Genomic DNA, 72,089 nt, shown 5'->3' with positions numbered 1-72,089 from the left:
GAGCAGAAAAGAACGCCTATTGACCAACTAGCTTCCTTCTTCATCAGCAAGACTCAGGACTTCAGTATCCCCTGAAATGTGAAATGATTACCAAATGGTTTGAATTTTGATGATACATTTCACCATTGGAGTGAAATTTAAGGAAAAAAATGCAAAGAAAAAATTATCCTATGTTTGTTGTTAGTATTTTAATGTGTTTCTACAAACAAACAAGAAAACGTCAAAACTATATTCAGAGGGGTGGCGAGGGAGAGGAGATTTGATCCAGTGCTGGGAAGGATGTTATCCATTTCTAAAAGGCAACAGGGAGACCTTTGCACCCAGGACTCAACTCTCAAGATCTTCCTTTCAAACTGTTTGTTACTCAACATCCTTTGCCTACAACCAAGGACAAATCGACCTACCTGTGCCAGATCACGCTTCTCCTTCCTGTCCAAAAGGATATTGTGAGGATCTCTGATAACATCTCAGAAGATCAAGGTCCACCAGGTCTGGAGCATTTCGCAAATCCATATTAACCACATCCCAAAAGAGACAGTGAGCCCATGAAAGTCCTGGGTGATTTTTACTCTTTTCTTCTACCAGTGTGCCAAACTGCCTAATAATTTTATAAGGGATTAATACCCTCCCGTTTGGAGTTTCTGGAATTTACCCTTTTTCCTTAAAAAGGAACTAAAAAAGCTGTTTCCATCCCCGGCTCTCTCATGCCACTCCCATACCTCGTGATTCCCCAGGGAATACTCACAGCAGTTCTGTGGCCATATCAGTAAGTTTTTCAGTGTCCTGGGGTGCAATTTAGCTGAGCTTTGGACGTGGATGGCACTAATTTAAAGGAGTTAGACATTTTTTCACTATCCTCCGGGTCCAAAGGATCAGTTTGCTTGTTCCCTAAATAGTTGCTTTAAAGGTAAGCTTCTCTGAAAAATCTAAAAGCCGACTTAGTGTGGTTCTAGTCTGTTCTGGGCTTCAACACTTACACTCTAAATGATAACAGAGCAGAGTGCGTCGGGCGCTGTGCTGAGAGCTCTGCTTAGAGGACTCACAAGGAATCCTTGCAACAACTCTATGCAGTAGATACAGCTGTTTACCCTTTTGTGCAGATGAGAAAACTGAGGCACAAAGAGGGTAACTTTGCCAAGGTCACACAGCTCTTAAGTGGCAGAGCTGGCATGCAACCCCATCCTGAACCGCCACGCTACACTGATCTGTTCCTTGTCACTTTTTTGAGCTTAGCTTGAAAAGTCCTTCATGATTGGCAGGCAGAATTATGGGAAATGATTTTCTCTTTTCTGTTCAAGTGTTTTGCATCAAATGGTTGTTTTTAAAGCCCTTTGAGATAGCAATAGCACCCCAACTGGCCCCAGCCTTCATGGAGCCCGAGCCTTCCTCTACCAGCCCCTGGCCTCCCTGCCTCTTTCAGGCTCTCCCTGGTTGAGAGCATCAGTCACAGGACTACTGCCTCCTTCACTCTGCAGTGGCAAAGCCCACCCGGCTCCTTGTCTACCTCCTGACTCATCCCCCATCAGTCCTTTTGGGAGCCACAGGCCCAATGGAGCTGGATGGTAAGGACCAAAGACTCTTCCCTGGAAACATGGTGACTCCAAGAAAAGACTTGATATTATGAGTTGAATTGTGTCCCCTCGAATTCATATGTTGAAGCCCTAACTCCCAGCTCCTTAGAATGTGACCTTACTTATAAATAATTAGGTCATGCAGATGTAATTAATTAAGATGAGGTCATAGTGGAGTTGAGTAGGCCCAGTCCAATGAGACTGGTGTCCTTAGAGAAAGAGGTAATTTGAACACAGATCTACACACAAAGAACTCCATGGGATGATGAAGGCAGAGACGGGGTGATGCTTCTACAAGCCAAGGAACACCAAAGACTGCCAGTAAACCACCAGGAGCTAGGGAGGGGCATGGAACAGACGCTGCCTCACAGCCTCAGAAGGAATCAGCTCAGCTGACACGTTGACCTGGGCTTCCAGCCTCCAGAATTAGGAGGCAATACACTTCTGTTGATTATACCATCCAGTTTGTGGTACTTAGTTACACAACCCTAGGACAGGAATATACTGAATATCACATGATAAAGAGGAAAAAAGAAAATGCCAGTTAACAAAATCCTCCAGCTCTCCTCTTAGATTCCCTTCTTTTGGGAAACCTTTCCAGAGCCCTTGACCGTGGCCCTACAGAAGAGGGGACTGGCGGAACTTGCTGGCAGAAGAGAAGACCAGGATGTGGCGTTGATATGGTGTTGCAGGGATAACATGCTAGTGTGTTTATTTGTGGTGCCTTTGGTGGAAAGCTTGTGAGGCTAGGAGGAAATAAAGGCACCTCCGAGGCCCCCATTAGGCTCCATCCTGCCCCAGGTCTGGGTAAGGTACTCCTTCCACATGTTTCCTGCCTTAGCTCCTTAGGCTTCCTCTGTCCTCCCTCCCATCGCGTGGCCTGAAGATCGTCTCTTTCTTGGCTCCCCTACTAGACTCACCCTCAGGACCAGACTGAAGGCAGGACATGCCCACTGGCTCCCCATTGTATCTGCATGGCCAAGCGACATGCCAGGGCCACTGTACACATCTGTTAGGTGGATGGATGGATCATGTGTGTATAGGAGGAAAACAAGAGCCAAAGAGCTATGAAAATGAAGCCAGGTGTGGTGGCTCATGCCTGTAATTCCAACATTTTGGGAGGTCAAGGTGGAAGGATATCTTGAGACCAGGTGTTCAAGACCAGCCTGCGCAACAAAGCAAGACCCCGTCTGTACAAAAAGTAAAAAAATAAGCCAGTTGTAGTGACATGCATCTACAGTCTCAGCTACTTGGGAGGCTGAGAAGGGAGGATTGCTTGAGCCCAGGAGTTCAACGTTACAGTGAGCTATGATTGCATCACTGCACCCCAGCCTGAGTGACACAGCAAGACTGTCTCAAAAAACAAACAGCAACCACAAAAACTACGAAGATGAAAAGCAGAGAGGGAAGGTAAAGAAGCAGAATGTTTTAAAAATAAGAGGAGGAGTGAAAAGGGAGAGAAAAGAGAGAAAAAGGACAAAGAATGAGAAAAGGACAAGATGAATATGTATTTTTCTGATATGGATTCACAATTTCTGGTCTGATCCTCTTGGGACCAGGTGTTTTCCATATTCAGAATCTGGGGATTTTTAAGGAGGGTACTGTGGGGCACAGTACCCACATGGGGGCAGCCTCCTGTACACAAACACATATTGGCATTTCTGCAGCAAAAATGTATGTATATTCACAAAATTGTGAGATAAACAAAGACTAGAAAGAGCCTCACGTATTTGGAGTCAGGTCAGATTTTCTTAAGCTTTAGGTTTGCAGAGGATTTTGGACTTAGGAGGATGTTCATGGAGCGTGGCTCTGTTATGGCGCCTCTGCAGCCCAAGCCAGGCTAACATGGAGTCTGCTCACACTTCTCGTTTCTAAGAAGGCAAAATGCCCGGGGCCGAGAGCCTTTCCCCTGCTGTTGTGTTCTCAGGTCTCATCCAAGGTGAGTTTTGGGCCAATGGTTCCCAAGAAAGCATTGAGGACAAACCATTTGTTCAACCTAGAAAAAGACAGGGCTTGGTTCACAATCAGAGCAAGATGAAGAATGAGAGGGAGAGAAGCCTTCGTATGGAAAATCCAGTCCTTCTTTTATTTCCATACTCCTCCCTTTTCCCCACTAATAAGCCCCATTTTCCATTGTTCTTCTCTGGGAAATGGTTCCACAGTCATTTTCCCAGCGGCTGGGCCCCCCAGCTGTCCCAGCTGCAGATGGTCTGGGCAGCGTCTGGTGGAACCCCCATGGGGCCTCCAAGCATTGAGAGTGCTCCCCTCCTACAAGATTTGTCCTGGAACCAGCTGAGCTTACTCTTGAATGCCTGAGGCAGCCGCAGACATATTTCTGCTGTCACTCAAGGATCCTGGAGCATGTCCAAGCCCAACTCCCAGTGCTGTATCTAGAGGTGAGAGTCAGGATAGGGCAGAGAAAAGAAAGTAAGATTCATAGCCAGGCAGGTTTGGCTTTCAGACTTGTCCCTGCCACTTGTCATGTGATCTTAGGCACATGACTTCATCTGCTGAATTTCAGTCTCCTCCTCTGTAGAAGGTGAATAGTGATATTCTCTTGCAGAGCTGTTGTGAAGGTGAAAGGAGATAACGTAGGATACTACAGGAAAAGCCTCGGCCCTTACTGAATAGCAAGTGTTCCTGTGTTTGATGTTCCATGAACCATCTGTTGACTCTTCTTGGAGGAGTGGTTTCCTGTTTCCTAGGTGGTGGTTGGGGTGATGGCTGTGGGAGAAATCGGAAGACTTTTGGAGCAAGTCCCTGAGTTTCTCCTGCCCTGGTCCATATTCCCCAGACCTCAGGCAATTCCACAACTTTTGGGACCCTCCAGAAAGCTGTTCCGCAATTGGGCCAGTTCCTATAAAGGGAAGTTAACTTCAAAACCTCCCCTTCTAAGATGTCAATGGTTAGAAGCAATCCACTGAGGATCCCACCAGCTCACTCGACCTGGCCTACCTAGGGGCCAGTGCAGCTCCAGGGCTGGCCCTGCCCCACGCAGACACCTCCACCTGCCTGGGCACATCTGCCCTGGACCAGCCCCTTGGTGCTTCCCAAGTCAGCTGCTGCAGTGGTCGGCAGCCCACAGAGCCCTCATAGACAGGGAGGAGACCCAGCCAGCACTGACCACTGCTACTGATGCCCAGAGAAACACAAGGCCTCCTCAGCTCCCAGCCCCTAGGACTCACCCACATCAGGTTGAGATTCTACTCACCGTGCATGGTCACTACTGTCTGTGCAGTGCTGTTGGCTCCTGGTGTTGCCAACAGTGCTGTGCTGTTGGCTCCTGGTGTTGGCTCCATGAGTCCGTGGAGTCCTCATGGTCCAAGATGGTTGCTTGAGCTCCAGCTACCATGTCTATGTTCCAATTGCTTCCTAGGGGCCTCCCTACCCAGTGACCATCACTGAGAACATGTCTGATTCATGTGATGGTTCTAAACAAATCTATACATTCTTTGAGAAAGGCGGGAGTCTGTGTCCCCTCCTCCTGAGACTGGGTCAGCCTTTGTGACTTACTTGTTACCAATAAAAGGCAATGGAAGAAAGGCTGCGTGCCTCCCCCCAGAAAGGTCATGCAGTTTCCAGCTGGTACTCTTGCCAGGCATGCTCTTGGGGACAGCTACCACTAAGTCTCATGTCCCAGGATCATCATGGTCGAAAGGTCACACCTGAAGGGAATATTGTTGTTATAAAGACTACTGGATAGGGTCAGGCACAGTGGCTCACGCTTGTAATCCCAGCACTTTGGGAGGCCAAGGCGGGCAGATCACTTGAGGTCAGGAGTTTGAGACCAGCCTGGCCAACGTGGTGAACCCCCTGTCTCTACTAAAAATACAAAAATTAGCCAGGTGTGGTGTCATGCATCTGTAGTCCCAGCTACTAGGGAGGCTGAGGCAGGAGAATCATGTGAACCTGGGAGGCGGAGGTTACAGTGAGCTGAGATTGTGCCACTTCTCTCCAGCCTGGGCAACAGAGCCAGACTCTGTCTCAAAAAAAAAAAAAAAAAAAAAAAAGACTACTGGGTCAGAGTCAATGGGCCCAGTGCTGGTCAGGCCATAGTTCCTGAGAAGTGGTTCCTTTCTCTACCCTGCTATGGAAGCAGTTGGGGAGCTGCTAGGAGTGTGAGCTCTGAAGGTTGAGTGCTGGGAGTCACATGCTGCTTCCTCTGCTCATTGGCATGTGTCCTTATGCACACAATGTTACCCACCCCCCGGGCCTCCTTTTTCCTCTGTAAAATGGGTATGATATCACCTCACAGAATTGATATGAAAATTAATTAGTTAATACATGAGACAGTCTCAGAACTGTGTCTCACTCAATATCACCTGTTTTCTTTATTCCATGCCACCGATTATTTCATAGAATTACTGTTTCCTCATATATAGCTTTCTCTCCACTAGAATGTGGCTGTACAGGGCAGGCACCATGGCCACTGTGCTGGGGACCATCCTATCCTCCCTGCTGGGTCACCACAACCTCGAAGAGTGTCTGTCACACAGCACGGACTTGAATCAGTTTGGATCAGGTTTTTTTGCTTTTTATTTTTGGGTTTGGATCAGGTTTGACTATGTGTAACGGATCAACTCGAAACAACAGTGGCTTTAAAAGGGAGCAGTTTATCTGCCTCTCAGGAACCAGAGGTGTCTGGAGGTGTACACCCCAGGAAAAGTTTTGTGAAACTGTCATCGTCAGAGGTCCAGATTCCTTCCGCCTTGCTCCTGCAGCAGGTTTAGTGTGTCTACTTCATGGTCCATGATGGCTGCTTAAGCTCCAGCCATCACATTTGAATTCTGTGTCAGGAACAAAAAGGCACAAAAAGGCATACCACGTTTCTTTTAGGGAAAATTTCTAGCAGTTCTATACAATAATTCAGTTTACATCTCATTGGCCTAACCTTGATGCATGGTTACATCAGCTAGGAAGCTTACCCTACTGGGAAGGCCAGTGTTATTCCCCCTGGGAAGGGCAGCATTATTCCCAGTTAAAGTTAGGGTTCTAAGGGACAGAACGAAATATTGAGAAGAAATGAGCAGTCTCTGGCCAGTGCTCAGTAAATCTCAGACAGATAGATAAATGGTCCAGCCAGCCTCCACCTTTTCCACCCATGCCCTAGGGGTTCCCACTGCCCTGCAGGCCAGCTGACCTGTGATTTGTGCCAGCTTTGTCTCCAGAAGGCTGTGACTACTGCCTGAGAGGGAGTCAAAAGGTAGGAAGGAGGCTGGCTCAGGAGAGGGGGATGGTGCAAGGCAGAAGGAGCCACTCTTCCATCCTTGACCTACCCGTCCTTGACAATGACAGTCATCAGTCATCCCTTCCATGCCCAGGGCCTGCTGTGGCAGGGACTTTGGAAGCTTGCTCCAAGGGAGTGAGGATGGCTAAGGACAAGACCAATCTTCTTTATTTCCTAGGACTTCGTCACCCCAGGACTTCATCTGCTTGGTTACCAGATGGTTAGCACCATCTACCCCCACAGGACACAAGCTGTCACCTTGTGGCCACCGTCAGTGGGAGTCAGCAGTCCTCTGGGCAGGTGTGAAGGTTCCAGCTGATGAATGGGAAACTTCAGGCTGGAGAGGGAGGGCAGGAGCCCTACTCAGCCTCTTGGGTCCTAAGAGCCCTGCCTCCTCTTTGGCTCAAGGTGCAAAATCTGAGAAGGTTGGGCCATAGTGGGTTCCAGAAACAGGTGCCAAGTCACAAGCTTCCGCTTCTGCAAGGAGAGAGCAGGGAGCCGGATTTGGGCAAATCTAGGCCAGGTTCACACATGCTGAGTGGACAGACTCTGGCTCCTACCTGGATCCTGCTCCTCTGCAGCTTGCTGTGCTCGCAGCCATCGTCCACCTTGCTCTATCCTGGCCTCTTCTGCTGACCACCAGAGCCCCACAGACCATGACTTCTGGCCTGGGCTGAGTCTTCTGGCTGCTAGGAGTGGAGGATGCGCAAAGTTCACAGTCTCATTAGTCCTCAGGAATAGAAGGTTCTACTTGGCTACTAGATGATTCCTCACCGCCATCACCAACACAAAAGCCAAGATCAAGGGAAGACCATCACGGGTCTCTTGAGGACCTGAGCAGGGAGGCAGGCACCAAGGACGTGCAGAACACTGAGTTCTTCATCGGCCTTGGCAGAGTGCTTGTCCCATATGCTATGTGCTTTGCACCTAGCATCCTATTTCGTTTTCCCCTCAACCCTGTGCTGTCGAGACCATTGTTATTATCCCCATTTCACAGATAAGGAAACTGAGGTGTAGAGAGGTAGACTTGCCCAAGGACCTCACCTACAGGGAAGCCTCACTGACCTGTGGGGAGGTAAAAAGGACATCTAGAAAACGTGTGATCTCCCCTTGGTGGCAGGGGCCTTGCTAGCAATAGCAAGAGCCTTGCAGACATGAATTCTGGATCTAGATATTTTGGTTATCACCTGGCATGACAGAGTGTTAGAGGGGGACTGACCTGGGGGAGGACCGAATCCAAAATTCTCATTATACAGAGGAGGAAACTGAGGCCAGAGTAGGGAAGCACCTTGCCCTGGCTTCATGTCAGTAGTTCCAGTGTGCAGCTTGCTCTCATTTAGTCTGGGCATTTCTTGTCCCTGATAAGTTGCTATTTTTAAAAAAGGCTTTTCTTTAGTTTAAAAAAAAAAAGTATTTCTGTCCTGTTGGCATGGTTGGATTTTCCCTCAGCTTCTCACTAGCAATAAGTGCAAAAAAGGCTGAGGTTGTTATACAGAGACAAGCCCCCCTATCAGTATATTTTGGGAGGACAAACAACTTGAAGGGACTCAGCATCATCTTATCATGACACCTCCCACTCCCAAGAGCGATCTACGTAAGTATCATGCTAAACACTTCACAGTTATTCCACGGCATCCCCTAGTCCCTGACGGAGGAACTCCTCCTTCCTTTTCCCATCTTGTAGCTGAGGACACTGAGGTTTATGCAGGGAACCTATCCAAGATTACACACTTGATAAACAGCAGAACCAGCTCTAAAGGAGGGTTGGCAAACCACAGCCCACAAGTGAGATCCAACCAGCCGCCTATTTTTGCATGGCCCGTGAGCTGAGAATAGTTCTTACACTTTTAGGGGATTGGGGGGGTGGGGGGGGGAAGCAACCAAAGAATATTTCACGACTCATGAAAATTATATGAATTTCAAAGGTCAGTGTGTTTTATTGGGACACTGCTATGGCCATTCATTTACAGACTGTGGCTGCTTTCGAGTAGTTGCAACGGAAATGGTATGGCCAGCAAAGCCTAAAATATTTACTGCCTGGCCCTTTACAGAGAAAGTTTGCTGACCACTCCTGCTCTAAAGCAAAGGCTCCTACCCCATGTTTTAATGTTCCAAGAAAGCTCCAAGGCTGGCATCAGAGCTGTGAGTGTCAGGGTTTCCAGACCTTACCCTTGGAATGACGCCAGACAAGACAAGCCATGGAAGTCACCAAACTTCTCTGGGGCTTAACTGCAAAATAAGGATAATCATCACGCCCTGCCTGGCTCCTAAAACTGTCAGAAGATGAAAACAAAATAATGTACATGAAAGCATTTTGTAATCCAGAAAGCACTCTACAGAAATGGGAAGGATCACTGCATTATTTGATTGAGAGAAAGAGGGCTGGTATAGGCCGGGCCCGGTGGCTCAAGCCTGTAATCCCAGCACTTTGGGAGGCCGAGACGGGTGGATCACGAGGTCAGGAGATCAAGACCATCCCAACATGGGCTAGCATGGTGAAACCCCGTCTCCACTAAAAAATACAAAAAAAACTAGCCGGGCGAGGTGGCGGGTGCCAGTAGTCCCAGCTACTCAGGAGGCTGAGGCAGGAGAATGGCATAAACCCGGGAGGCGGAGCTTGCAGTGATCTGAGATCCGGCCACTGCACTGCACTCCAGCCTGGGCGACAGAGCGAGACTCCGTCTCAAAAAAAAAAAAAAAAAAAAAAAAAAAAAGAAAGAGGGCTGGTATGAAGGAAAGAAGCCAACTGGAGGAGGTGGGGGCGGGTTTGCCTTGCTTTTGCAGGATTTATTAATAAAACAGACCAAGCCTGTTGGGAATGGCCTTTGGCACAAACCCTGCGCCCCTTGCTCCCCCATGGAGCATATTCTTTGACCCTGAAGCATGGATTCATCTCTTACATTTGGAGCCAGTGTCACTGTCCCAGAGAAATGGCTTGCAGGGCATTCACAGGTTTGGGCTTCTTCCCAAGGTGTGGTCTTCCTCCACAAGGCAATTTTAACATACTAGGAAGACTTCCCTGTCCCCAGATTCACTCTGCTCTTTTCTGCTCACTGATTTGCAAAATTTCACAGAGACTCATTTCTATGATTATTCCAAATCTGTTAAAACAAATATTTCTGGACTAGGCTATCATTAAACCCTGTTGGTTATTTCTAGAGTGTGAACAAACCGGTCGATCATTTGTTCAAGAAATATTTGCTAAGGTCCCACGAGATGTAGGAGACCAATGGGCATTCGAGGGACAGACAGGGGAAGCTAGGAGGGTGAAACCAAATCAGGTGTTGTCAGCCCTGTGTCCAACCAGCTCCATTTTTCAAGGTGTTTAAGAAAGAGAAGGGAGAAAGAAAAGAAGGTGTAGCAAGAGTTCCAGCAGGCACGGTTAGGGTTGGAATCCTACGCTGGAGAAGGGTGAGAGGCAGCAGAGCCCCAGAGCTAAGTTTTGTGGAGGCACATTTTGATTGTGTGTGAAGGGGTATTTGGAGCTGCTGCCTGGTAACTCCGGGGTGGAGTCCACTGCTGCCATGAACCCCCTCCCATTTACAGGGGAGCCTGCTGTTTTTGACTGTCAGCACAAAAGCCAATCTGAACCCGACAGCAGCCCAGCTCTCCTATCGCTTCCCACCCCCAGCCGCAGCCCCCCTGCTGGCACCATGGATGCCTGACACTCAGCTGATCTTTTAAAAGTGAGAAACAAACAAAACTGTGTGCAGAATTGGATGTTTATTTCCACCATCTGCGTGGCAATACAAGTTCAAGTTATAATGGCATCCGCTCTCCATCAGTATTAGGCAACCATTTAAACATCTACAGCCATTTACTGATTATGAACACACACTAAAAAAAAGGCGGCAAGTGGCATGTGGCCCCGCACCTGCTGCCTCTGTGTGCGTCAGTCAATTTCATGCCTAGGAAGCTCTGTGCTCCATGGGGATGGATCTATAAAGCAGTTTGGTTGGTTGTGGGTTTTACTTTTTTTTCCCTGGGAACAGCATAAACCAAGTTGGCCCTAAAATACACTTATTGCAAATAGATAGGAATAAATGGAAAATAGACAATGATCATAACTGCAAACCCAAAAAATGCTGAATTTCCTAATGTTAAAAGGTCCATTGGCTTTTCATTAGAAGATAAAAACTGATGAGTGTTTTTACTGGCCTTCAAGAAAAGTTAGCAGGGATTACTGTTCAAAAGCTCCTGCCGGCCACCACCCCCCACCTCTCCCACTCCAGGAAGGTCTGAGTCACCAGGCAAGGACAGAACAGCACACCAACTGGATGTGGTGAAAGCGGCACTGGAAACTGAAGAAATCGATGAATTTTATAAGGAAACAAAAGAAAAGTTGATCCAAAAATTGGGAAAACATTTTCTGGATCAACTTTTTGTCTTGCAAAAGGTTTCTCTACCTCCTTTAGACCTGCCCCTGGCTGTCACGGGCCTGTGGCTGGCTGCAGCCTGAAACCTGCCTCAGTGCTGTCATGAAGGGGCTGTGTGGCTTTGGGTTGTCATTATTAGAACCTGTTTTATTACCTGAGAAAGCTAAAATGGGGAATTTCATTAGACCAGTGGATTCCTAGGGACTCTGGATCTTACATTTCCAGGTTAACGTCTCCAAGATGAGGTTTGGTTTGGTTTGGTTTCTAACTAAAAGTACCTTCTGCCACTGTGGTGTAAAGGACCCACTTATTGCCCATGACCAAGTTTTTTGGAGGGAGGAGTGGGAATAGATTTATCTCAGCTTCTGATCTGGTCAGAAGCTCCAAGTTCTCCCAGAAAGCTCCTTCGTCTCTCTCATGTGATCCATGAAGCCCATCAGATGGACTCTTCCACCAGAAGCACCAGAGTCAGCTCCTCTGCTCCACCCTGGGGGTGCCTCTCTACCCCCGTTTGCTCTGAACGCTGGTTTTGAGATGGCGCTCTGCCTTCTCCACACATTGAGCCTAGCTGGTGGGAGCCCAGCATAGCTTGCTTTGTCTTCAACCCATTTTAGAATAAAAGTTAGCTCTATATAGCTACAACGATTACCACCCCACCACCAGCATATTACAGACCTAATCCTATTTGGGGTTCTAACTTAAAGCCTCACGTTGGGAAAGCTGGCATTAAAAGTGAATTATTACACACCAGTGTGGACTCAAGTCCATTTCTCATGATAACCAGCGAAACTTGAAGCATGTCAAACTGTAATTTCTCCAGCATCCTGAAAGATCTTTGGGAGCCTGTGTACAGGTATAAACATCTCCTGTAAATCCAGTATTAACCCAGGGGAAAGCTGTTTAAAAACAAACAAACACTGTCTCAAGTACTTTCAATCTCCCCTCTCTGCACTTCTCTAATTGCCACTGGTTCCTAATACTTCCTGATTCCTTCCTTTTACCCTTTTTCCACTAAAATCTACCCTTAGGTGATCTTATTTGGATCCTGACTAAAGGGTAAAAGAAAGGTCGTTACAGAAATGAAACTGACAGCGTATTTTATGACATCAAGACATTATTGCTAAATTTTTCAGGTGTGATAATGGTATTGTGACTTAAAAAACAAAAATTAGTCCTTTCCTTTGGTGACATGTATTGAAATGTGAGCTTCACCCAGAAATGATGAGATTTGCTTGAAGCGATAGAGGGGAGGACTGGCTGGTGCTGTAGGTGAAACAAAATTGGACTTGGTATGTGCCCAAGCTGATTAATGGATACTAGGCGTCATCACATTTTTTGGCATATGCTTGAAAGTTTCTATAATAAAAAGTGTTTGTTTTTTAACAAAAAGCCCACTCTTAAGGAAACATCTGATAAATACATCCAAAGTAAGATGTCACCAACTAATAAGGATAAATAGCAGTTATCTATTTCCGGAGGCATCTGCATTTAACAGGAGAAAAAGCCTTAAGACAAAGAAATGAATCCAATAGTGCAAGTCAGGCAGGAGCAAAGAGGAGGGGAGCGAGTGGCCGCCTCCAAAAATGCCACCGAAGCCAAGCGCTCTGAAGAGAGTTCCAGGCTCAATTTTCGTTCTTTATCAGAACTAACAGGATTTAATAAAGATCAGGCCAACAAACACAACTACATTTTCCAAAGACTGTTTCTGGTGCTATTTTATTGAAGATCTTTCCCAGTTTTTTTTTTTTTTTTTTTTAACAACCATTTAATACTTTTAAATAAGATTCATTTAATAACAGCTACTATCAGACCACTTGCTATATATGAGACTTTTTGCTAAGTACTTTATATATGATAGATTCTTCCATTTGATCTTTATTTCAATCCTGTGAGATATTATCCCCATTATACTGATGAGTCAAAAGTAACTTATGCAAGATCACTCGGCCACTAAGTGGCAGAGCCAGGGTTGAAGTCTGGCCTCTCACTTTGTGATCACTGTAGTGCCCAGGAGAAATCTCTTCTTGAAGGGTGGTCACTGAACAACTGATTCACGTTCTCACGGCATATGACCACTTACCAAAGGTGTGCTAAATCATTAAGTCATGAACCATTCCTCAAAATAGTATTTAAAATCATAAAATAGCTATAAAAAAACAAAAAACAAAAACAAAAAAGAAACCACACAAACGCCAGATGAAAACAACAGCATAATCTGACAGCCAACACAGAAAAGATTCATGAGGCTAATGAACCTTACTGAGGATTGGTGTCACTGGAATAGTACCAAGTGGGTGCAATCGGGTTTAGCAGACATGTTTAGAGCAAGGGAGAGAAGAATGAGTAGAAAGGTGTGCAGAAGAGTGTAGGTCATTCTGTTGGCCACGGGTATCAAAGGCTGTATTCTCTGGGAGGTACATACTGAGGCAAAGTTAGGAGAGCAAAAGGTTTGTTGGGGAGTAACACCTGAAAAAGAAAAGAGGGGAAGCAGGCCAGGGCAGGGGGAGCCCTCGGACTGTGAAGCAGACCCAACCAAGTGTCTGCCAGTCCAGCAGGGAGTTCCAGAGCCGCACTGGGTGGAAATGGCTGGGTCCTTGTATCTGGGCCTTGCTCAGAAACTGGCTGAAGGCCATGACTTTGGCTCAAAGACAGGCTTGAGCTAACCTTGAAGGTGCTGATAGCAGGGAGGCTGTCAGCTAAGCACACTCCTTGCAACTGAGTAGTAGTCTTTCTGTGCAAGATCTGAACAGAACCTCTTTGTGTCTACCATCCAAGTAAAATTTTTAGAGCTCTATTCTAGGAGAGATGGAAAACCACTGAGTAGTTTCAATCAGACACGATGGGATTTCATACATAGTTACATAAATATTTAATAATACCTATTGAATCATTCATGCAATAAACATTTGAGGGTCTGTCACGTTCCAGGTGCTGTTTAGGTGCTTGGGATACATGAGTGAACAAAACAAAGATTCTGCTTCAGTGGCGTTTATGCTATAGCCAGAGAGGGAGAGACAAACAGTACAACATAATAAGTACAGAGATGACACGCTATGTCGGACCTCTGCTCCTCAGTGTGCTCATGGGCCAGCAGTGTGGGCACACCCTAGGGATTTGCTAGAGATGCTGCCCCACCGCAGACCTAGTGAATTTGAATCTGCATTTTAACAACTCCAGATGATTCTTACGGGCCCCACCGGCAATTTTAAGACCATTTTTACACAATGTTAAGTGGGAGTAGGGGGAGGGGGAGACAGCTACAGTATTAAAAAGGGTAGTCGAGGTAGAGCTCATTGAAAAGGGAGAACTCTGGTAAACAGTATGAAGGAATGGAGTTAGCCAAGCATCTGGGTTGAGACGTTTCCAGGCAGAGGAACTAGCTTGAGCCAAGGCTCTAAGGCAAAGCATGCCTGGAGTGTCTGAGGAACAGCAAGATGGCCAGTTTGGTTGGAATGGAGTGGGCAAGGATGAAGAGTCGGTTCAGAAAGATAAAGGGGGAGTGGTTACTATGGCCAGTGTTGAGGGGCCTTATGGGACACAGCAAGGCCTTGGGTTTATTCTCTGAGTGACATGGGAGCTACTGCAGGAGTTTGAACAGACAAGTGACAGGACCTATGTTTCCAGAGGATCACTCTGGCTGTGAGAACAGATGGTAAAGGGACATGGGAAGAACCAGGGGAACCAACGGTACTGTCATAATCCAGACTGGGAGTTCAGAACTGGTTGGTTACAGAGTAGGTGGGAAATGGCTTGATTCTGGGTAAATTAGTAAATAGATATAACATGATCGCTTGATGGATTTGGCGTAGGATGTGAGAGAGAAAAGTGGAGGATAACTCCAAAGTTTCTGGCCTAATCAACTGAAGAGAAGTGTGATCTGAGGTGAGGAAGGCTGTGGGTGAACAGATTTTTAAGGGAGAAGATCAAGGAATAACCTGTGGCATGTGGAGGTTGAGATGTCCATCAGACACGCAAAAGATGTTGACTAGGCAGTTGCATACAAGTGTGGGGTTCAGGAAAGAAGTCTGCTAAAGATATCCATTTGGGAGCCATGATCAGCCATTCTACTATAAAGTCATGTAAGAATAGGGCTATATATACTGAACATTTGCCATGCCTGTAGATCTGCCTATTACACCATACATTTTGGTCAGATAATATAATCAATATGGAAGGATTGTGATGTGAACTTCTGTATATCTTTCCTGGGTTGTGATCTGAAATTTCAGGTAATTAGTAAATGCACTTTAAATACCGGTTTAAAAAAATTCTCAAAAATGCAAAACAAAAGGAAATCTATAAAAGCCAAAATAGAAAAACCCTGAAAATAAAAAATAACGGTCATCTAAAATCAACTGAATACTTTTAACTTAATTTCCACTGGCATATGGACAAAATTCATTGATGATTCCCTTCGAAAAAAGTTCTACTGAATAAACTACACAATAATGAATACATTTAAATTTAAATATAGTACAACTTAGGACAGTATAGCTTTTTGTGGAGCATAATAGCAGTTATTAACAGTAAGTACTTTATGCATAGATACTGAGTTAATCACGTGGCCATATATTATCTCATTTAATCTTCATTCCTATAAAGTTGTATCTATTTTATATTTGATGAGACTGAGACTCAAGAGGCTGAATATGTGACCTCACATGGTTAATAAGTGCTAGTGCAGAGATCAAATTCCAAGTCAAAGGCCACTACCTGCAAAATTCAAATAGCACAATTTAGATGTGAAATCTAAAGGAGAAAGTGATATTAATCTACTTTCAAATAAAGGACAGTATTTCTTTTAGAAAAGATTAAATGCTTCTAAGTACTTTCTACAGTCAACAGATCCTTTGCAAAATGGTTGCTGGAATATCGTCTCTTTTTTTTTTTTTTTTTTAATTTAACCCCCAGCCATGACTCATGCTTCTCATTAAGGTATGACTTTTCTTGCTGATTTCTAGACAAGCTGATACTGATGACTGAATCAAAAATGGGCAAGTAATTCAGTGTCAGTTATTTGTACTTTCAGATTTTATCTATCATCATGATTAGGTAAAATAATGTACTGTCAGTGACTTCTTAAAAATTTATTTCATGTAACAAATTATATAATTTATTTTTATCTTTAAACAGTCTACACCGAAAACATTTTTGGAAACATCTTTTCCTTTTGGTAAAACAGGTTAGCAGGCTGACATCAGCTTCATATTCTCATGGCTAAAATCCCCCACAATTATACAGTTAAGCATAGCTTTTCTTTGTATTTCTCAAGTTGACACCAGTTGATAAAAAACAAAACAATATAAACATTTCTAGATTTTGCCTAAGGCCTTAGCTTTAACTGCAGAGTAGTGAGTAGGAAATTACAAACATATATTCATTAGCCTTAAACTTACCATCTTACATGTGCACATACCAAAAGCGCAAAAGGAAAGTAAAAAGTAAGGCACAAAAGGATGCAGTGAGTGTTAGGTCTGTCTCCTAAGATTGGCCATAAGAGACATTAACCAACATAATAGGACAGACAAGGAAAAAACTGACTAATAGAACTTTTTTCTTTAAAAGCTGTTAATAGTATATTCAATTATTATCAAATTATTCAGGTTATGAGACTTCTAAAATGACCAAATTTCTGTGTATGCAAAACTGGACTTTTTTTCAGTCACAAAATAAGGTTGGCCTCAAAAATGTAAAACATAACAAAATCATTTAAGGGTTTGGCAGAAGTTAGTACATCTCAGAAAGTGGGAAAAGGAAACCCAACTCTTACATGCACCAAATGTGTATGTATTCCAAAAACTTTCTCCGAGTATGACTCAGACTCACAAGAGTTTTACTGTTGTTGTTTTCAGCTGTTGGTTATTTTCCTCTGTGAAATATAACTCTCAGGATGAACTACTAATTCAACATTAAAGTAACATCAGCAGTAAACACAAATTATCTTTGTTTAAATTTTACTAAAATCTATGGAAGCCATAGACGTAGTCTAAAAATACAAGCACATTCTATAGCCCGGTCCTCAGTGACAGTTCTTATTATGAGGTGGTTAAAGACACAGAACCACAGTGAAGTGCTGATCATAATATTAGAAAAATTTAATTCATATTTAAATTTACCATTCTGTATATCAAGTGCCTATTGGCTGAACAGAACTGTATTCAATAATTCATATTCTGTAACTTCATTCAACTAATACAAAAAGCTAAATAGAAAGATTTACAGTTGAACACCAGGTTCCTAAGGCTGGCATCACATATCATTCCCTGATAGAGCGAGAATTCATCAGCAGAGGACCTAAGAACCAAACTGCGAGTTTGATTTAAAATTCCTTTCCTTGCCATGTATAAGTAACACATTGTGTAGTGACCAAAAGAATATTCTGTTACACAATTTTCTTTTTTCTTTTTTTTTTGAGACGGAGTCTCACTTTGTCGCCCAGGCTGGAGTGCAGTGGCGCAATCTCGGCTCACTGCAAGCTCCGCCTCCCGGGTTCACGCCATTCTCCTGCCTCAGCCTCCCGAGTAGCTGGGACTACAGGCGCCCGCCACTGCGCCCGGCTAATTTTTTTTTCTATTTTTAGTAGAGACGGGGTTTCACCATGGTCTCGATCTCCTGACCTTGTGATCCGCCCGCCTCGGCCTCCCAAAGTGCTGGGATTACAGGCGTGAGCCACCGCGCCCGGCTACACAATTTTCTTTTCTAGGCAGGCGCCACAGTCCAATGACTTTACAAACCTAACTCCAATATTTTACCTGATTGTTTTAATAAGGGTTGTTGGGTCGCAAAGACAGAAGAGGTTATCTTCGGCAATGACTGGTAATGTATCATCCACTGCCTTCGTCACAGAACAAAGATAACAAAGGCCAATTATGAGGCTTACCAATCAGTACTGGCAAATTATAATAAACACATCCTTTTTAATACTTATGTGTGGAAATAGAAGTGAGTGAAAATGACACTAGGATGGGGACAAAGGAAAGCCTGAATAGACAGAACTCTTCAAAAACTTGTGAATTTTATGCCCTCAGAGTCAAATTTTAAGCCAGGAGGAATAGAGCTAGAATTCCAAAACCACTGAGAAAGAAAGGGTTAATAATAAAAACCACAGCTGATTTTCTGCATCAGGAATGAAATGTTGTAACATATCTATCATTCACATGTGAGTTCATGTAATTTATCTTCAATTAGAATTATTATCTATTCAGCAGCTGAAGCCCAAGAACTGCTGATACACTGCAGATGAGAAAACATTTGCTACTCTCCCAGCTCCGGCCTTTCTTAAGCTAAGTGATGATCACAACAATATAGATCACTTGTTCTATAAAACAATTTTGGCTTACATGTACAGCAAGCTGTGCTGCCAGAATTTACATTTGCGACAACATTTCATCCCTTTTTTTGAATCTAGTGGTTGCAACTCTTCAGTTTTACGGGTCCTGCAATTTAGTCCTAAATTCTCATTAAAAATTTACACTTTTTAATCCAGCATTTATTCCCTTGAAATGAGTTACTATAGCTATGTAAATTTTTTAAAATGTTTGAACCCCAAAGATAAAATAAATACATTTTAAAATAATCTTTATGATATTCATAGTTAAATACTTCATCTCAAACTAGTCACTGACTTCCAAGGTGGTCAAGCCAGTGACCACAGGAGTCTACCTTACACATTAAAGGAAGTGGTGTCTGTCTGAGCTCATGTTTACAGTCCGGAACAATGTACAATGTCACCAAAATACCGGAAAATCCCTTTCTCATACATAGGTTACAAAGCCAAATCACTAAGAAAAATGCAGCCCAGAAGGCAACACAGCATTCTCTACCATAGCGTTTTTAAAAGTATGTTCAATGGGCTGTTAACAAATATTTCACTTTAAAAAAATGAGTTTCTCTTTGGATAAGGATATATTAAAACTGGTTATTTAGTGAAGGAATTCTTAGAGCCTTCTGTATGCCAACAGGCAGGTTTGCAAAGGCGGCTCCCAAAATTATTTGTCTGTAAACACTTTCTCCCCATGAGCATCTTCTAGGAACAGAAGCCACAGAGCTGGTTTTGAGAAACATGGCTTTGGCATGGTGGCATGTTTAGAAGCTTCAGTAAATCTTCAGGCTACGACATATCAGTCTATTTCTTAAATTAACAACAAAATTATTGTTAAAGCCAGTAAGTCTGGAATTTCAGACTCAGAAAAATGAGCACATGGGCGAGGAGGGGGGAACACACCTGTTTATTATACTATGTGATTTTTACCTTCCTAGCAAACGTATGTTCAAAAATACTCATGTTAGCTAATTTTGATGATGTCTGTGCACAACATCTGAACAAACTAACCAATATATGCAGGCTGCTTAAAGCAAAAACAGTAAGTGGAATAATGTTTTCCCTTACCCAAAAGGAAAAATGCACCAGTGCCATATAAAACAATTTATAATGACATGCTTGGAACCTGTGACCCTGGTTATCACTTAAGATTCTCCGTATAGTATAGTTCGATGACATTTATAAAGCTATCTTCTTTGAAGTACTACTGAAAGTTGCTATGGTAACCTTCTCTTTACTCAAGGAGTTTATCTACTTTAGAGGTGTATTTCTCAGCCTCAGCACTAATGACATTTTGGGCTGGATAATTCTTTGTTGTGGAGAGTTGTGCGGTGCATTGTAGGATGTTGAGCAGCACCCTGGCCTCTATCCTCTAGATATTAACAGCAACCCACCAGTTGTGACAACCAAAAACGTCTGCAGATGCTGTTCAGATAAGCGAATCAACCCCAGTTGAGAGCCATTGCTTTTGGGTCAAAATGGAAGTTTATACCTTGAATCTGCTTCCCTGGGGAATGTCCATTTTACAGGCACACTGTGACTTACACATCTCAACAAACAACTAGTAACTAGTGGCATAAGGAATCTTTCTCAATTCTGTGTGATCAGAAAAGGTAAAGAATGGTTAGGAGCAAGCACTCTACATTTCAAAGAGAATTGAAGGTAATTTTACTGTCGTTACACTAGTAAAAATTATCTGAGTCATGATGCTTACTTGACAGATATTCTAACAATTAGAAAAATGCTAGTTGTATATTATAACCTGTTAAGGATCACAAGGATTGATGCAGTCTAAGAATGGGAAACTTAACAATCATCAATGGCTGGTTCAGACCACAGTCTACTCCTTGACTGAATATTCTCCATGAAATTCTCCAATTCAAAAATCTCAAGTCTTATCTTTAAACTGCTTGCTTGTACTACAGCCTTTATCATTTCTTTCAAATACACCTTTGCATGTGTATTTGCAAAGATCAAGAAGAAACCCTTCGCATGTCATGAAGAAGCATCCTGGTATGTGTCAAGAAGTACATTATCTGGTTTTAAAGCCATTTCTTCAATATCTACATCTTCAGTTTTGTCATAATTGTCATCACTCTCTTTACTTTGTTCTTTTCTTACTGCCTTTAAACACTTGTCAAGTCTCTTTCTGAACAGGTCCACATCCTGCATCTTCATTCCGATGGCTGATGCAGCATTTAGGTAAGCACAAGGGTAATTATTTGTATGTGACATAAAGCCTCTGAAAGTATAGCCACTCACAGTTTGCACAGACCCAAGAGGCACAACCCTGAAAGAAGAAAGATTTACCAATTTAATATGTCTGGTAATGGTAACACAATGTCACCCATAAACAAAAGATATGTGTTACAAAGTCTTACATCCACTTATTAAGAAGTTTAAAACAGCCATAAATCATGGCCTACGAAAATAGACTGTATCAACTTTAAAATGAAATTCTATAACACACTGCTTTTTTACATAGAAAAGTCCTGCCTATCGTTTACTTATCTGATTATCGTTTACTTATCTTCTATTAAAGACCTATAAGCTCTAGGAATCTCTTTTTATTTTATTTTTGCCAGTATATTTTTCTCTTTACCTGAAGCTCTAGGAATCTTAAACACCTCTACATCTTTAAAGAGGTAAAAAGAAAATGATTTGGTTTTGTGTCAAATCTGGAATATGACTTCATATATACACCCTTTACTGAAATATTGAAATTTGCAAGTCAAACCACTGTAATTGTCATGTGTTACCTCAAATAATCAACAAACTAAAAGTCTAACTATCCGATCAGTGCTATGCAATGGAAAGTTTTAAAGCAAAGATACAGAAGAAGTTATGTAACTGTTTATAGTGGGGTGGTGGTCAGCAAACAGTAATATTCAGGAAAGGCACTTGCATTTTCAAAGCTTGATTTCACTGGCATATTAGATATAAGCAGATTTCTAATACTCTAATCATTTAGCTATTTTTTAAAGAAGTCAATGAGGCTCAACTTAAACATAAAGACAGTGGCAATACTAAAAGCAATGTCAAGAAATCCATTTTAAAAGTGTCAAAACTATATTGTATACAGATAAGAGTTCATCAAGGTAAAAAATTAATCTAAGATTTTACTTTTAAAAAGTTGTACTGTGATATAAAATCTCTATCCTCTGGTAGCTACAGAAAAATTCTTTAATAGAAGCATGTAAAGTATTTACAGCAAGATATTTTCAAGTCATTTTTCTCTGACCTCATCAAATCTAAAATGAAAAACGAAATTCATTTTTCAGGCCATGTATACAGAAGAGGAAAAAGTACAATTTTCTGAGGCAGTTACATAGGCAAGGATTGCATACTCTTTTTTTTTTTTTAGTTTAGGAAGAAGGCTTTTCCTTAACAACACTTTCACTTCAATTTAGTGATGAAGATGACTTATTTCTAATACCATAACGTGACTTGCCGAAGATCATCTAACAAAGGAAATAAAGACAAAAAATCTATATAGAGAGGTAATAAAACTTTGTTTCTGTACATCTATGAAAACAAACAAGATTCATGTCTTTTTGTGACTATTTCAGGCATAAGCAGTCAACAGGTGGGCATACAGTAGCCTTACAGATTCTCTAACTCATCATTCTTTACTCCATGATGAATTCGCAGGTATAGTTCAGCATATACTTGGGGGACTACTGTTGAGGAAAGGTATTTTATTGGAGTTAACTTTGAAAAGCCAAATAAACCCACATCTATTTTAAACATACTTACCTGGCTCCAGAAACCTGTCTGGTAAAAAGCATCGAGCCGAGCTGAGTGACAGCTTCGTCATGGTGTTCATCTAGTGTTTTAAGTGTCATAGCTGAAAAAGAAAAAAGTACCCTAATAAGCGTTGGTTTACTGGCATAAAAATCATTCAAATAATAACAATAATAATGATGAAGACATTACTTTTGATTCATTGTCAAGTGGCACAATTTCACTGTAACGTACTTAATAAATCATAGGGATTTCTTTATATATCAGACAAAAATATTTTAATGTAAATTAACATCTCAGAATATGAAACAGAATTTCCATATCATCCTTCAGGAGAGTAAATTTTTCCAACTAAAGAGATGGAACAATAACACGATCAGTATGGCTGTTTATTCAAATTCAACCAAGTTTTAAAAACTTGTAAAGTGAGGATGTGGGATATATTTCAGTACATATACAAAACTAAGTAAGATCAAATTCTGCATATAGAAATGGAATTGATCGTTCTGAGGCTGTGTGGGTAAACTGGATTGCATACATAGCACCGCTCGTAGCTACCATTTACTAAGGACTCACCATACTAGATGCTTCACAAACAATCTCAATCAATCATTAAACAATTTTGCATGTGAGGGAAAAGGAGGTCAGAGGCTAGTACATGGAAGATTCGGAATTCAAGCTACACAATATCACCTTCTATAACATCTAAATAGATCATATATCAGCAAAGGACTAATTGGGGTGGTTTTTATTATATATTGGTGTTCAAATGGTATTCCACAGAAGCCCATTCCTAAAAAAGGCTTCGGCTACAAATGATTCACTTTCCTTTCTTCAGATATCTGTGAAATATGAAACATTATATTACATATATTCACAATTTAAAAGGGGGTAATTATGAAGCTTAAAAGATAATTAAGTTCATAAAAGTCAATATTACATTATTGTTTTTAGTAACCCCTATATTACATGACAAAAACATAGTCCTTATATACACAAATGAAAATACCATAAATACAAATTTCTTTAACATCCATAGGCTAAAGAAAACAAGCAATAATGACATTAAAAACAACATAAGATTTAATTTCTGGTATGTTGGGGTTCTGTTAACTGGAGAAAGTTTTGTTTATTTGTTTGGTTTAAATAATAGAGACAAGGTCTCACTATGTCGCCCAGGCTGGTTTTGAGCTCCTGAGCTTAAGTGATCTCCCGCCTCAGCCTCCCAAAGTGCTAAGATTACAGGCACGGGCCACCACACCCGACCTGGAGAAAGCTTTAATTATTTATAAATAGAGTTCTGGTTAGAAACAGGACTTTAAGTATTATTTTCTGCATTTTCATTATAATACTTAATATTGACTCTGATTTTCTCAGTGTATAGGCTTTATCTTAGAAATATATTAAAATATTTCAAAAGCCTAACTAAACTTTTTAATTTACAAATTAAAATACTGTGATGAATTTAGAAATATCATTATAACTAGAAAGAGTGTTCTCTCTTTCTAGAAGTACCAGCTTCCTCCTAGAGATGGATCATAAGTATTTGTTTTTCTTTAGGAAAAAAGAAATTACCTAAAGATATGGGATTGTGAGGTGTATGCAACAGTCTTTCATTGTAGGCTTCTGACAACTTCTTTATTTGGTTGGACAAATATGAAAACATTTCCTGCAACAATAAAATGTCACATTTAAAACAAATCAAATATCTACTGCCAGATTTAATAAGACAAAAATCTGATTGGTATGAAGTCTACATTGTAAATGAACCCACCCATGTGCCTTAACACCAATTCTCTCCTTTGCCACAACACAGTGAAATTCAAAGCTGCTACAACTATCAGAAGCCACAGGATTTTAGTAAAGGCAAAGAACCAGCACACTTTCTCCCTTCACTAGTACGTATCTATCACAAATCCATCTTCTTCTCAGAACTTCCAGATCTACCACTCTGGAACTCGTAGCTATCAACCTCTTCCCTGGACACAGCAATAGATTCTAAACGATTTTTCTGCCTGTTCTCCACCGTTCTATAATCTGTTCTATACTCAGAGACTAGAGAGGTCTTTCAAAAGCATACCAGTTCATGCCTCTCCCCTGATGACTTCCTCCAGTAACTATTAGAAAACCACACTCTTCATTTCTAAGGCCCCACATAATGTGACCCAGCCAATATACTCAACCTAGTGACTATCATTTCCCCTAGTCTCTACACACCAGTCACATTAGCCTCCTTTCCAATCATTCTAGTGTTCAAACCTTTGTGCTTGCTTTCCCTGAATTTCCCAGATCATTCCCCAAGTGGTCCCTCTTGTCAAATGATAAAGACACCTGCCTTTGTTAACTTCCCTATTAAAGCAGCTTTCCAACTCTGCCAATCTCCTTCCCAATCCCAATCTCCTTCCAACATATTACCTATTTTGGTTCCTTCACTATACTTGCCACAATCTGAAATTATCTAATGTATTTGCTTAAATCAGTATTGCCTATTACTATGTATTACCGGGGAAAAACTCCTCAACCACAAGGACTTCGTCTTCTTCATCACCGTTGCCCCAACACCAAGAAAAATGTGCCAGACTTTAGTACACAAGTTATTTAGGAAAAGGTAGTTTATAAATGTATTTCCTTTAAATCGCACAACATTAAAGTGAACAATTCCCTTACTTCAATTAAAAGAATACAGCAACTCCCATAGTCCAAGCTTGAGCCCAGGAGGTCAACACCAGCCTGGGTAACAAAACAAAAACAAAAGGCAACTAAAACTAAAAATTGTCCCACTCTGAAAAATAAAATATATTCAATAGTAGAAAATATAATAAAAATATACTTTACAAGTATCAAATGTCACATGTATATAAGTGGCAGTTTAACAGTTACAAGTAAATATTAAGTTGGCAACTATTTGACCTAAAATTTTACTTTCTTCTCCTCACAAGACCTTTAAAAAGTGTGAAATCAGTATCTGCCCAACTACATCTGCAGCTAAACAAACCCATTTGCACTGAGCTCCTCTAATCACAGACAAAACATATAAACTCTAAGGATACACCAAACAGCCAGGGGCTAACAGAGTGCCCAAGCAGAGACAGCAAGAAATGACACTTCTCCAACCTCAAAGGTCAAGATACTCTGATCCCACACTGAGTCCCAGAGGAATTTTTTCATGTCTGAAGCACACAGATGATTAACTCCATCTTTTGTTAGATAAAGATTAAGAGGAAAACTCCTACCAGGTTTATGAATTATTAATGAGACTACTTAAGACCACAAACAGTTTCACTTCTGTCAACTCAGTACATATATTTTATATTCTCACCTAAAATTTTTGAATAATCATTTTTAAATTTTAGGATACTTTGTAATATTAATTCTCAGAATGTTGGAATTACAAAAATCTTAGATCACTAAAATAAATTCATTCCTTTTATATTCAAAAAGTTAACATCTACAGTGGCCATACTTAAAGAAGCTATTAATAAATGTTACTGTTACATGAGATAAGCCTTTCTCTTTTGTTATTTAAAGTACAGAGAAATATTTAAGGAGACAAATGGCATGATTTCCAGAAACAAACAAAAAAGCATCTTTCCTTAGACATATAAAAATATCCTGGGCTGAATGTGGTGGCTCACACCTGTAATCCCAGCATTTTTGGGAGGCTGAGGCCGGTGGATCACTTGAGGTCAGGAGTTCAAGACCAGCCTGGCCAACATGGTGAAACCCCTTATCTACTGAAAATACAAAATTAGCCAGGCATGGTGGTGTCAGCCTGTAATCCCAGCTACTCAGGAGGCTGAGGCATGAGATTCACTTGAGCCCGGGAGGCAGAGGTTGCAGTGAGCCAAGATTGCGCCAGCTTCACCATGTTGGTCAGGCTGGTCTCGAACTCCTGACCTCAGGTGATCCACCTGCCTTAGCCTCCCAAAGTGCTGGGATTACATCCGGCCCTCGTCCCTCCTTCTTAACCCAATATTCCCATACTACAAAAGGCGAAACAATAAGATAATCAAATGGAACAAATTTTATAATCAAATGGAAGATAATCAAATGGAACAGTTTTTCCAGCAATCAGAACAATTCATAATTTTTTAGTAACACACCAGGGTTAATAAAGAGGAGAATTCCTGGGTTTCATCCATACATTTTCATCTCCTATAAAGTAATTAGGTTACTAATTTAAATGCTATTTTTTTAAAGCAGTCACATATTTTCATTTAGATATTAAATGCTGATTTTTCTTCACTTATATTATTCACCAAAGTCTTAAACGGCCTCCCTCTTTCCAATTTACTCTGAAATTCATCAAACTCCCAAAGGCACAAACAAACCTCATAGGCAGGAAATGCCTTTTACAGAGCCCTACCCCCTACAAACCACCTAACAACAACATAACCCACACCCATCCTTCATTTATCCTCAAGCATATATTCATGAAGCAAAATTTTCTCCAGTTTACATATTTCAGTGGTGAAGACAATTTAAAATATTATTCTATCTACTTTGGCAGCCACATTAAATACCAATGTGGTCACATCTGTGAATAAGCTGAACCTGATGAGTACTTAATTTATACTCAGGTTAGCTATTTCTGAAAAAAGAGAGAATGTTTCCTAAGCAACACCCCTAGAGGGGGTGCTTTTAAACTTACTGATGCATACATGGCTATTAAAAAGTGAATTTGCCCAATGTTCAACTTCTAATACTGTAACAAATTAGTTTTTACCAGATCTATCAATCACTTGCTAATGCCACTAGAATTCCATTTGAACTGTAGGTAATATTAGGATACTATTTTTAGACTACGAAGATAACACTAAAGTAATTAAATCTTATATCACTAGCATGGGAGTAATTAGATATAAAAAAATTTGAAGCAAGTTCACATCCATCAACAAATATTTATAATATATTTACTCTGTGTAAAGGGTTATAAGTAAACCAATAAGCAAATATGTTTTAAATATCTTAAAGCACAATATGCTAAATTCTATAATATTCCAAATGTTAAGCTCCTAAATGCTCTCCTATTAATATTACTACATTTTAAAAATATCATTTAGGAGACTATTCCACTATTCTACACTAATACTTAGCTAAGCAGTTTTTTACCTGATATATTAAAGCTACTACAGAACCTGTACTATTTTTTGCTACAGTTAAATCTATAACTGACATTTATTATAAAATACTTCTGTAAAGAAAGAAATTTATAAGCAACCCAAGCAAATGTATATAGAAAGATCTTACTTAAAAGAAATGAAATATTATTGATTTTCCATGTTCTCTGTACTGTATTTAACTTAATTTTAAGAGACTTTTCACTAGAGATAAACTGAACTGTATACCTGAATGCTAATGTCAGCTATATTTCTAGAATAAAAATACAAAACTTTACACCATAGTTCAAGATGTTAATGGAAGAGAAGCTGAATGATATTAAGCATTATCTTTCATATGGCCTTTTGCAAATTGATTTGCAGTCATGAAATTCGACATTTAGCCTGTCTCTCCCAGAATCCAAAGATATGCATAATTCACTAAATTTTAAGTGAAACGGTCTTATGTAATCATGTCTTTGAAAACATACTGTTTCAAGTTATAGGATAAAATAAAGATGGAACCTCACATATTATTACAATGTATTTCACAAGGCAGGTAACAAACCAAAATAAACATACCCACTAGTCTACTATTTCAAAGATAACATGAATGAATGGATGGATGGATGACTGACAGTAGGTAAATACTGAAGCAGACAGATGTCCATACTGGAGGAAAACAGTACCTAAATATGACATGCTGCTGTCCCTGACTGTGGTCAGCTAAAAGGATCCAGGCACACTTGGCAAATCTTGCTTCAGAGGCTACACCCATTTGCATTCAAGTTGTTAAGGCCCCATATGTAGGCCTGAAATCAGATGCTTCTGCAGAGATTGAACCACTCCACTTACAGGGCTGCAGATCTAGTAGTGTTTCCAAACTTAGCTCTGCTATAAGGACACTGAAGTGTATAACGTTCTTTTAAAACTTAGTTTGTCCCCCAGTTTTTAGCTCACAAATTCTAGCCACCGAGCAGCCATAGTGCTGTTATTCTTCTTCCACTTATCCAATTTAGCAGATATTTGCAACAACAAACGATTACCTGCCTTCCCTGTTCAGCAAAGCACTCTTCTAAAAGGAAAGCTAAATGGAATAATGATCTTCTCCAGAAGTGAAACAGAAGTGAGGATAAACTTCTAAGACCATAGACTTTCTTTCTGCATAGACAAACTAAAAGATAACAGCCTTACATTTTAAACCCTTTTTTTAAAAGGGGTTAAATTCATGGTTATTTCTCCCCTCAATGAAGCAAATGTGTTGATCAGGAAGGGGATAAGGGCAAAGAGGCTCAATTCACACACAGAGCTCCACTCTCTCTGATCCTTTCACCCTTCAAAAAAGAAAGCTTAAGAAGGAATGGCTTCAAGCTGAGTTCTTGTCTGCCACTACTGTGAAAAAGAAAAAGCCTTTTCTGAAGAGATAAAGCTAGATGAAATAACCTCTAAAAATATCATTGTGGTGAATAAGGGCATAGAATGAAAAAAATCCTAAGTTTTCTACTAACATTCCTTTTTTTAGTACACAATAACACCAATAATATAAAAAGGAACTCTCAGTGATGGTATATAAATAGCTCTGGCTGGAGCAAAATAGCTTTGCCTCAGCTTCTCCAGAGCTGAACCAATAAACTATCATGATTAAATTTTCACAGTTCAAAAGCAAGTCCATTTAAACAAAAGAGGCCCTTATTTCTGCAACAAATCCAATAAAAAAACAATATTTATGCTACATATATGCAATTATGGTTTATGGAGGACATCCACATTTTTCAACAGAAAAATCTGCCTACTGAATGAAGTTATTAAAAAAGCAAACTTTAACTTACAGTGACAGAGTTCTCAAATGGGCATCTTAATACTTTGAAAATTACTCCTAGAGATATTCTCTCTTATAACTTATATACAGAGAATTTTAAATAAAACCAATTAGTACATTAGAGAGCCTTTGGGGTTTTACATACCTCCACTAGATAGAGTGGGAGGGTCACAAGATTACCATCTTTATGGCTCAAATGCCTAGCACAGAGCAAGTGATCACTCCCTCAACAATGGATGAGTGACTAGAAGTAGTGAGAAGAGAGTAGTAAGACGGAAAGCGCGAGAGACTTTAGCATCACACAGACCTGGCTTTCAATGGCAATTCTGGTACTTATATGTGGTACTTGGGCGAATACTTAACTCCTCTGGGTCTCAATTTTATCTACAAAATGGGGATAATTCCTACCTCACACACTTGCTCTGGGTATTACAGGAAATAATAAATACAATGAATCTAGCACAGTTCCTGGCATACAGCAGAGACATTCATAAAAACGTTAGCTCCCCACCCACCCATTTTTCCCCTAGTCTAAAAGAGTTTTCAGGATAAAAAAAACTAAAGTTAGCTAGCAGGACTCCTACAGACACATAATACACTGTAGCTATAATCCTGTTCTAGTCCTGTTCCTGTTTATTCTACTCTACTCTATATATCTAGATAAAAGCAAAAGAACAAAGTTCTGAATGTTACAAAGAGAGTTACCTCCTGACATCTGAGATGAAGGCATCCAATTCATGAATACTACTCCAACATAAAATTTCTCCCATAAAGTGTTTACTCAGTGATAATAAAGAACAAAATCCCAATGAAACTGAGCTGCCTGCTGGATTCATTCACTAGCTGAGCTACAATTCCTGCAGGTCATCCTCAAAGGAGGTGGATTTTCACTCACGCTAAGCAAAATGTACACATGCATTGGCCTTTGGAATCAATCATCTACAAGTTGTCAAAAATCTTAAAGTCAAAAACCTAAATGTCACAAGACAGAACAATGAAGACATAACAGAAATTCCAAAAAGATGACAAAATCTGTAAAATCAACAATTCCAAAATCTTAAGGTTAGAAAAGTGCTTCTGCTAAGCAGGAAGTACAATGCCTGTTATATACAACAGGTAATCACTATTCCTTTTCACAAGTTTTCGACTATATCCATATAGTTGAATATTTAGAGAAATGTTTCTATAAGAACATAGAAATATACAGTAGATTATTCCCTTTAAAAAAAAAAAACAAAAAAAAAGGCTGGGTGCAGTAGCTTATGCCTGTATCCCAGCACTCTGGGAGGCTGAGGCAAGAGGATTGCTTGAGCTCAGGAGTTCAAGACCAAATTGGGCAACATGGCAAAACCCTGTGTCTCTACAAAAAGTAAAAAACAAAACAAAACAAAACAAAAAAAAAAACATTTAGATGGGCAAAGTGGTGTGCACCTGTGGAAACCAGTTACTCAGGAGGCTGAGGTGGGAAGATCATCTGACCCCAGGGAGGACAAGGTTGCAGTGAGCCATGATCATGCCAATACACTCCAGCCTGGGTGACAGAATGAGACTCCATCTCAAAAAAAAAAAGAACATATAATTCACAATGGAAATCGGTATCAAAATATTATTTGCAACTGGACACAGAGGTACATACCTATAGTCTTAGCTACTTGGGAGGCTGAGGTGGGAGGACTGCTTGAGCTCAGGAGTTCAAGTCCAGCCTGGGCGGCATAGGAACACCCCATATCTTTAAAAATGTGTGTGTGTGTGTGTGTGTAAAATTAATTTTCCAGAAAGATACTTATTCTATATAAAATATGAGATTATACAACATTTGATCCAGGTGTTCTTAAATACCCTGTGTTCATACATTCAACAAACATATGACGAGCATCTACTATATATCGAGTAAGGGATGCTAAGAATAGAGGGATGGATGGCAAATTCCAAGGGGGGGCATTAGTCTACCAAAGTACTCATAATTAAGGACCAAGTTTCATTTCAGACATATAATAATAATTTTTTAGAAGAATACACTCAAATTCTTAGTTTAATTTGCTAATTAAATAAGTTTAACTACAAAATTACTCAAGACATATTAGTTTATTGTAGTAAATATTGCATATTATTATTTTTATTTATGGTTTCGAATTCAAGAACAAAAGCAAGAAATACTAAATAACATGCTTATTTGGAATTATAATGACAGCATATAGAAATCTTAAAAGTTTCCACCTTATGCAAATGCAAAAAAACTGAAATCATAACAGTCTCTCAGACCACAGCACAACTAAATTATAACTCAACGTTAAGAAACTCACTCAAAACCATGCAACTGAAACTGAACAACCTGCCTTGAATGACTCCTGGGTAAATAATGAAATTAAGGCAGAAATAAAGAAGTTCTTTGAAACTAATGAGGAAAAAGAGGTAACATACTGGAATCTCTGGGATACAGCTAAAGCAGTGTTAAGAGGGAAATTCATAGCACTAAATGCTCACATCAAAAAGCCAGAAAGACCCCAAATTGACATTCTAACATCAACTAAAAGAAGTAGAGAACCAAGAGGAAACAAATCCCAAAGCTAGCAGAAGACAAGAAACAACCAAGATCACAGTGGAACTGAAGGAGACAGACACGAAAAACCATTAAAAAAAAAAAATCAACAAATCCAGGAGCTGGTTTTTAAAAAAAAAATTAATAAAAAATAGGTAGATTGGTAGCTAGACTAATAAGAAAAGAAAGAAGAAACAAATAGACACAATAAAAAATGATAAATGGGGTATCACCACTGACCCACAGAAAAACAACCAACCATCAGAGAATACTATAAACACTGCTATGAAAATAAACTAGAAAATGAAGAAGAAATGGATAAATTCCTGCATATATACATCCTCCCAAGACTGACCAGGAAGAAGCTGAGTCCCTGAACAGACCAACAAGTTCTGAAATTGCAGTAATTAATAACCTACCAACCAAAGAAAGCCCAGGGCCAGAAGGATTTACAGCTGAATTCCACCAGAAGTACAAAGAGAAGCTAGTACCATTTCTTCTGAAACTATTCCAAACAATTGAAAAGGGACTCCTTAACTCATTTTATGAGGCCAGCATCATCCTGGTATCAAAACCTGGCAGAAATTAAAAAAAAAAAAAAAAAAAAAAAAAACTTCATGCCACTATCCCTGATGAACATCAATGCAAAAATCCTCAATAAATTCCTGGCAAACCAGGAGCACATCCAGCAGCGTATCAAAACGCTTATCCACAACTCAGTAGGCTTCATCCCCAGGATGCAAGGCTGGTTCAACATACGCAAATCAATAAATGTAATTCATCAAATAAACAGAACTAAAGACAAAAACCACATGATTATCTCAATAAATGCAGAAAATACCTTTGATAAAATTCAACATCCCTTCATGTTAAAAACCCTCAATAAATTAGGTATTGAAGGAACATATCTCAAAATAATAACAACCATTTATGACAAACCCACAGCCAATATCATACTGAACGGGCAAACGCCGCAAGCATTCCCCTTGAAAACCAGCTCAAGACAAGGATGCCCTCTCTCACCACTCCTATTCAACATAGCATTGGAATATCTGGTCAGGGCAATCAGGCAAGGGAAAGAAATAAACAGTATTTTAATAGGAAGAGAGGAAGTCAACCTGTCTCTGTTTGCAGATGACATGATACTATATCTAGAAAACCCCACTGTCTCGGCCCAAAAGCTTCGTAAGCTGATAAGCAACTTCAGCAAAGTCTCAGGATACAAAATCAATGTGCAAAAATCACAAGCATTTCTATACAACAACAAACAAAGAGAGAGCCAAATCATGAATGAACTCCCATTCACAATTACTGCAAAGAAAATAAAATACCTAGGAATACAGCTAACTAGGGAAGTGAAGGAACTCTTCAAGGGAAACTACAAACCACTGCTCAAGGAAATTAGAGAGGACACAAACAAATGTAAAAACATTCCATACTACGGATAGGAAGAACCATTATCATGAAAACGGCCACACTGTCCAAAGTATTTATAGAGTCAATGTTATTTCCATCAAACTACCATTGACATTCTTCACAGAATTAGAAAAAAACTATTTAAAAATTCATATGGAACCAAAAAAGAGTCCGAATAGCCAAGACAATCCTAAGCAAAAAGAACAAAGCTGGATATATCATGCTACCCAACTTCAAACTATACTACAAGGCTACAGTAACCAAAACAGCATGGTACTGGTACAAAAACAGACACATAGGTCAATGAAACAGAATAGATAACTCAGAAATAAGACCACGCATCTAAAACCATCTGATCTTTGGCAAACCTGACAAAAACAAGCAATGGGGAAAGGATTCCCTATTTAATAAATGGTGCTGGGAAAACTGGCTAGCCATATGCAGAAACTTAAAACTGAAACCCTTCCTTTCACCTTACACAAAAATTAACTCAAGATGGATTAAAGACTTAAATGTAAACCCCCAAATTATAAAAACCGTAGAAGAAAATCTAGGCAATACCATACGGGACATAGGCACAGGCAAAAATTTCAAGACGAAAATGTCAAAAGCAATTGCAACAAAAGCAAACATTGACAAATGTGATTTAATTAAACTAAAGAGCTACTGCACAGCAAAAGAAACTATCATCAGAGTGAACTAACAACCCACAGAATGGGAAAAAAAATTTTGCAACTTATCCATCTGACAAAAGTCTAATATCCAGAGTCTACAATGAACTTAAACAAATTTACAAGAAAAAAAATCGAACGACCCCATTAAAAAGTGGGCAAAGGACATGAACAGACACTCCTCAAAAGAAGGCATCCATACAACCAACAAACATATGAAAAAAAACTCAACATCACTGATCATGAGAGAAATGCAAATCAAAACCACGAGATACCATCTCATGCCAGACAGAATGGTAATCATCAAAAAGTCAAGAAACAACAGATGCTGGCAAGGTTGCAGAGAAATAGGAACACTTTTACACTGTTGGTGGAAATGTAAATTAGTTCAACCATTGTGGAAAACAGCGTGGGCATTCCTCAAAGATCTAGAACCAGAAACGCCATTCGATCCAGCAATCCCATTACTGGATATATATCCAAAGGAATATAAATTATTCTATTATAAAGATATATGCACACATATGTTCAATGCAGCACTATTCACAATAGCAAAGACATGGAATCAATCCAAATGCTCATCAATGATAGACTGGATAAAGAAAATGTGGCATATCTACACCACGGAATACTATGCAGCCTTAAAAAGAAATGACATCATGTCCTTTGCAGGGACATGGATGCAGTTGGAAGACTATCCTTAGAAAACTAAAGCAGGAACAGAAAACCAAATTCTGCGTGGTCTCACCCTAAGTGGGAGCTGAACAATGAGAACACACGAACACAAGGAGTGGAACACTACATACTGGGGCCTGTCAGACGGACGCAGGGAGAGGGATAGCATCAGAAAAAATAGCTAATGCATGCTGGGCTTAATACTTACGTGATGGGTTGACAGGGGCAGCAAACCACCATGGCACACGTTTACCTATGTAACAAACCTGCACGTCCTGTACATGTACCCCAGAACCTAAAATAAATTTTTTTTAAAATCTTAAAAGTTACCATCTATATAATAAACTTTTAAAACGACTTATAACTTTGTATAATGGTCTTATTGTTAGAGTTATAATATATTCCATTTATTTAGTTTAAAAATAAACTTAGGCCTGTAATCCCAACACTTTGGGAGGCCAAGACAGGAGAATGGCTTGAGTCCAGGAGTTTGAGACCAGCCTAGGCAACATAGCAAGACTCTATCTCTACTTAAAAATTAAATTTAATTAATTAATTAATTAATGATTTTAGCCAAATCTGAGGAGTGCTCAATATAAAACAAAAAGCAGCTAAGAAAAAAGAAAAAAAAAATCTAAGAAAAAAAGATTATAAAAGATCAGAAATAAATACAGATAATTAATGCTATATTTCCAAGTTTTGATATTTGGGATATTTATGCATTCCATCTCAAATGCCATGAAATATTATCCACCTATGTATAAGTGTTAAAATGCTATGACACTGTATGTTTCCTCTCCAAGTTTCTGTTATATATACAAGTGACCTATGTGCCCCAAAACAAGGGGTATCAAACATGAATCTGCACCAAAATTCATTAGGAAAATTTTGTTAAAAATACAGTTGTCTAACCCCTCCTTCTGACCTAATGAATCTGAATCTATCCTAAAGGAAAGCTAATTTTATAAAGTGACTCAAAACATAAACTCTCAAATAACTGCACAGTACTTGGCTTTCTAGACTCAGTTTAAAACACCCTTTCATAGTTCTACAGTTGTACTAGCCATCAGTACTACCTTAGGACCACACCACGAATGTCAATGTATAAATGCACTGTCTTTTCTCCAGGGAGATTTTACCTGATCCTTCCAGAGCTGGGGTAGGTGTCCCAGCTGGGTTTGGTAATAGATGCTCTCATACACTCTGCTTTCCTTTCATAATTCTCATCAGATTTGTAACTATTTAATATCTAGATTTCCTCCCCAAACTATAATTTCCATGGAGGTAAAGACTAAGTCAATCTTGTTTGTGGATTTAGCTTTAGGGCCCACACATAAATATTTGTTTGAATGAATAAACGAACGAGCAGGGGCCAATACTGTTTTTAAAAAAGGAATCAGATTATAAAGGATCAGATTATGGTAGGCTAAGGAGTTTGAACTTTGTCTTGTAGGCAACCAGAACCAAAGCAAAAGAACTTGAAGAAAGTTGTTTTTGTTGTTTTTTTTTTTTTTTTTTTTTGAGATAGAGTCTCCCTCTGTTGTCAGGCTGGAGCGCAGTGGCGCGATCTCGGCTCAGTGCAACCTCCGCCTCCCAGGTTCAAGTGATTCTCACGACTCAGCCTCCTGAGAAGCTGGGACTACAGCTGTATGCCACCACACCCAGCTAATTTTTGTATTTTTAGTAAAGACGGGGTTTCACCATGTTGGCCAGGATGGTCTTGATCTCTTGACCTTGTGATCTGACCGCCTTGGCCTCCAAAAGTTGTGTCTTTAGAATATTAACCTGGCACTGCTCTACAATGTGACAGAGTAGACCAAGGTGGGGGAACAGTTGAAGTGTGAGTAAATTATTGTAACCATCAGGTGTGATGTGTTAAGGACTTAAATTAGGGAGGGGTAGCAGTGGAAATGGAAAGAAATGAATGTTGGAAACACTGTGAAGGACTTAGTGATATAAGAGCTTAAGGTATAAAAGGAATCAAAAGTATCAGCATTAGAAAGTTTATAACAGAGAAGGGAATTTACTGCTTCATCTCACAGCCCAGTCCACAAGCAGGCATGGCTGGATAGAGTCTCAAATGACTTAATTCTGTTTTCCTTCTTATAGTCCCTAGTGTTGAGAAGTCTCTCTTGGCATGGCTAGAAATACGGCAGCTGACAATTGTAAGATTATATCCTTATAGCTTACTATCTGCAAAGCAAAAGCAAGAGGTCCTGTCTCTAAAGGATCAATCAAATCTACTGGAAGGATACTATCTCCACATGCCTGTGAACCAGGCTAGCCAGATCATCTGCCCAACCTATGAAAGAGGAAGAAGGGACACTGTGATTGACAGACTCAACAGGACCACCTGGAGTCAGGGAGGAGCAGTTCTCCAATGACAGCGATTCTGCACAAGCAAACAACATATTATCCTCTCTAAAATATAACTGAGTTTTTTGGCCAGAGTAGCTAGATTTATTCACTGTTTTTGTCTCCTTTAGATATCAGTAGACCCATATCTTGAGATTTACGGACATATAAACAGCTCCATAGCCACCAGGCTAGATTATCATCTATATTTAAAAAGGCAAGTAGAATTTATAAGTTAAGACAGAGAACAGGAGACCCAATTGCCTAGATTTCAGTCCATATTCCACAATTCACCTCATACAAATCTCCATTTCCTATGAAAATGAGAATAAGAATACCTCGTAAGAATATTTTGAGGATTAAATGTATACATAAAAATGTACTTAGAAGAGTGCCTTCCACATAGTGCTCAGTATTACGTGTAATTATTTCATATGTATATAAATGTGTAAGTACGTATATGGTATTTGTATAAACACAAACCTTGCATGGAAAGACTATGTTAAGAACGAATTTTACATGAAACCTTTCTAACCAATGGTCAAATCTTAATGCTCACCCTACTTGACCTATCAGTGCCATTAGCTATGCTAATCGCTCCCTCCTCCTTAATACACAGTTTGAAAATATTTGGGAAAAAAAAAAAAATTACATCTGTGCTGAATATGCAGTTTTTCTCTTGTCGTTATTTCCCAAACAATACAGTATAAAAACTACTTATACAACATTTACGTTGTATTCAGTATTACAAGCAATCTAGAGTTGATTTAAGGAATACAGGAGGATGTGCATAATTTACATGAAAATACTACGTCATTTTATATATGGGACTTGAGCATCTACAGATTTTGGTATCTGAGTGGTACCAAGGGATGACTTAGGATACCATTCTTAGTCTTCCTCGTAACTGAATGTTCCTTCTAAGTCTCCTTTGCTGGTTGCTTTTCTCAGACCTCTTAATGCTGTAGTGCCCAGAGCTCAGTCCTTATACCTCTTTTCTGTTTAGACTTACTCTCTTGCAAGCTCATCTAGTCTCTTGGCCAATTAACTCCCAGATTTTTATTTCCAGCCCAGTTCTCTCTCAATCCTAGACTTGTATATCCTACTCTCCACTTTGCAACTCTATCTTAAGGTCAATTCAAATTCAATTTTGTCCAAAACTGAACTCCTAGTCTTCCCCCAAAACCAATAGCTTCCCCATCATAGCTAATGGCTGTTCCATCCTTCCAACTGCTCAGGTCAAAAATCTCAGAGTTATTCTTTACTTTTCTCTACCATCCATCAGGAACTCCTATTCGCTCAATCTTCAACACAAATCTAGACTCTAACCACTTCTTACTACCTCCATTGCCACCATCTAGCTCCCAGCCAATATCACTTCTTAACCACTATAAAAGGCTCCTAACAGGTATCCATCCAGCTTCTGCCCTTGCCCCCCAAACTATTATCGAAACAGCAATCAATGTGAGCATTCAAAGCATGTCAGATCATTCTACTCAATTCAAACCTCCAATGGTTTCCTATTTCAGTCAGAGTATGAGGCACGGACCTTACTGTGACCTAAAAGGCCCCACATGATCTGCCCCACCCTCATTACCACCCTGACCTCAACTCCCACAGTTCTCCTCCTTGCTCTTTTTGCTGCAGCCACAATGGCCTCCTTGGTGCTTCTCAGATACACAAGGTCCACATCTGGCCTAGAGTCCTGATATTGGCTTTCTGCCTGAAACGCACTTCACCATCTTATGTGTATATTCCCCTCAAACTTCAAGTTCACTCAAATGTCAGGGTATTGGGCTAGGCACAGAGGCTCACGTCTGTAATCCCAGCACTCTGGGAGGCCAAGGCAGGTGGATCACGTGAGGTCAGGAGTTCAAGACCAGCCTGGCCAACATGGCAAAACCCTATCTCTACTAAAAATATAAAAATTAGCTGGGCATGATGGCACATGCCTGTAATCCCAGCTACTCAGGAGTCTGAGGTGGGAGGATCTCTTGAACACAGGAGGCAGAGGTTGCAGTGAGCCAAGATCACGCCACTGTACTCCAGCCTGGTGGAGAGAGTGAGACTCTGTCTTCAAAAAAAAAAAAAAAAAAAGTCACCTTCTCAACGAGGCCTGCCCTAACCACTATATTTAAAAATCAGTTCCCACCACCACCTCATCATCCCAAATTCTCCTTAATCTTGCTTTTTTTTCATAGACTTTATCACCTTCAAGTAAACTTTGTAATTTCTGTATTATGTTGCCTGTTTATTGCTGGTTTCCCCCATAGGCAATGTGCGCTCCCCAAGAGCAAGTATCTTTATCTACTGTATTGACTGCTATATCTATCTATATGCCTGACACATTACGTGTGGTCAATAAATACACAGTAAGTTAAATATTTACTCAATGAATCTTATCTCACATTCAACTTTACCTTTGCATTTCCATACTTTAGACTCCGCTATTTAAAATGGGCTTATTCAGATGCAGGGAGGAAAGCCAAGACAGCTTGATGAGGGTAAAAACGGGTATGAGCTAACATGAAACTGAAGAGACCATTGTGTTAAAAAGAGAAACTCAAATTTACAAAATGTCCAGTTTATATTACCAATATGCCTTATAGTGGATTACTAAATTATAGGCCAGTTCTCATGATTACTATGTCCAAAGTCCAGAAAGTAACTCTTTTAAGAAATATTCCAGAGTCTTTTAAAACTAAAAGTGGCCTGAGATGTCAATTGTGTCTTTCACAAATGAAATGGGGAAATAAAATCTTTAAAACTTTTCCAGGACGAAATGACTAGTTATAGGAGAGCTAAGAACCACTGGCATCTGAAACAACTAAACTCTCATATAAGCAGATGACAGATTTTCCTCATCTATAGAGAGTTGTCATCTGACATATGGATCTGGTTCCTTGAAAGATTTGCCACAGTCTTCTCTTGGCTACAACAATCTACGACCACGAATGATTACAATTTGGAGTTCATAAAACCAGAGTTTTATTCTTATTGTATAAAAATTCATTGTCAGACTTCTTGAAGTATAATTCATTCACATATAGTAAAATTCGGGGTGTCTCTTTTTTTGGTGCCCACTTCTATGAATTTTGACAAACGTATACAGTCATGAAACCACTACCACTATCATGACATAAAACATTTCATCACCCTAAAAAGTTCCCTCCCCAATCCCTAGCCTTTAGCAACCATTAATCTTTCTTCTTTCCTTATATTTTTTACCTTTTCCAGGATGGCATATAAATGAAACTATACAATACGTAGCCTTTTGAGTCTGGCTTCTTTCACTTAGCATAATGCATTTGAAAGTCATTATCTTATTGCATATTTCGGTACATTAGCCATTCTAAAAGGTGTGTAGTGGTATTTCATTGTGGTTTTAAATTTGCATTTCCCTAATTACTAATAACATTGAGCATCTTTTCCTATATCACATAGATCTTAAGAAATGTCCTCACAATTAAACAAATACTTTCCCATGGAATGAATTAGTAGGGGAAGGAGGACCGGGGTAAAACAGAGCACAAGATTTTTAAACTTGTCATGTATTCATCCTAAGGCTATGAGAAGATCTATGAGATAATACATATGAAAATGCTTTCGAATATATAAAGTACTATTATAAATATAAGGGACTACAATTGTTATTAAGTGCTAGAAAGTTATCAGATTTAAAAACTGCACCAGAGGATTCACTCTCTCCCAGATAGAAGATGAATAAAACACTGCCTGCCCTAGCTATATGATCTCTGCCTTTTGGAGGTGTCCTGAATTAAGCTAGTTGTGTTGGAGATAAAGTCCTGTTTTCAAGCATAAATGTAACTTCTTTTCACAACCAATATAACCAATGAGTTCAGCATTCAATAGTGACAAGAAATAGGCCGGGAGCAGTGGCTCATGCCTGTAATCCCAGCACTCTGGGAGGCTGAGGCGGGTGGATCACGAGGTCAGGAGTTGGAGACCAACCTGGCCAATTTTAATCTCTACTAAAAATACAAAAAATTATGCGCCTGTAATCCCAGCTACTCGGGAGGCTGAGGCAGGAGAATTGATTGAACCCGAGAGGCGGAAATTGCAGTGAGCCAAGATTGTGCCATTGCATTCCAGCCCAAGACTCCTCTCAAAAAAAAAAAAAAGACAAAAGATAAATTTACTATTTTAGTAGAAAAAGATAGAGCTAACTTCTGACCTGGTTCTTCCTACTGTGACTGACATCTCACCCCTAAACAATTTTCACGTTTCCAAAAACTAAAAAGATGACTTGTCCATTTGTCTTTTAAGAGCTTCTACCTTTAAGTGATAAATGAACTGAATTTTACTGAATAGGAGTCCCTAATGCAGGAGTTTCTAAAAAGTAAATAAATAAAAGTAAAATCACCTAACCAAGATTCCTCGTAATATCTGGATAGACAGGCTGACAAAAACTAATAGGAAACTGAATAACAGATCTGAATAAATCGATCTGAATAAATAGTGTCGGACCATACTAGATGTCTCCCTCCCAATGCAAGAAACCAATAGGCAGAAACACCAAAGATTTGGAGCACGGTTCTAGTCGAGAATGTTATTCGATATATAAAGGGAAAGCTTACCTTTCTTTCTTTTAGTAGCTTTTTATAGCCATTTGATCCAAGTGACAATAAAGTAATAAGCACATCTAAAGAAGGTGAAGCTGAAGCTCTTCCTGAAATAAGAAGGATAAGTTACATTAAGAAGATGGGGGGGTAGCTGTAGAAATTAAGATTTATTACAGTAGCCTATGTACAAATGGATTTTTGTTAGTTACTTTTTCTGAAAAGCAACTTATTTATTTACCTGGATACATCTTGCTGATTTCCTGAATGAAGGAATCATTAAAGCCAGCAATTATAGCGCCACCTACTGGAACCATAAAATTTTTGTCCAAGCTCTGAACAAAAGCATCTATTCTACCAACTCGAGCCCCCTAGAATCAATATAATATTACATATTAGTTGCTAGGAAAACAGACAACTGCTATTAACAAATACATACCACAACAAAAAATTATAACTATTTGAGTTAATTAATATATTAGCCTGATTTAACCATTTCACGATATATACATGCATCAAAACATCAAATTGTACACCATAAAAATACACAATCTTTGTCAACTCTATCTTAGAATAAAAATAAACACCATTAAAACAATGCACAGAAAAACCGATTGAAAATTTTTATTTTTATTTTCTTTGTAATAGTGCCAAGAAAACGTTTTTAAGTATTAAAACAAAATTTTTAATGGTGCTGCTTATATGTGAAACTTTAAGCTTACAACGTGCTTTCACACATAAATCATTTAATTTTCATAACAATTCTGTGAGGCAAGCATGGTTTCAGTATCAGCTCAGGTGGGAACTTTAATGAAACAAAATTTTACACCTTAAAATTTGATAAGAAAGAATGGATTTGGCCAGGCGCAGTGGCTCACGCCTGTTATCCCAGCACTTTGGGAGGCCAAGGCGGCGGATCATGAGGTCAGGAGATCGACACTATCCTGGCTAACACGGTGAAACCCCATCTCTACTAAAAAAACAAAAAATTAGCCAGACGTGGCGGCATGCGCCTGTAGTCCCAGCTACTCAGGAGGCTGAGGCAAGGGAATGGTGTGAACCCAGGAGGCAGAGCTTGCACTGAGCCGAGATCTCACCACTGCACTCCAGCCTGGGCGACACAGTGAGACTCCATCTCAAAAAAAAAAGAGAATGGATTCATCCCATGCATCTCATCTGTGCTCCTTTTTGACAACAAATGTCTACAATGGGTTCTGTAACTATTAAGTGGTTTTAAACACCCTCTGTAAGTTCGAGGGTGGCCACCATAACCTAAGGGACTATAGCCATCCGAGTTGTCAAACAGTTAATTATATGTGTGCCTCTCTTTAATGCTTGCACAATCTACTACCTGTATGACCATTTTAAGCACTCAGATAACAAAAAAGAAATGCAAAGTTTTACTTTTAACATCACTTAATGGAAATTTTATTTGTATCCTCTTGGCAAGTTTAGAAGCAAGGTTTCTACATAACTCCTGCTCCCTAATATTGTAAACTTAGATGACTTCATTCCACTGCAAATGAACTTCCAGTGAAAATCTAATATTCTGGTGAAAAATTGAATACTTACCTACTAGAAATGTAAAAGTAAGTTCGGTCCTCGTCCAACACAGTCTATGACCTTCTGTCTAATGTGCTTCAATTTTCTCCTCTTAAAAATACAGATACTATCTAAATTACAACTAAGATAGTCTTTTTCTTTATTTGTAGCCACAAATTTTCAATCTGTATTCACAATCTGCATTCCTATTAATATTATAACCATATTTGACCTTCATTTTCACATCTTGCTATCTGAGGGAGAATAGAAGGAGCAGATAGCTGGCCTAATCTAAGAGTCCAGATCCAGGCAACAGGTGGAAGCAGCTGAAGCAGGGAAGAGGAGCAGCTGCTCTGGAGGCCATTATACAACTGTTCAAATCTTAACCTTCCTCTTCCTCTTCTAATTTCCTAATAAACCATGATCAGAGAAAATCTCACCATATCACAGGAAAACAGAGAGACGCATATAAGACTAACAGAATAAAAAAAAAACAACTGGAAAACATGCGAAGTAGCAGCACATAAAAATAAGTGGAACAGTGACAGTTGCCTTTGTATTAATATTTTAGTACTGTCCAAGGCCTCCTGAGAGAAACAGGAACCTAAATTGGAAGCAGAAATACTAGAGGAATCAGTGCATCAGACTTTGTTAGAACTCTTCCATCACTAAAACACAGAAAGCATTTAAAAAGCAGCACATTCTATGGCAAGAAAACAAACAGGCCAGACCCAATCTCAGAAATGGTACAGAGCCCCCTTTTTTCAGCTACATCTAAGTCACCAGTACATGCTCTAAAATCCACTCTCAAAATACATCTGAATAAAAGCATTTATTACCACCTTCACAACTACCACCCTGGCCAAAGCCACAAACAAATCTCATATGGGTTGCTGCAACGGCCTTCCACTCTTGCCTCCCTAGTCTATTTCCCACATAGCATGTCACTCTTTCCTGCTTGAAATCCTTCCATGGCCAATGATCATACCAAGAATAAAATCCCAAACCCTTAACACACCTCAAAGCTCTACAACCACTGTTCACTTTGTTCATTATGGTTCAGCCATACTGGCCTCCTTGCTACTTCTCACACAGTCCAAGCACACTCCTCCCTCAGAGTCTTGGCTATTAGCTTCTGTCTAGAATCTGTCTCTCTAGAGAGCTGCAAAGCCTCCTCCTTCATGTCATTCAGAGCTCCATTCACATGCACTTCTTGAAGAGTGCTTCCTAGATCACTCCATCTAATGACATCCATCCTCCCCAAATACCAAAGCATTTATCCGAGACTTGTCATACTCAAGGTTTACTCTCTGCTTTCCCACAAAAAACAGAACGCTCCATGAGGGTTAAAGATTTTGTCGCATTCACTATTTCATCTCCAGTTCCTACCCTGGTGCCTGGTACACAAGTAGGAACCCAGAAAGTATTTGTTGAATAAAGAGGCAATTAGGTTTGTGAATAAACAGTAGTAACACCTACTTCTCCCAAATTCTTAATAGGCAAAGTTGCCGCTTCCCACACTTTTGGAGCTTTACAATCTATTCTGACTCAAAATAATTAGTCTTATACACATATTTTTGTGACTCTACTATATCCCTCTCCATTAATCTATCCTAACATCCATAATCCATGAATCTCTTAAATTCATTTTAGTAAATATAAACAGAAATATAGGTTATTCATAACTAATTTCCCTGGGGGGGCTACATGAGCATACAGAATACTCTATAGGCTCAGCATTAAGGCATTCTAGGGTCTCACCTTAAAAATAAAAAAGTTAAAAACATGTTAATAAAAATAAAAAACATTTTATTTATAGTTTTCCTTCCTTGATTGATTATTGCAATATTATTTTCTCAAGAAGAGACTTATAGTATTAGTACTTTAGTACCTTGTTTTTTAACAGAAAAATGGGACTTTGGAGTCGCACTGAACTAGATGCACTATTTTGTAGCTATGGGACCTTGAGCAAGTCATTTAATCCTACTTATTTTATTTCTCCATGTGCAGAATGGGAATAAGAAGTACACTTAAATTGTCAGGATTCAGTTAATAACTTTAAAAGCCAAGTAGGATGGCTGACACATGGAAAGTGTGTAGTAAATGGTATATATCAACAATAAGGACTATTTAGATGAATTAAAGCTAACTTAAATTTTTTAGAATGTCATGAAACAGCAACCTGCACTCAACAAGACTCAAGTATTCATTTGATTTAAATCAATAGTGCCACAACCTCTTTTGGTGAAGGCCAATTTGGGAAAAATAGAATCTTTATATATTTGCTTTTTTTGTTTTAAAGAAATATCCATTTTAGTAAGTTCTAATGCTCAATAGCACAGTACAGTGACTATAATTAACAACAATGTATTGTATATTTCAAAATACCTAGAAGAGAGGATGTGAAATGTTCCCAACACAAAAGGATGTAATAAATGCCAGGTAATGGATAGCCTAAATACTCTGACTTATCATCCCACAATCTGTACATGTATCAAAATATCATATGCACTCCATAAATATATCTAAATATTATGTATCAAAGACATTTCTTTAAAGAAATGTCAACTTTAGAAGGTAATACATTATCTGCAACAATATCTGCATTTAAAAGTTTATTCACCCATCTTATAGTTTTATTTTTTGGTTAAAATTTTAGTAAAACCACCTCCCAAATGCAGAGAGGTAATGACAAAGCAGAGTATTAGGGATGTGCAACTCCAAGGGCACCTTTCTTATTGTATTCTGGAGCTCTTTTTTTTTCAGGCGGAGTCTCGCTCTGTCACCCAGGCTGGGTGCGGTGGCACTATCTCGGCTCACTGCAAGCTCCGCCTCCTGGGTTTATCCCATTCTCCTGCCTCAGCCTCCCAAGTAGCTGGGACTACAAGTACAAACCACCACACCGCCCAGATAATTTTTTTTTTAATTTTAGTTTTGTAGAGATGGAGTCTCGCTTTGTTGCCCAGGGAGGTCTCAAACTCCTGGCTCCAAGTGATCCACAAGCTTCAGCCTTCCAAAGTGCTGGAATTACAGAGATGAGCCACCACACCCAGCCTCTTTTAGTTTTAACCTCTTCAAGTGCACCACCAAATTTTCTAGTATTTAAAAATATGTTGTATCATTAAAATGATCATTATGAAAACTTTATAGGCATCTGAAGGGTACAGAAATATAACACTAAAAAAATTAAATGTACACAATGAATATAACTATGTAAAAACAATATGCATACAAAAAGAGAAAAAGTAAACACATAAATTTTTAAGGATATTTGTTAGAGTAATGGCATTATGAGTGATCTTCTACTCCTTGCTCATTTTCCTAAACTTTTAGTAATGCTGATGGTATTTGACTTTTAAAAGAAGAGAAGCTGCTAAAAATTACAGAGAAGAAGAGCAAGGGGGAAAGGGAAAGGAAGAATAAAAATCAATCACTGAAATAAAATGTTTTTCAAGATTTCCAGTGTAGAAAATAGTACACCCTTCCTCTATGACCATACAAATTAGATATAACCTAGTCCAGAATAAGTGAAGAAGCCTTAAAAAGTTAAGGAATAACGAAAAGAAATACCAAGGAAGTGGTAAACAGTCTTTCTCTAAAGGTTTTAAGAAATCCTAACACACCATGCCTACAACCCACTCCACCTCTGGACTTGCTACATAAATTAATCCATTTCCTTATTGGTTTAAGCCAACTTGAGTTGGGTTTCTGTTACTTGCTGCCAATGACATCCTAACTGATACAAAGGTGAGTAAAGAAATTAAGCAAATCTGCGATTACTATTTCATATAAACCACATTTATGTAAAAGATGATACTAGTATACGAAAAATAATATAGAAGACAAAAAAATGTACTAGAGAGTATCTGTTGTGCTTCAGAGCATTTACCACATCGGCGCAGGCCACAGGTAATCTGTGAATAACTTACGCCCACATAACACAAATCACATGTATGTCAAAACTGAAGGCGTATATTAACATCATTACACACACAAACTCTGTAGTCCATATCATACATGCATAAATACAATAATTCATTTATTCACTGACTTTGTTCAGTAACCAGTTATTAATTGTCCATTATGTACCAGATACTGTCTTAAGTATTGAGGGCGCAACAGTGAACAAAACAAAAGTTCTATCCCAACAGAACCTTAATTATAATTACTGTCAATAACAAACATTATACCAAATGGTGATAAGTGTTCTGGAGAAAAACAGCAAGGAGCCATCAATTATAAGAAACATCATTATTTTATATGTCACTGTGTAAAAAAAAACATTGCCTATTAACACTGTAAGACACCATTGATTATAAGACATCACAATTTCAGATGTCAAAATGTAGAACACTGCATCTTAAAATCAATGAACATGGTAAAAAAGCAAAAAGAGGGATAGAAAATGCTAGCAAGGGCTGGGCACAGTGACTCACAACTGTAATCCCAGTACTTTGGGGGGCAGAGGTGGGAGGCTGGCTTGAGCCCAGGAGTTTGAGACCAGCCTGGGCCACATGACAAAATCCCATTTCTAGAAAAAATACAAGTTGGCTGAGTGTGATAGCATACACCTGTGGTCCCAGCTACCCAGGAGGCTAACGTAGGAGGATGACTTGAGCGTGGGAGGTTGAGGCTGCAGTGAACTGTGATCGCACCACTGCACTCCAACCTGGACAAGAGAGTGACACCCTATCTCAAAAAAATAAAAAAGTAGAAAACACTGGTGAGGAAGGGGGAGGTGTTAGATAGGATTTGACATGTTTGCCAAAACTGAGTATGTATATTAACATAATTATGCACACAAACTATATAGCCTGTATCATACATGCATAAATAAATACAATATTTCATTTATTCATTCACTTTGTCCAGTAACCGGTTACTGATTGTCAATAATGACAATCATTGATAGAGTTTCTGAGGAAGTCTCACTGATGAAAAGAAAACTACGCAACTCTCTAGAAGAGCAATCCAGTGAGCGGGATGAGCAAGAGCAAAGGCCTGGAAGTGCAGGCATGTGACAAAATGGAAAAAAGGTAAGGCAGCAAGGGTGGTTGGAGCACAGCAAGCAAAAGGAAAGCAGAAAATGAAATCAGCAAATCAGCAAAGACCCGAATACACAAAGCCTGTAGGCCATAGTTCTTACAAGTGACATGGGAAACAAAGACACATTTTCAAAAGTAGAACCTCAAACAAATGACCAGGATCTAGCTGATGCTTAAAAAAAAAAATACAAAAACCTGCCAATTCCACAGGTATATACTAGAATGTTTATAAATGAAGTCACTTCTAGTCTAAGATAATAAGGTACAATAATTCCTTAAATATAGAATAAATCACATTTTTTTTTAAATGATATAATCCAGTATATTAGAAAAATGAGAATCCTGGTAATGAAACAGTCTCAGAAAGTTAAAAGCTAAACTACTAAAGTATTTCCATGTTGATTCTAGCCTACCAAAGCTATCAGTCCAATTACCACCATAGTACCAAAGAATAATGACTTTTATTGAGATTATCAGATGCAAGTTTCTAACACAACCTGAAGCAGATGGTCATAAATAACTGTCTTACTATATCAGATTGTAAGAAAAAGTAATAATCCTATAATATGTTAAACTGAATTTTTCCTTGACATATATATTTTAAACTCTCTTACCTGCTGAATGAGGTGCATACACTTTGAAGACTGCACTCCATAAGCATTATTGACTATATGTGGAATGTCATAATTAGCACAAATCACAGCCAGTTCTTCTAATCTATAAATGTAAATATTCAATAGAAAGACATACTCACACTGTGCTTTATAAATGTTAGTGCAGAAACTTTTAAAAAAATTTACTAGTTATCCTTAATGTACACCAAGGGAAAACAACGACAAATACTGAAATTTCTATTGCAGTATTTTGACATGTAATAGAGCAGCTTGGAAATACAGAGCAAGCTCTTTTGAATAAACTTAAAAGGCTTTTAAATTAATGTTATCAATATAAGAAAAAAATACAAAAATTTATGTAGATGGTAAATCATTTTAAAATTAAAAATTCCCTAAATAGAAAGCCAGAAGATTTATTTATAATGCCCCCTCACAAGGTGGTATGCTCTTTTTTTTCACTTTTGTTTGCTTACCATACCGAAGCTAGTATCTGCAAAATAATTAGCATATCTGGAATCTTAAGAAATCTTACATTAAACATCTCATAAAATAAAAAATGCATACTCAAATAGACTTTAATGTATTAAAAAATACAGAACATTAAAATGTGTCATTACCAAAATAACTAACATTTTCCAACAACTTGGATACTGAGGAATCTTTTAAATAGCTCCTGGTTTTAAATCCACCCTTATCTACTCTTACTTTTTCATTTTACACCTCTCATATTAATCTGAGAGTCTAACTTTATGCAAAGTAAGGTAACAAATTTCAGTGGCAGCATAATAAATAGATGTTCTTTCACAAAGCCAAATACTTCTTGTGACTGAGCTCATCTTTAATAGAAATGTCTTCATGCTATGAAACTAAAACTAAATCCTATGTTTTAGTAAAACTATTAAAGTTTTCTTTCTAAAGTATAAAGAATTTGAAAGCATTTTTATACAAGTAAAGTCCTTTTTGACAGGATATATTTCAAATATATAGTTTGAATTACCGATTTATGCATAATACATGTACTATTTCTAGTAGATGTCATTAATATATTTTTAACTGTAAGCAGGAATACCATTATGTTCATCTGTTACAAGTTTTCTTTTTTTTATCCAGTTTGCCTCAGACCAAAAACAAGTTATCAATTTGCTTGAAGTCTCATGAATTAAAAACTCATTTTGTCATTCATTTTCACAAACCCTACAAATTGATATAGAAATCCTTTTTGTTACTTCAAACTAATCAGATGATGTTTTTAACAAAATAGACCTTCTGGGATACACACAAGTATTTTCTTCGTAAAATAAAAGGCACTTTCATATGTGTGTGTTCTGATGAAAATATTCCTTAATAAAAAACTTTGAAAATAAAGCTCCATAACATTAAGCTCTATTTTTAAAAGAAAAAAAAAATAACTTGAGAGTACTTTTAAATAATCTGAATTACCTAAATCTGTTAATGGTTAGGGTGTGTTTAAAAAACAAACGTATTAAATGAAAGGAGAAGCAGAAAAAATATTTTTCATATCTATCAAATTGTTTTCTAACTTAGAAGCCAATTTAACGTGTTTATCAGTCAGAAGAAATAATACCCTTCTTTTTTGCAACATTTCCCTTAAGTGAATTTCCTCTACTTTTTGTCTAATTAACAAAAACAAAATGTATACTGTACCCAAAAAATTAAGACTATAAAGGAATGAAGCTTGATGTAAAAAAAATCAAAATGTAGTTTTAAAATTTAATAAAGTCAGAAATTCAAACATTACTGTCCACCACCCTCTTCCTAAACTTCACTCTTATTCAGAAATATTCATTACACAACAGTGACAAACAAGAATTTTTCTGACTGATAAAAAGCTTTATTAAATTTTTTCTAAAGGAGATAATACGGGTAAAACACTTGACACTGTGCCAGGCATACTGTAAACATTCAAAAGACATTATTAGTCAAAATGAAACAAAAGCAAAGTATCCACAAGGATAAATAATCCAACTAATACAAATATCCATTAGCTGTTTTTCAAAATGTGATTTCTATCACATTAAAAATTATATATATATCAAAACCACCAATAAGAATGATGTTTATTTAATATTTCAATATAAATTTGAAATCTGGTAAGTAATGAATAAACCACAGCAGCATATGCAAAGTAATCTTAAAATAGAGTTCACAGGCTCATGAATGTAGCAAGGTAAATTTTTAAGAGCATAGTTAAAAAATTGTCTCTTACAATCTGCCTATAAGATAACAAAAGCCAACATGGCATTCATTACTGCCAAATAATGTACTTCCATGAATTAAAACCAGGGTATAACTTGATGCTACAAGAAAAGCCCAAAGTCAATATAGTTCCTACGAATTATTACCTCTTCCATTCAAAATGTTAAAATGAAACAAAAAAAAAAATTGTAGTCAAAACCAGAAATCTATATTACTAGACCTGAGCCTATTACATTTTCAGAATAAAAATGTGTGGCTATCCTTTAGAAGAGCAAACCTTTGCTTTTTCTTTCCTTTTTGCTTTTATTTTCTTAAATGTTTATATTATTCTCAAAATGCAGACAATGACAACCACTAAGCACACATAAGTATACATCTGAGTTAATCTTCCAATTACAGCAATTTGAAAATAAACAATCCTAAATTTTTAATTTATTAATACTGATAGCAATGAAAAGAAGTAAATTCAACATTTAGCTTAGAAAAGAAACTTCTATTAAATAATAAGAAAAAACATGCTAAGAGATCAGAAACAGGACAAAGAGCAGGAAAACAGAGACAGTCTGCATCTACTCAATTGATAAAGGGAGCTCCCCACCCTGTACTAGTTGTTTTCCCTTGTTCTATTTCAAATGGTTGTTTTCCCAAGCCATTACACTATTTCTTCACAAGGTCAATCTATTCTCTTAGAACAGATCATTCACTTATTTATTACGAAGTGTTATTTAAGCATATTTGAGAATTAGTATATCATATTTTATTTAAAAGACTGATAACTTAAGGACAATATTCACAAATCATTTACCTATCAGGCACCCTTGGAGCAAAACATGATGTAGTAGAATGAATACACAGAATGTAATCAGGCCCAAGTTCCTGGACTTTAGCCTCCACTGCTTTCAGGTCTGTACGCAGCTCGTCACCTTCCAAAACATTTTCTATCACCACAGGCTCAAAACCTAACCAAAGCAACCAGAAAAAAAAATGTTAGTGTGAACTAAAATAAGGGAAGATCCTGAAACTCTAGGAAGCATGCTATTCTACACAAGAACTCTTAATATTTATTTTGGTAGATTAACCTTCCTCTGGTAATAAATACACGGCTCAGTACTGGTATTAGTCAAAGGCAGGTCAAAATAATGTGACGGATGACTACACAATTTTAGGACCATAAGTCTATTTAACACTAGGATATGACAAGAATGAAATCTAGAAAGTAAGGAAAACAAATGTTAGATATCTAGAGAAGTAATAACATGGACACTGATGACAAAAAGGATCACTTTAATCCAGTTCAATTTCAATCCAGAGAAAAGTAAGTCCACTCATTCTCTGGCAATATTTCTGTTTTATTTTAAAGTTCACTTTATTTCAGAGATGGACATTAATAATAATACAATTCACTTGCTGAAACAAATCACAATTATCTACTCAATGTTTTACCTCTAAAGAAAAACGTAATAAATTTCAGCAGCCTAAGGATCACTGATCCATCGCATAGCCTACAAAAGCCTCCTATGAAAACAAAATGTATACAGTAAATTTTGCATAATTTAAAGATAAAAATTGTTTTCACATTTTTCAATTAAAACAGCACACTTAACTAGTATATAAGCAAAGGCTCAGCAACAAATAATAATTACGGAACCATAAATATTTAGGTATCCATAAACTTAAAAGTTGTATAAAGTAATACAAACATTAAATTTTGTTATTTTACCACAATTTTTTCTTTTAAAAAAGCAATAGGGAACAGAGTTAATTTTTCATTTATCTTTATATAAGAAATTTGAATTTTCTAATTGTGATGTTTAAAACATTATACACAACACTTTTCTTCTCTTACCTGCAGTGATCATGGATTTAAAGCAGGACTTCTGGTCTATTCGTGGCCATATAATATACTTTGCCTTTGGTCTTTTGTGTCGTAATGTTAAGAAACACAGAGTTAGACTCATGCCAGTTGCCATAGGAACTACGAAGCAGTTGGCTACTGTATGGACACCTACAAATAAGCAGCAAAACAGAAATCTGTTATCCCGCTAAGCACCCAGCATCCTTCTTGAGGAAATAATATATTTCATCTAAAAAATAATAAGAGTCGTAGCCCTAGTGCTTCTGTTTCTGTACTCACTCTTGGGAAGCTCAACGCCAAATTCAACTTCTGAGCTTATGGCTCTGATTTTCTATCTTATTCTAAAGACTTTTTATTTTTAGAAAAAGTCATACTCTTTTTGGAAAGGGGCAATAATAAAGGAAATAGTCAATGGTGTGTGTGTGTGTGTGTCCAGTCAGCCAAAAGTATTATGATTAAGACTGTACATACCAGCCAGCTTTATAATGTCCAGGACCAAAGAATTGGTAATTTTGTTCAAAAGGCTAGAGCCTGCAGCTTTTGGTTGCACAGCAGAAATATCACCCGATCGTCCAATGCCATGAATGAACCTAAGCAAAAAATGGGCCAAAAACTGGACAAATACATTCAGCATTCTAAGTAATACAATGTACAAATATGCAAATATAATAACCCAAAAAACACAGGAGCAATATTCGGCTGTTACAGATATATGTCACAAACTATTAATGATGTGGAACTCTCCTACTTAAACTGAAACAACTTCATCAATTATGCTGTGATAGCTAGTTTCCAATGACGGCCACCATCAATTATTTTTCTCCCTGTGCCCACATCCTACTCCCACACCAAGAGATGGAGTCTACTTCCTCTCCACTTGCATCTGGGCTGAACTTAGTGACTTGCTTGGCCAGGAAGAATCTAGCGGAAGTGACTGTGTGAAATTTTCATGCTAGGCAAACCTTCAGAAGACTAAACTCTCAGCTAGTATCTGACTGCAACTACATGAGATACCCAAAGCAATACTCACCCTGCTGAGCCCAGTTAATCCAAAAAACTATGAGAGGTAATAATAAGTAATTGTTTTTAGCCACTTAATTTTAGGGTGGCTTGTTCTGTAGCAATAGAAAACTGAAATATATGAAACAATAAATTATCTTTTTTTTTTTCTTTTTGAGATGGAGTCTTACTCTGTCGCCCAGGCTGGAGTGCATTGGCCCGACCTCAGCTCACTGCAAGCTCCGCCTCCCAGGTTCCCGCCATTCTCCTGCCTCAGCCTCCAGAGTAGCTGGGAATACAGGCGCCCGCCACCACGCCAGGCTAATTTTTTTGTATTTTTAGTAGAGACGGGTTTCACCTTGTTAGCTAGGATGCTCTGGATCTCCTGACCTCGTGATGCGCCCGCCTTGGCCTCCCAAAGTGCTGGGATTACAGGCGTGGGCCAAAGCGCCCAACCAAATTATCTTTTTTCTTTCCTTTTCCCCTAATCACACAGTGGGCTAAGTTCCAACGATGGTTCAAATATTGCCTTAATTTTAAAAGAAGTATGTGCTCCTAGAAAATCAGTGTGCAAATCTACTCATTTTAAATTAGACGATATTATACATTGTTTAAAGATATTTCTCAATACTCTTTAAAATAAAAAACCCTTTTGTAACCTGAGTAATTTCTAATTGACAGTCGAATATATCAGAAATTCTGTATAGGGGGATTATCGAAGAATACTAATGTTGTACTTCCTCACCACTGAAATCTCATTTACAAAACATTTCTTACATATATTATCAACCATGTTATCAGCAAACTGTTAACTGAAATTTTCATCCAAGTTAGGCATTATCATCAGTTTTGACTGCAGTGATTTTTACTGAAATACAAATTCTACTATGCCCAGGAAATTTTCACTATAATGTAAAAGCATGGAAGAGAGGAGTTTTATTTAAAAGAGTTTACACTTCACAGAAAGGTTGGTGGACAGAGCAATGAGTGATCATATTTGGAACTACCAATTAAATCATTATCAGAATTGATGAAAAGCTTTCTGCAATAATGCAAAAGAAAAAAATCACTCAATAATCTAATACACCTTTCCCTGTATCTATTGCAACAGAGAGGTATTTATAAAATGGGATTCAGTTTAAAACAAAGTTTAAAGTTCTAACTACAAACCATTCTCAAAAAAAACAAAACAAAACAAAACACTGCCAATGTTAGAAAAGAAACATGGAAAACTATAAACAACCTTAACGGATTTTAAACTCTTACAACCAGATGTTTATTAGGGTTACCATTCCTCAGAAAATGTATAGCCTGTGTTAGTCACCCAGAACCTGACGGGGTAACCCCCACATATTTTTACTCTATTGTCTTTGAAAAGCACCTGCTGAGATAAAATTGTTTCCATCTCCCTGTTGCATTTGGTTTACATATCCATTTGAGCAGGGAAAAAGTGGTTTACAGACATTTGATAATCTAACAATGAAAACTGCTGCCATTATTTTGAACCAAAAATAAACGATGTCTCCCATACTACTTAAAAAAAGATACCTGTAATGACGACGAGCAACTAATGCAGATGCCACTCTCCCTTCCCTTTCTCCCACACCACAATTGCCTAAGAAATTGTTGCTGTCCATGATTGCAAGTTCATGTAAAAAGAGTTCAAGTGTACTTTCATCCCAGCCATTCTCTGGACACTTGCCCTTAAAAAAAAAACAACAAAAAACCTTATGATTATATTTAATAAAACCATCGTTCTCTAGAACACTACAGGAATACATTTTCACTTTTTAATGTGTACTTTGCCATGCTCCTTGTTTTCTAAAATTCAGGCATAAATTCAGCACTATATAGAGACAGCAAGGAGACAAAAAGTTTGTACATTTGATTACAACTATTTATAGATTTCGAGAAGTGATGATAAATGCATACAATGAGATTTACTCAGATATTTAGATTTCCGTAAGCTAAACTAATTGAACACCAATACACCACATCCCCAATGAAGATGCTTCAAACCAGGGCGTTACGATTGGGGCGGGGGGACGTGGAGAAGGGCGGTAGTTGTCAAACTTCAATGAAATATTGGCCAGGCTCGGTAGCTCACGCCTGTAAACACTTTGGAAGGCCGAGAAGGGCGGATCACTTGAAGTCAGGACTTTGAGACCTGGCCAAAATGGTGAAACTCCGTCTCTACTAAAAATACAAACATGAGCCAGGCGTGGTGGCGGGCGCCTGTAGTTCCAGCTACTCGGGAGGCTGAGACAGGAGAATGGCGTGAACCCGAGAGGCGGAGCTTGCAGTGAGCCGAGATCGTGCCACCGCACTCCAGCCTGGGCAAAAGAGCCAAGACTCAAAAAATAAAACACAACAAAACTTTTAATGAAATTAAAATTCAGGAACGCTGGCAGGAGGCAGAGCTGTGAGGTTCGGCAGAAACCTCGTGGTTCGAGTTAGCATACAGTGGTCTACAAACACCACATGTGCTCTGAGTCGTTGAGCGTGGTGAAAGATGGAGGTGCGAACTTTGCCCTTTCCGCGAATAAAAAAGTACCCTGGGACTTTCCCTCACTTCCGCATCCCGAAGTTAGAAACAGCGGGACTCAAAACCCCGACCCCAACGCCCCCTCCTAAGAACACCCTTTGGCTTTCACTGGCTTTGGCAAGGCTGAGACGGCACAGACCGCAGTCGGTCAGCTAGGGCAAGCCAAGCTAAGACAGACTTGGGACTAGTCTCAAGCAGCAAAGAGCTGCCGGTGGGGCAGCACCAGCGGGAACGGCGGGCGGAGCCAGAGCCCTGGGGTCGCGGCGGCTGGGGAGGGGACCGACAGCTCGGTACCTTCTCCAGAAGCAGCCGTATGAGGTGCTCATGCGAGCGGCGGGCCTCACAGCCCTGCCGCACGTAAGCCGGTGACACCAGCCGCTCGCCCGCCGCGAAGCTCTCGCGGTTCATGACAGCGGTGGCGACAGTGGCGAATAAGCGGGAGCACCAGCTCCACACGCCAGACTCACGACGGAACCAGAATGCAACTCGCCTCCTGGAATGTACGGCAACGCCTTGGGACAAAAAAAAAAAAAAAAAAAAACACACACACACACAAAAACTTATCGCTTCTGCACATGCGCAGACCGTCTCGGCGCTCCAGGAGGAAGTTGGCGTGTTTGAGCATGCGCGATGGAGTCCGCGCTTTTAGGTGACTTCAGACAAAGGAGGTACTGAAATTAGCCCCGCCCTGCTGCAGCTGATTGGTCTGGTTAAACCCTGGTGTTCCTAATAGGAACTTCAAGAAAGGATTTTGCACTTGTGCAGACCGGGCGACCAGAGTGAAAACTAGGTACGTGGGGTTTTCTAAGTTCTGTGTTCCAGTCCTGTTGGATGGTTGAGATCTGTGCAGGATCTGTGCTTCCACCTTATTCAAACTGTTTGTCAGATGCCAGAACCTTCAATCTTTACTTTGATACATTTCCACACTTATTACTGCCACACAACCCCATAGGAAATAGCAGTGCCCCACTCCTTTTCCCCTTTGTACTACTGAATGTTTAGCCATAGCACTTACCACTCACCACGTGACATGCCAGACGTTTGTTTATACACACACACACACACACACACGCACACGCACCCATGAATGTAAACTCTCTAACCTAACGGCAGGGCCTCCGTTTTTGCTGCGGTGCCCCCCTCCCCCGGGCACCTAAAACAGTGCCCAGCATAAAGTAGGGCCTAAAAAAAGAAATTGATATTGAATTAATGAATTAGTTTGACCATTCTGAAACTATCCCCAAGAACATTTTGTAAAATTGATTAAGGGAGGGAAAAAAATCCAACTAGGCTTACAGCTGCTGTTATTAAGCCAGTTTGCAGTATGGCCGACTTAATTTACTACCCCCAGGAGAATGTGGCGCCTATAACAAGACATTTCATTCTTTTTCTGCTCTATAGATAAAATCTAAGACATTGTGAGAAGATAAGCTTTCGTTTGCATTGCTTCTTTAGGTCCTGCATACCAATAAAACTAAGGATGCCAGCTTGTCTGGAAGGCCCAATAAAAAACTGATTCATGGAGGAATGCAATTGTCACATCCTGATGATTTCATCTCCTTTACCCCAACAAATCGATAACCCCAAATTTTCCAGCCCCTCACCCTCCACAAATCCCCTTAAACACCTTAGCCTAGAACCCCTTGATGAAACGAATTGAAGCTTGAGAACTCTTCCTGTTTCCTGGCTTGTAACTTGTGATTATTAAAACTCTTTCTCTGCTGCAAGCCTGCTGTCGGAGTATTGGTCTGTTCCTGCACAGCTGACATAGGAACCTGGCAGTCCTGTAACAATTCAACAACCTAGAGGTTCACTGCTGGAGATCCCTGCCTTCAGTTTCTTTACAATCTTCATCTTATGTGAGCCTACAGTAATTCCTGACATTGCTTTCACCTGGTGGTATGCCCGCTTGCACTGATTCACACTCACCTGCAAGAGCTGATTGTTAAATGTCCAGGAATTTTGTGAGCCAGTTTTTAAATACAGCCACTCAAATATTGTATTAAAAGCCAAAGTAAAAATACTCAAAATTCATCACTTCCTAATTATTTTACATTTTACTATTATCTATGCTCTTCAGGTTATTTACATGCATTTTATCTATATGGTGGAAATTCAATATAATGTTATACTACTGCACATCTTCCAACTCCCCTTTTGATGATGTCACGTTGGCCAAGGTGGAAGCATTTACGCCATGGAAATCAGTAAACACTGCAAATCAGGCCCTTACCCTCCAACCCACTCCCCTAGAAGTCAGTCGTTCAACATGCACGAGCTCATCACTGTTTCTACTGCATGTTCCCAAGGCATCCAGCTATTAATATATATCAGTGTATTTATGGTACTTGTTGAATTGCATTTCAATTGTTAATTTTCTGTCTCAACTAGACTGTGAGCCCCTGGTTGACAAGGGCTATATTGATATCTGTGTTCAAAGCACAGCACTAAATACATAATAGGTGTTTGATAAATATTTGTTGAATGACATAGACTATTTAACTACTTTAAACAGGTAAACCACAAAACAACAAGAATTTAGCTTTCTTTCTAAAATGAGTATTATCTTTCAAACTTTTGGAAACTTGAGTTCTTATTCTCAAAATGCAACTATTTTTGCAACTTTGTCTTTGGAAAAGCCTTCAAAGCTGCTTTGTCAATCACATGCAAAATGTGCAAAAATCCCAAAATTAACCTCATTACTGAACGGACACACCAGGTTTTTGAGCCAGCTTGTCCTCTCACCTTATTCACCATCTTCAGGAAAATGTTTGTCTGTTTCCAAAAATTAATCATTGTCAAGATATGCATTCATTAAAGGTATTCAAAAGATACCAGCTTTGGAAGCAATTTCAAGAGAAGTATTCTAAAATTACTTTCATCCATTCAGTCATCCAACAAGTATTTATCCATATCCCAGTTTTACAGATGAGGAAAGCAAAGCTCAGGAAGTTTGAGTAATGTATTTAAGGTTATACAATTAGTGACACTAGCAGAATTTAAACCTGTGTGTTCTGGACCTATTTTAAATGATGCCTCATCTTGTAAAGACCATGAGGTTATTCTGATGTTGCCTATCTATTAAAAATAGTATGTAATTACTATTTTAAAATAGTAAATAGTTTGTAACTACTATTTAAAATAGTATGTAATCACTAATAATAGTATGTAATTACTATTTTTAATAGGGCAACATCAAAATAACCTCATGGTCTTTACAAGATGAGGCATCATTTAAAATAGGTCCAGAACACACAGGTTTAAATTCTGCTAGTGTCACTAGTTGTATAACCTTAAATACATTACTCGAACTTCCTGAGCTTTGCTTTCCTCATCTGTAAAATAGGGATATGGAAGAGACAGTTACGATGATTAAATGAGAGATAATTGCTCAATGACATCTTCCCCTTGATAGACTGACTATACAAATGGACAATGGCCAGATCATATATGATAACAGAACTCTCACCCACAACCTCTGTAGCAACTAACCTTCCAAACCACCACCTCTGCAGCAATCAGCCAAGAATGGTTAAGACTTGGACAATGACTGCCAGCTTCTCTCTTTTATTACTCGTTTCTAACTTAAGACCAACTAGAGAAAGCCAAATATCCTCCTTAAACAAATTACATAAGATGCCCTGTTTCTACTTAGCCAACCTTTAGCTTCTCCTTGCCAACACCTCCAATTGGCACACCTGAATTCTTCCCTATACCTGAATCTTTCACTATAAAGCTTTCCCACTCCTCTGCCTGCCTTTGAGACTCTGACAAATGCCAATGATGGTGACTGACTCCCTTCTCTAGCAAGCTCTGAATTTCCAGTTTTCCCAGAGACTTCACTGAGACAGGGTCTGTGCTGTCCATGGCAGTGGACCTCAGTCTTTGGACACTTGTGGTGCCCACAGGGGCTCCTTGTGCCTTGTTGCCTATGGCTTGTCAAGTCCATGCCAACATGGTAAGTCAGTGCTGGCCTGGAACTCCTCCCTGTTTACCTTGAGTTCCTAAGCTATTCATCTGAAGTCTGGTACTCAGATTTTGTTACTGGTTCCTATTTGCATCCTTAGTGGAATCAGGCAATTCCTTTTCATCCTTGGTGCTGTCCTTTGTACTTCTATTTTGAATTGTGCTATCTAAAAGTGTTGTTTTCCGTAAGAAGGAGAATCATACGGTAGAACATGGCCATGGGCCCTACAACCCTGTTGTTTAAGCCAGTTTCACAGACCGATGAGTTTGCAGTTCTCACCAGACTACATACATTTGGACAAATTTTGTTGTGGGTCACCAATAAAACTGGAGGAAGTTCTCCCTTCATCTTGATTTTTTGTTCTGAGGGCTTGCTTTTGATCCAAAGAAAGAGGTCATTCTGATATTCTGCCTGCCAGGGGGCACAGATTGTCCGGTCTGTGTTCAAAAGGGGCAAAAATCAGGCTGGGGGCTGAGACAGGATAAGCACGAGCATAACTTTCAACACCATAGCCAGCATTCATGGGGTGCTCCAAATCTAAATCCTCTCTACCAGGAAAAACTGCTGCTGCTTATATATACTCTCATTACAATCCTAATGCTTGTGCCTATCTCTCTAAGTGGGATAACTTTGTCAATGCGGAGTTGGGCCTTCAATGGCCACTCTGGGAAACACTTGACTTGACAAAATGTTTTACTTGATGGGCAACTTAGAAAAGAAAGGGAATTAAGATTTCTTAGGTGTGATGGGCAACAGGTTTTGAGTGGTACACAGAGGCCTCCAAAGGAAATTCTGATTCAAGAATTATTCCACTAAAAGATGCTTTGGCTAAAGCAAATAAGCAATTTGACAACTTAAGCAACAACAAACTAGACACATTTCCTAGTAAATCTTCCCCTTTGGGTTGGCTTCCTATATCCAGATGTCCCTCTTATCCCTTAGCCTTCTGATATCTCTCTTTCTTCACTTCCATCAACACCCCCCTTCTCTTCCTCTTGTCCAGGCCTCCTGCATTGTCCCAATAACTCTCCTAAAACTCGAAAATGTCAATTGCTTCTAAAGATCCGTCTCCCCTCAAAAGCCAGGTATGCAGGCAGCTGCAGAATTTAAACTTTGCACCCAAGATGAATTAAGAGCAATAATCAAGGATTTCCCTACTTCCAAACAAGACCAGCAACTATTTATAGAAGAACTTAGGATTCATTTGAATGCATATGATTCAGGGTTACCTAACCTAAATATATCAATGTATACATATATTGGCCAGATCCTCAGGTGTTAAATCTTGGATTTAAGGAAAAGCTAATTGGACCGACATGAGAAGGGATCTACAAGGATCGCTCTTTCCCCAATAAACTTAGAGTATGGAAAAAAAAAAAAAACACGAAAAAAACAACGCCCTGAAAAGTAGAACAAAGCCTCCTAAAAGCAATATCCCAAACGTTTTCTATAAAAATCTGTTGTATCATAATTCAGTAATGCAAACAGAGAAAAGATGAAACTATAGGAGATTTTCAGGATAGACTATAACATACCTCCTGACAATATTCAGGAGTTAACAACAGTGCCAGTGTAACAGCAGCCCTTTCGTCTTATTTTGTCAATGGAGTTAAATCCAAAACTAGAAGGCTAATTCAAAAGTAGAAATTAGAATGGAAAATAGCTCTTTACCTGAACTAAACACCTCTCAGAACATTTTGAAAGGGCTTTAGAATAAAAACGACACAAGGCCCAAAATAAACTATGGTCTTACAGATCAAACAGCTAAGTGGCCCTCTTCCCATCAGCCATTTTGACAAGGACACTTACAGATATTGTAAACCAGAAAAAAAGATTGTCCTATCTTATAAAAGAGAAACCAAGACAAAAAAAAAATCCCTCAATTCCAATCAATGAGAGTGCTCTCAGAAGAAGAAAAATGCTCCCAGTATCCTGCTTTGCTCTTAAACACTCAAGTGAATTAACTGTATAGATGATGGTATAGTCTGAATGTGTTCCCCAGAATCTATATGTTAGAAACTTAATCCCCAAGGCAAATGTGTTGGGGGATGGGGACTAATGGGAGATATTTAGGTCATGAGGGTTCTACTTCAGGAATGAATGAATGCAACTATAAAAAGAACTCACAGAGTAAGTTCATTCTTTTTTCTCTTCTGCCATGTGAGGACACATTTGCCCCCACTTGCCCTTCCACCTTCTGCCATGTGAGTACCGTAGCAAGAAGGCCCCCAACAAACTACCAAATACCAGCGCCTTGATCTTGGACTTCCCAGCCTCCAGAACCATGAGAAATACATTTCTGTTCTATATAAATTACCCAGTATTCTGTCACAGTAGCATAAATGAATGAAGACAGATGGTCAATCTCATCAATTCCTGGTAGGTACATGTGCTGCTCTTTCTGCATTAAACTTCACCACCTTTGCTGAGCTTCCTCCTCAGAGTAAACATATACACAAGTGGTAGGTCTCTCAACCCACAGATTTTTTTTCTATCTCCCAGCCCTTAATTGTAACCCCTGGGCCCTTGAGTGAAAATATCCCTTCCTGGTCTGTGAAACTACCCCTGCAAATTTAATAGCCTCCTCTTTGCAAATGGAATCATAATATTAAATGTGCAAGAGAGGAATTATTTCTTAAAGTTCCAGAAGACTCCTCTATTCATAATCAAGTTGTGCCTACTGTGGATATACCTTTGCCTCCTGCATTATGTTTGATGCATACCCCCGCATGAAGGTCTTGACACTGTACCTGACATTCTGTGGCCTTAAAAGTCCACAGACATAGAAAAAAATAACTGGAGTAGAAACCAAAGAGAAGATAGGTTGTACCAAACTGTTACCCAATCATCCCCAATATCCCTTGAAGACAGAGCAAAGGAAGATTTCAAAGCTATATTTGAAAGCCTTATATCTAATGGTCTTTTCATACCCTGCACTAGCGATTGTAACACTCTAGTCTTGCCAGTAAAGAAACCAAATAAGTGAGAATATCCATTTTTCAAGACCTCAGGATAATCAACAAAATTTTTGTTCCTTGCTTCCCAGTAGTACCTAACTCAGATACCATCTTGGCATCAATTCTACCTGAAGCCACTTGTTTCACTGTAGTGTATTTTTGTTCTGCCTTTTTATTTATTTACTTCTTTTTTGGATGTGCCTCTAGACCACTTCTAGGGCAGTCAATACCTTTTAGCCTTCACCTGGAGAAAATAACAATATACCTGGACAATCAAGTCCCAGGGTTTTATTGAAGCCCCCTCCTGTTTTTCCCAATTCCTCAAACAATTCTTAAAAGATCTGAATTTCTCTTGTGATTTAGTTCTGATATCATATGTAGATGATCTACTTTATTCAGAGAACAAGAAAACTTGTAAAAGGGTTCCATTTACTTGCTCTCAGCCTTAACAGAGAAGGAACAAAGTTTCAACAGATACATTTCAACTTTTCCAAAGTACAATCCATTATTTAGGACATGGTGTGTCTAAGGAGGGAAAAACATTCTCTCATTAGGCAAAAGATTATCCAAACTTATTTTAGACCTCTCACTAAATGACAGTTGATAGGACTTAACTAGGTTTAACTAGATATTGCATACACATTTTCTGAGACCGTAATATCCCTTTATGACTTGATTCAGACCTCAGGAAGAGACTTTTTCTTCTGGGAACCCAAACTTGGAATAGGCTTTTTGCAGCCTGAAGAAAGTTCTTCAACAGCTTCTTTCACTGGGCATCTTTAACTACAAAAATCCCTTTGGTCTATTTATGCATAAGCTATATGGATAAGCCCTTGGAGTTTTAACTCAACTTGATGGGAACCATCAAAACTCATGACTTACTATATATAGCCTTACCTTTGATCTGGTTGTAAAGGCTTTCCTCTTATCTGTGTTGAAAGCTGCAATTAAGAAAAAAACAAAAATTACGTATCCATACTTCTGCTGAAATAGTTCTAGTTTCCCCACTTGATCTCATGGCCCCTCATATAGTACTGATATTACTACTGACTGAAAACACACAACACTTTTAAGCCAGCTGATTAACTTCTTAGGATATTGCTACTCTCCCTCTCACATTACCATTCACTACTGCAGCACCCTGAATCCTGCCACTCTTCTGCCCCTAACCAGAAAGGGAGCCTCACAATAGTCTCACCTTAGCTAGGAAATTTTCTGTATTCATATTTATCAGGGACTCCCACTGAGAACCCTGACCTAATACTATTTGTTAATGGATCATACCTCAAAACTGAAACTGGCCGAGGTGGGAGGATTGCTTGAGCCCAGAAGTTCAAGACCAGCCTGAGCAACAGAGTGAAATCTTGTCTCTACAAAAAGAAAATTAGCCATGTAAGGTGGTACATGTCTGTAGTTTCAACTACTCACAAGGCTGAGGCAGGAGGATCTCTTGAATCTAGGAGATCAAGGCTGCAGTGAGCCATGATCATGCCACTGCACTCCAGCCTGAGTGAAGGGCGAGATCCCATCTCAGAAACGAAAACTGATACTGGAGGTTATCAAGCAGGTTATGGTATGACTAATTTCTCTTTAGAATATAGTGTTCTCTACCTGGGTAAAAGTCAGCACAAATGCCAGAACATAATGCATGTATTACACCTTGTCAATTAGTTGAAGACCACAGAGTAAACAAATGTACAGAAAGCAAATATGCTTTTGGAATAGTACATGACTTTGAGATGCTTTGAGAAAAAAAAGTGGGGAGTTTCTCATCTCTACCGAAACTCCCAGAAAAATAGACAACAAGTTAATGTACTTTTCGATGCACTCCTGTTCCTTTGAGTGGTGGTCATTATAATGTAAATGCTCATGCAAAAAGAGAAAATATGAAACTTAAAGGAAATGCTCTAGCAGCTCATTGTGACAAACAAGCAGACTTAACCAGTATATGATCCTATCTCAGCCCTCAGAGGATAAATTTCTGGAGGTATCCAAAGAGACAATTATAAAATATCAATGTTGGCAGGTGCAGTGGCTCATGCCTATAATCCTAGCACTTTGGGCGTGGGTGGATCACCTGAGGTCAGGAGTTCCAGACCAGCCTGGCGAAACCCTGTCTCTACTGAAAATACAAAAATTAGCCAGGTGTGGTGGCAGGCACCTGTAATCCTAGCTACTCAGGAGACTGAGGCAGGAGAATCACTTGAACCAGGGAGGCGGAGGTTGCAGTGAGCTGAGATCACGCCACTGCACTCCAGCCTGGGTGAAAGAGTGAAACTCCATCTCAAAATAAAATAAAATAAAATATCAATGTTTAGGCCAAATCTTTGAAAAGGAAGAATGAAAAATATCTGTTTGCGTCATCGCTGGAATTCCCAAGACAGTGGTTTGGTGACATCAGATGACTTCAAATGGAAGTTAGCTTAATTTCGCCATGAAAACTGCTCATCATGGCACAGACAAATTGCCTACTCCCTTATATGGACATTAGTTGGGAAACTTGAAAAAGACAGCTGAGGTTATTTTGGAGTCATGTGTCACCTGTCAACACATAATCCTGAATAATCTGTAAAGGTGAGACATGGCCAAGAACCAAGGCCTCAACACCCTTTTGCACAGCTTCAAATGGATTTTTAAAATGTTTTTATTGTATGTCTATTTTCAGAGTAGACTGCAGCATTTTTCTGCCAAAAAGCTACGGTCCTTACAGTCTCTAAAAAAGCTGCATGGTTTTATGTTTCCAACCTGGGGCATAACAACTTTTATATCAAATGACTAAAGCAAACACTTTATGGGAACTATTATAAAATAACTACGCCTTACTCCAAACTACACTATCCTTGCCACCCACAATCTTCTGGACAGGTTAAAAAAAACCAATGGCATTCTTAAATTTAAATTAGCAGAACTTTCAGAAATCTTTGAGCTCCCTTCACCAAAGCTACTCCCGCTTTCACTAGCCTTTATGGTTACATGGTTCATTATTCCCTTGGGAATATATTCCCCTGAGAACTGGTAACTAGAAGACCCATGCATTGAGATATTTCACTTTAGATAATAGACTCTGTCCTACTGCACACAAAAATGACAAAATATTTCAAGGAACTCATGTACCATACCCAGTTCTATCACCAAGATCATTATGCCAGTATCCCCACAACATCTTCCTAAACAGCCTCTTCATGATCTTCAACAGGAAATTTTATGTATTTGGAAATGATAACAGAAAGAAACTGTTCTTGAACCTCATCGAAAGTAGCCTTATCTAGCAGTGTTAATAGCAAACACAACAATTAAACTCCAGGAAGTCAATCCCTGGGTTCACATTTCACAACTAAAGAAGCAATTTAGAATTCTATACAATCGAAATGTTAATCTAAAAAGATGCTTCAACCTGAGGCCCTTTGCATTCTATCCAGAGTCTTAAATTCTTCTGTACAGGCACCCTCTTACCAGATTATCACCATAATGGTAAGACACAAAAAAGTCCAAAAGATCTCACAATAAGATTGATTGTGGAGGCGACTAAACAATCCCCAAGATCTGGAGATCTGGATCACTAGCCTTCCTTCAACTGGTCACACTCTTCCAAGTGGCCAAAACGGAGACAGTGGCCAAAACGGAGACTGAGGGACTGAATATACAGGTGAGCAATAGCCAGGCGATATGATAATAAAACTCTGACCCATAACCTCTGCAGCAACCAGCAGGAAGCCAAACCATACTCTGCAGTGATCATCCCCAAACAATTAGGACTTGGCCTGTAACCACCAGCTTTCTTTATTTCGCCTCCATTTCCAACTCAGCACCAACCAAAGAAAGCCAAATGTGCTCCCCAAACCAATTGCATAGGATGCCCCATTTCTAGTTAACCTGCCTCCAGCTTCTTGGTGCCAACAGCCTCCATATGGCACATACCTAACCCTTTCCTTTTTTCTATCATAAAGTTTCTCCACTCCCCTTGTCCTCATTTGTCTTTGAGCTTCTGCCAAATATGAATGACAATGACTGATCCCCCTGCTATAGCCAGTTCTGAATAAACAGCCTCTAGCTGCTCTCATTTGCATGGTCTTCATTTATTTCTGCACCTTCCATAAAATTAAAAGTAACCAAGGGTGGCCACAGTGGCTCACACCTGTAAATTCCAGCACTTTGGGAGGCCGAGGTAGGCAGCTCGCTTGAGCTCAGGAGTTCAAGACCAGCCTAGACAACATGGTGAAAGCCCATCTCTACCAAAAATACAAAAATTGGCTGGGCATGATGGCCTGTATCTGTGGTCCCAGCTACTTGGGAGGCTGGGGCAGGAGGATCACTTGAACATGGGAGATGGAGGTTGCAGTAAGCCAAAATCTTGCCACCACACTCCAGCCTGGGCAAAAGAAAAAAAAGTGACCGAAAGCTAAAATGCATCGTGTATGTAGCTAGAGGATCTCTCTCTAGTACATTGAGAGTGACAAAGGAAAACAAAATCAATCAATATAAATTTATTAACATAATATGTGCCAAACACGGGTTTAAGTACTGAGGCTAAGGTGTTAGGTGCTGAAAGGTACAAGACATACCTTTTCTTCGAGTATTATTATTCATTTGAAAAACAAGGCATAAACATTACGAGATAACTAACACTATAAGCTAACATACATTAAGTAGCCTGCAGGAGTCCCTGTGCCACTGGTCTAAAATGATCAAAAGTGGCTTCATTGAATAAGGGGCACGTAAGCCAAAACTTTGAGGATTAGCTCAGTAGAGACAAGGGGAAATCAGCACTTCAAAGGAGGAAATTATTTCAGTTTGGAATCAGAAATAAAGATGTATTTCACAAAGATATGAGTCTAACTGGTTGGTCTTAAATCATAGGGGGGAAAGCTGCAAAGTAAAACTAGAGTCTTATGTCAAAAGGCTTCCCTTGCCAGTCTGAAGAATCTAGATTTTTTCTGTAAGCCCTGAATTTTCACCTGAGCTTATCCTCCCAGCCCCCCGTGGATGTCCTCGGTCACTCAGGCTACTTAGACTCAACAAATACTCTACTGTACCCTCAAATCTGAATCGAAAGATAGCCAGAAGAAACTATCCAGAATAAAGCATAGAAGTTAAAAATGAAGATGGAAATATAGAAGAGAGTGTAAGAGAATAAAAAACATATGGAACACAGATGAAACAATGGAAGCCAGAAGGCAATGAACTAAGAAAAGTGCTGAAATAAATAACTGCCAATTTAGAATTCACTATGCTGGGACATATCTTGCACAAATGGAAAAAAAAAAAAGCATGCTTTCAAAGCATGGAAAGGTGTATGATATGGTCTGAATGTTGGTGTCACCCCAAAATTTATATGTTGAACTCCTAGCCATCAGTACCTTAGAATGTGACTGTATATAGAGATACGGCCTTTAAAGAGGTAATTATGGTAAAACGAGGTCCTAAGCATGGGTTCCTAATCCAATATAACTGGTATCTTTATAAGAGGAGATTAGACACAGACACACACAAAGGAAAGACCATGAAGACAGAAAGAGAAGACAGCCATATACAAGCCAAGGAAAGACGCCTCAGAAGAAGTCAAACCTGCTGATACCTTGATTTCAGACTAGTCTCTAGAACTATGAAGAAATGAATTTCTGTTGTTTAAGCCACCCAGTCTTGTTAGGCAGTCCTAGCAAATTAATACACAGACAAACTCCAATTGAAAAATGTTCTAGAGTGTTACAGATCTTTCAGAATTTGTCTAGTAGGCTTTCCAGTTTATGTCGAAGAGCCCCTTTAAAAAAAATGCTCTAGAAAATACCTGGCTATTTATACCTGACTAGTATGTCTCAAAACTGTCATAGTCATAGAAAACAAGAAAAGACTGAGAAATTATTACAGACCAAAGGAAACTAATGAGACATGATAACTAAATGTAATGCAGTATCCTGGATTGGATCCTGAAGCAGAAAGAAAATATGAGTGGAGAAATACAAATAAAATCTGAAGTATGTTCAAGAGTGTGTAACTATGTTGAGTTCTTAGTTTTCACAAATGTATTACAGTAAATACGATGTTAACATTAGAAAAAAAAGAGTAAAGGATATATAGGAATCCTCTGCTCTGTCTCTGTAAATCAAAAAATATTTCAAAATTAAAAGTTTAGAGACATTTTCAGGCAAAAACGGAATTTTCACCAGCAGAACTCCACTAAAAGAAATACCAAAAGGTATTCTTAAGCCAAAAGAAAAATGGTTCCATGTGAAATACCAAAATATCAAAGGCTGGCCACTGTGGCCCATGCCTGTAATCCCAGCACTTTGGGAGGCCAAGGTGAGTGGATCATTTGAGCCCAGGAGTTCAAGACCAGCCTGGGCAACATGGCAAAAACCCATCTCTACAAAAAATACAAAAATTAGTCAGGCATGGTGGTGCACTTCTGTGGTCCCAGCTACTTGAGAGGTTGAGGTGGGAGGATTGCTTGAGCCCAGGAGGTCGAGGCTGCAGTGAGCCATGATCATGCCATTGCACTCCAGCCTGGGTGACAAAGTGAGACCTGTCTCAAAACAAACAAACAAACAAACAAACAAAAAACCCAAAAAGCAAACAACAACAACAACAAAAACCCAAAATATCAACGATGCAGGATGGGATGAAGAACAATAAAAATGGTAAGTATGTGGGTGAGACTGGGTGCAGTGGCTCATACCTGTAATCCCAGCACTTTAGGCGGCCAAGGTGGGCAGATCACTTGAGGTCAGGAGTTCCAGACCAGCCTGACCAACATGGTGAAACTCCATCTCTACTAAAAATAAGAAAATTAGTGTGGTGCTGGGCACCTGTGGTCCCAGCTACTTGGAAGGCTGAGGCAGGAGAATTGCTTGAACCTGGGAGGTGGAGGTTGCAGTGAGCTGAGATGGTGCCACTGCACTCCAGTCTGGGTGACAGAGCAAGACTCCATTTCAAAAAATATGCATTCAATAAATAAATAAGTGGGCGAATCTAGATTAATATTACCTATATAAAAAATTACAGTAATGTGTTGTAGGTTTTAAAATATAGAGAAAGGACATTATTGGCATTTAAGTAGAGAGGAGCTAAAGAGAGTAAAGTGTTCTGAAGGCTTTCCAATCATAGAGTGGCTCATAGAGCTTATTAGAAGGCAGCATCTCAGAACTATCACTGAATCAGAATTTCTGTTTTAACAAAATCCTAGGTGATTCATATGCATATTAAGGTTTGGGAAGTATTGTTCCCAAAATGTGTGTATTATCTGAAAAGGGAGTAAAAGAACCAATTGATACTAGATTTTTGCATATCTAGAATTTATTTTGTAATCTCTATGGTAACCACTCAAGGAATGCTAAAAGATTGCATAATTTTCAGACACAGGGAGACGGAAAAAGTAAAAAATGATCAGCTCAAAATAAAGCAAGGAAAGAAAGAAAAAGAAACAGAACAGATTGAATACATAGAAACCAAATTAAATATAAGTAAGCAAAATATTCATATTAGAAGACAATGATTATCCGACTAGATTTTTTAAGACAAAAACAATTACATATACAAGATGATGTAAATGTGTATAGCAATTTACAATTTATAGTTTTTCACATATGCTAAGGCTAAGAAACATTAAGACTAGGTTATTAATAACCTGAAGAGCAGCAGGTTGTTATATTAAGATCTTCTACAAAGTAACATAGAAATCCCAGGATGTTACCAATCTGGCAAATCACTTATATTCTTTAAAATGTCCCAGTGTGGTGGCTCACACCTGTAATCCCAGCACTTTGGGAGGCTGAGGCAGGTGGATCACCTGAGGTCAGGAGTTCGAGGCCAGCCTGGCCAACATAGTGAAACCCCGTCTCTACCAAAAATACAAAAAATTACCTGGGCGTGGTGGTGGGCGCCTATAATCCCAGCTACTCGGGAGGCTGGGACAGGAGAATCATTTGAACCCTGGGAGGCAGAGGTTGCAGTGAGCCGAGATCAAGCCATTGCACTCCAGCCTGGGTGACAAGGGCAAGACTCCGTCTCAAAAAACAAACAAACAAACAAAAACAAGTCTTCAATAAAACTATGGGAAAAAATTTTTTATTATATATTGTTTTAACCAGGAATGTAACTAAAACAAAATGCTACAGAAATATTGAAAGTTGAAAGTAAAATAATGGAAAAAGATGTAACATGCAAATACTAGCAAAAAGAAAGCTAACATAGCCACGCACGGTGGCTTACACCTGTAATCCCAGCACTTTGGGAGGCCGAGGCGGGTGGATCACGAGGTCAGGAGTTCAAGACCAGCCTGGCCAAGATGGTGAAACCCCGTCTCCACTAAAATACAAAAAAAAAAAAGAAAATAGCCGGGCGTGGTGGCATGTGCCTGTAATCCCAGCTACTCCGGAGGCTGAGGCAGAGAATTGCTTAAACCTGGAGGGGTGGAGGTTGCAGTGAGCCGAGATCATGCCACTGCACTCCAGCCTGGGCAACAGAGCGAGACTCCATCTCAAAAAAAAAAAAAACTAACATAAATTATTAATTTTAGACAAAGTAGACTTTAAGATAAATGACATTACTAACCATGAAAAATAATACTACATAATGACAAAAGGTTTAATTTACTATTATCAACTATTGTATGAGAAGATATAATAATTCTAAATTTGTATACACTTAGTAATATAGTTCCAAAATACATAAAGCAAAAAATGAAAAGTCTAAAAGGAAGAATAGACAAATCTGCAATCATAGTGGAATTTTATAAGACATCTTTTAGAAACTGATAGAATATGTTAATGGAAAAAATTAGTAAAGATACAGAAATACCATGTTTAGCAAACTTGACCTAATGTACATTCCTAGAACATTGTACCCAATAACTGCAGAGTGAATATTCTTTTCAAGCTCACTGAGAATATGTACCAGAATTAACTATATGCTGGTTCATAACATAAAACAAGTCACAACAAATTTCAAAGCAGTAAAATC

General features: G+C 39.0%; 1 protein-coding gene and 1 non-coding gene across 2 annotated transcripts; one reads left to right on the top strand and one right to left on the bottom strand.

Annotated features, from left to right (window-relative positions):
* Positions 1–20,139: 20,139 nt before the first annotated feature.
* Positions 20,140–56,745, bottom strand: SEPSECS (Sep (O-phosphoserine) tRNA:Sec (selenocysteine) tRNA synthase). Its single transcript, XM_008017733.3, has 11 exons — positions 56,505–56,745; positions 55,214–55,368; positions 53,138–53,256; positions 52,658–52,816; positions 51,617–51,770; positions 48,595–48,697; positions 41,635–41,764; positions 41,412–41,503; positions 23,815–23,908; positions 22,252–22,342; positions 20,140–20,785 (listed from the first exon to the last, which is right to left on the bottom strand). The coding sequence occupies exons 1-11, from the start codon at positions 56,616–56,618 to the stop codon at positions 20,491–20,493; spliced, it is 1,506 nt and encodes a 501-aa protein (XP_008015924.3). The 5' UTR covers positions 56,619–56,745; the 3' UTR covers positions 20,140–20,490.
* Positions 56,746–68,832: 12,087 nt separating this feature from the next.
* LOC119627757 (U7 small nuclear RNA) lies at positions 68,833–68,894 on the top strand. The gene has a single exon (XR_005243992.1). It is a non-coding gene; the product is annotated as a U7 small nuclear RNA (small nuclear RNA).
* The last annotated feature ends 3,195 nt before the right edge of the window (positions 68,895–72,089 follow it).

The sequence above is a fragment of the Chlorocebus sabaeus genome, chromosome 27 (genome assembly GCF_047675955.1).
Source record: "Chlorocebus sabaeus isolate Y175 chromosome 27, mChlSab1.0.hap1, whole genome shotgun sequence".
Lineage (NCBI taxonomy): Eukaryota > Metazoa > Chordata > Mammalia > Primates > Cercopithecidae > Chlorocebus > Chlorocebus sabaeus.
The sequence above is the reverse complement of the archived record's forward strand: the minus strand, read 5'-3'. Positions and strand labels throughout refer to the sequence as shown.

Excerpts from the sequence above, each read along its gene's own strand:
- SEPSECS (XM_008017733.3), bottom strand. The coding sequence starts at position 56,618 with ATGAACCGCGAGAGCTTCGCGGCGGGCGAGCGGCTGGTGTCACCGGCT. Across the intron at positions 53,257-55,213 it reads GTTGCTCGTCGTCATTACAG|GTTCATTCATGGCATTGGAC; the intron begins GTATCTTTTTTT and ends TTTTTTGCTTAG. Across the intron at positions 41,504-41,634 it reads AATCAGCAAGATGTATCCAG|GAAGAGCTTCAGCTTCACCT; the intron begins GTAAATAAATAA and ends TTCTTATTTCAG.